This window comes from Triturus cristatus, chromosome 7 (genome assembly GCF_964204655.1).
Source record: "Triturus cristatus chromosome 7, aTriCri1.1, whole genome shotgun sequence".
Lineage (NCBI taxonomy): Eukaryota > Metazoa > Chordata > Amphibia > Caudata > Salamandridae > Triturus > Triturus cristatus.
This window is the reverse complement of record NC_140590.1, coordinates 335906809-335978897: the sequence shown is the minus strand read 5'-3', so window position 1 is coordinate 335978897 and position 72089 is coordinate 335906809.

Here is a 72089-nt window from a genome sequence, read left to right as displayed (position 1 = left end):
GCATGATTATACATGGCAAGCAGATGGGTGTGTGCTAAGAGTCTGCTTCTTCCCCCAAAAAATCGCTCCCCCTTTTTCCTACTAATGCAACTGTGAAATCACCAGAAAAAAACGCAATAAATCTCTGCCTGTAATTCCTATTTCCACACAGAGTCATGTTTTCACATTAGTCCCAAAACGAAATTTCTTTGCCAATTTGAATGCACACTTACTGCTCTTTTTTTTTGGCAAGTGAAAATCACTTTTACAGACTGACACATTATGAAACCACTTTTTTGATTTTTTTAAAAAGCCCATGTCCAAACTGCTTTTTCAGACCACCACCATGTGTAACCTGGGTGGCTGCCTACATTCCAGCAAGGGCAACCAGCCTTAGTGATGCTGAATGTATTTGCATTACAGACTGAAACCTGAAAACCCCACTCGCTTGTAAATACTGTGCATGATTATACATGGCAAGCAGATGGGTGTGTGCTAAGAGTCTGCTTCTTCCCCCAAAAAATCGCTCCCCCTTTTTCCTACTAATGCAACTGTGAAATCACCAGAAAAAAACGCAATAAATCTCTGCCTGTAATTCCTATTTCCACACAGAGTCATGTTTTCACATTAGTCCCAAAACGAAATTTCTTTGCCAATTTGAAAGCACACTTACTGCTCTTTTTTTTGGCAAGTGAAAATCACTTTTACAGACTGACACATTATGAAACCACTTTTTTGATTTTTTTAAATGCACATGTCCAAACTGCTTTTTCAGACCACCACCATGTGTAACCTGGGTGGCTGCCTACATTCCAGCAAGGGCAACCAGCCTTAGTGATGCTGAATGTATTTGCATTACTGAGTCCAACCTCAAACCCTTAAACTATTCTTTTTTTTTTCCAGTACACCTTAATTTATCGTGAAAACATAGTCCATATTATTTTACATGTTCCTCACATTTAAATTTCTCCCAAAACAGAAAATGATAAACGCAACTTCATCAAAAAGAATTTCCATTTCTATTATTCATTTCTTAATTTACCATATACATCTCCTCTCAAACTCTAACCTCACCTTTAAAATTAGTTAGTTGTGAAAGAAATGTGGCACTCAAACAGCAGATTATCAGAGCCAGGATCTCTGTTCTCTACACCTCTCTCCTCTCAGCAGAACCAGATAATGGCAAACTTTCCCTCTATTTTTCCACACATATACATGTAAGTTTCAAATCTCAGTGCTTCCCCCTTTTTTTCAAATGTAATCACACATTTCTATTGGTTGAAAACCAACCCTTTTCCAAAAGTACCCTGCCCCCAACTTGACTTCTGCCTAGTACCCTTCCCCCAACTTGACTTCTGCCTGCTACCATAGCAACAGCTCATGGAACACTGCTGTGTGGAGTTAGGTCAGAAGTTCGCCACACAATGTTTCAATTCCACAGAGCAAGAGTGCTTGACTTTTCAAACCTAACAGCAAATCCATACTACTGTTCTTTGGTAACACATTTTTTTGTACCAATACAAAACATGCTTCTATTAATTTACACATACAGCCTAGTTTTTATTCTAGAATGGTATGAAACAGCCAATCAGTTCTTTTTGTTTTGAAAAAAATATGTATGCCTCCATTTCCAAACTGTCTTTCTTTTCATATTGCCATTCTACTGAAAGACACCTCCTGAGTGCATCCAGTTCTCCTTTGAAGATGTTCACAGTGTGGATTGTAGGGCACAGCTATGTCTTCTGGAGTGAAAAGTTTGCAGAGAAAACAGATATGGTGAGAGACCTTGCTTTGCCAAATGTAGACATTAAATGGATTGGTCAGAGAGGGTTAAAGTGGCACCAATTGATGCCATTGGTGAAATCCTTCATGCAAATCCAACACCCTGACCTCATAATAGTGCACTGTGGTGGCAATGACCTAGGCACTTTGACTGGGGTAGGTCTGGAAATGCTTATGAAGGACACCTTTGCACAACTGTTTTCACTTTTCCCTAAAACTGCCTTTGTGTTTTCCAACATATGCCAAAGGCAAAAATGGAACTGGTCCAATCATTTCTGTCCGCAGATTGACAAAGCAAGAAAGCACGTCAACAAATCTGTTTCTGCTTTCCTCCGTGACTATGGTATGGGTGCCATTTACCACAACAACTTGCGTTATGACATGCAAGACATTTATAGAGGAGATGGTGTGCACTTCAATGATGAAGGGAACAGAGTCTTCCTCTTGAACCTTAGACTCTGCATCGGTACTTACTTGTAGGTACCACTAAAAAATCATTTCATAAACACAACGGCTCTTTTTAGAGCCCCCTAATATCTAAACACTTAAATCTGAATTTCATTTATTTTTTTATTTTTTTTTTCTACCGTACGCTTACCGTAAGCTTACCGTACGCGTACCCCGTGTTTTTTTAAAAAATCAATAAATGTTTTCTTTGTACTTTACAGTCCTTCTTTGACCCCCTCACACATGTAAGGGGGTCTGTAACTCTCCTCATTGCCCCCTTTTCTTGTTTTCACTCTTTTTTTTCTGAGTGAAACACACAAAATGGCGGCCGCCGCTTCCTGGTTTCGGCCGATTCGAATGTTTACTAAGATCTAACAGCCAATCAGAATCGCGCTCGCGCACGCCACCGTACGCGTACCGTAAGCTTACCGTAAGCGTACGGTAAGCGTACCGTAAGCGGGCTCAGATATATATATTGATTTAAAGGCTATTTTCTCAGAATCTACTGAACAGATTTACACCAAACCTACAAAAGGCACTTCCTTGACATAGGGACTACCTCTCTGCCACATTTCTAGTAATTCTGTTCAGCCGTTCGGGCTGTAGCTCGTTCTAAAGGTCCTATGGAAAAATGCATGGGAAAAACGTGTTTTGGGACCCCCCTTTTATCTCAGCCCCCGCTTGACGTATCCCCCCGAGACTTTCAGGGTAGGAGCGGAGCGTAGCGCCCCACCTATTTTGAGAAATTCGCGAGGATTCATCGACCGGCGCCAAAGTTATTCAAAATAGAATGTTGCGGATTTCCTATGGAAAAGGGGTCCTAACTATAACTACGTACTGGCGACCGCCAGTAGGTAATATATATATATATATATATATATATATATATATATATATATATTCACCATCACATTTCTTCCCAGAAATAATTGGCGCGCACTCACAAAGCTCTGTATTCTTGATCCCCAATTTCTTTTATTCAGCTTATTTTCGTTTCAAAGTTGAGGGACAAACCAAAGCGTTTCGCTATCCACTGATAGCTTGGTCACGGTTAACCGTGACCAAGCTATCAGTGGATAGCGAAACGCGTTGGTTTGTCCCTCGACTTTGAAACGAAAATAAGCTGAATAAAAGAAATTGGGGATCAAGAATACAGAGCTTTGTGAGTGCGCGCCAATTATTTCTGGGAAGAAATGTGATGGTGAATAATTCTTCAGTGTGGCTCTACTGAGGCGTCGCACCGGATTTACAGAAGCGCCAGGGGTCCAACATCACGGAGCCATGTCAGTGCATATATATATATATATATATATATATATATATATATATATAATATAAATATATATTAGCGCCCTCACCCACAGGTACCACCTGTGGCTTGCTTCATCATAGGACCCTCACTCATGCACCTAGTGTGTTTGAGTGTGCTCAGTGCGTTTGCAAGTGGAGCTCTTCTGAGTGGGAGTGTAGGGAGTGTAATTACATTAAAAAATAATACTTCTATTGATGGGTTTTATTCTATAGGGTCTTGAGCAAGATTAAAAACAATTAGATGTTATTTGGATGCAGTGTTCCAGACATCTACAAGGTCGACGTTTCAGCCATTTCTCTGCCCATGTAGGGTCCATCGGCTTTCTTCAGGACCTAATATAACCCTGCATTGATCAGTTAAAAATCAACATTTTGTGCAAATAATTATTAAGCATGCACGCAAATTACCGACCATACACTTAGGACTTTTTCCTGGTATGGTCTTTTTCTGAAAGAGAGAGAGAGATCTATATTAATCCACGTGGAAAATGCACCCAAACATTATATGTATAGTCTAATTTAATATGGTGTGGGTGCATATATTCACACAGACAGGGCACATACATTAGTGCTAAATGTAATTTAAAACGTCATTGAAAATGGGGGGAGAGAATTTGTCTACCTACATGGCTTGTTCAGTAATCAAACACCATAGGGTACTACAGGGAGAGACTGTTCCTGTAGTCAAGCACTGAAAAAGAAAGTTATTAGAAGCTTGTTATCATACTTCTAATTGACATTGCATGTAAAGATTTGTGAGCCGCATAGAAGACAGAACCAGAACGGAATAGAGGAATCTTACTTCGTCAAGTGAGCGCGTCCGCAAACACCCATTGTGCTTCCCTGCGTCCCTGAATGTCACTGACTTGCGGCCATTGCCGTAAAGATAAACCCTCCCGACCTGGTCGTGTGATATTTTATCCCGTGGCCATTTTGGGAACTCCTGTATTATGAAACAATTTCTGAATTTGTGTTCTCGGTCCAAGCAGATGTATTGATAGTATATTGCACATAAATGTGCACTTGAAAGGTTTCAGTTGGGCTATTTAGAAGCTGTTTTCTGCTGCCGTATTATGTGTACCCGCTTTTGTGGGAGTATCTTTCTAGTCTCTCACTAGTCAGATGTTGAAGCCATGTGACACGGGTGGAGGATGGAAGGAAACTGAGTCCTCTAGCCAACCTATGGTTTCACTTACAGTGTCAGTCACTGTACCGTTTTTGTCGGCGTGTCTCTATAGTCTCTCGCTAGTCTGATGTCGAAGCCATGCAACCCGGGTGGAGGACGGCAGGAAACTGAGTCCTCTACCTAATCTATGGTTTCACTTACAGTGTCATCGTTCCATGAGCTGATCTTTCCTAGCTTCCGTGTGTGATATTGACATTACCAGCCGTGGTCCGTGCAGGTAACAGCGATGGGGTGGTAGGGCCGCATGGGGGGAATTTCAAAGGATGATGAAGAGGGAAAATTAACTATTTACGTGATATTATCGATATAAAAAGACACCTTATTTGTCAGTACTTATAAGGTTCATTATACAAGCGATTATGACGTTTTACGTTATCTATTTGGCATCAGTCTTCAGGTCGGTAGGACCATATTTCCATATTGAAATGGTGTGTTTTGTCTCTCACTGTCATGTCTTTGTAAAGTCTCTTGTGTTACATGGATGCGTAATGGGTGGCATTGCTTCTGATAATTACTAATGCAGTATTATCCATCTCCCTTTTGTTTGTTCACAGTGTATTGCCCCATGGAATTTCATCATACAGCCCTTTCAATTGGGTGGATAATTTGTAAATCCATCTTTGTTCTTTTTCAAAGAGGATACATTCAAGGTTTCTAGTGTATGCCATGACTTGTTCTAGAACAACCCATCTTATGTCATTAGTTGTATGCTTCATTGTTATAAAATGTTCTGCCATTTTTGTGTTGTTACATCCGCATTGTATGTTGCTCATGTGCTCGCCAATCTTTATGTTTACTTTCCTGGTGGTCATGCCTATGTGTATTAGGTTGCATGGACACCTGATCAAATAGACAACTTGTTTTGTATTACAATTTGTATGTTTTCTTAGCTCCCATGGGGTACGCAAACCTAGGTCAAACTCTTTTGTTATAGAGGTAAGGTGACATAAACTTCACTCTCCACAGGGATGGTGTCCTGTGACAGACCTAGTTATGAGTGTATTGTGTATGCTGGTTTGTGGTGTTATTTTGGTCTTGTGTGCACTGGGTAAGTCATATGCTTTTTTCCCTTCTGTGAGAGAACAAAACAATGGTGATCCCATTGTCTGTTTCCCAGGTTCAATGTGTGGCAATTGCGTTCAGTTATCTTAACCTGATTGGAATCCACATTGTATGTGGTGACGCATACAAACGGTCGACTTGCTTTTGGGCTTGTTGGGGTTTCTAAAAGTGCCTCCCTATTTTAGTTTCTTGCTCTTTTCTTCGATTTTTGTATGGTCTGTTCGGGGTAGTTTCATGCTTTCAGTTTGTCTGTGAGTATTTCTACCTGATTTTTCAAAGTGTCCGCAACCCAAAACCCAGGGTTCTAGAGTCTCTGAGTTGCTTCTCTGAAGTTTGGGACTACAATGTTCACAATGTGCATGTCCAAATCCTTACATGTCCACTGGACACACTCCAGGCTCAGGACTTCTTGGGGGAGATGGTGCAGGTAAGCTCTGCTAACCTGTTGCTTTCAGGGAGCCCACTCTTTAATCCTTTTTGAAGCAAAGCAAAGTCCTCAGGGCTGGAGTTCCAAGTGTGCAGCAAGAGCAGTCCATCAGAGTGCAATACTTTAGTGTGCACACCTGGATTCAACTGGGCAGTACTTCTTCTCCTTGTAGTGTCAGGCAGCAGATCTGAGTTGCTATGCAACTCTCACATATGTATTCAATGTTCTAGGGTAACAAGCAGGGGGAACCCCTGACCAATGGGCACCCTATAACCACCCAGAAGCATGAGAGCTTCCTCCGAAGTGTGCATATTCTTGTCCCACAAAGCACTGCACTTTAAAATTCAAGATGGAGACTTTATTTCCTTGGGAGTAAGAGCTTTCTAAACTAATGTGGCTCATTTCCCTTAACACTCCCTTTCCAGTCCTCCAGCAAATTCCATTATTGAAGCTGCCATTTGGCTGGGGGGTACAGACAGAGGGGGTAGGCCTGGCTGCCATTGCTTACTGTCCTACTCTCTTGTAAGCCTAGTTTGATTACCCAGCCTCGTCCTGGCCTGCTCTCTGCAGCTGCAGAGGTCTCCTCTCCAGATAACCTCTGTCTCTTTGCAGGTCACTTATCAAAGCAGTTTGGTTAAGCTGGCCAATCAGGAGAGGCTGCTATAAGGCTGGATTTTGTCTCACAGTAAGAAAGTTCTGTAACGTCGTTCCTGAATTAGTTACGATAAATTCAACAGTGGGAAGTTGTTGGATTTATCATTACAAGTCTTTGAAATATTATTTAAGCTCCCTCCAGTCAATAGGTACACTGTATTGCAGTATTCCCATGTTAGCCTATGGAGCTAAAAGCATTACACTGAGAAAAAACGAAATTGTTGGTCTTTCCCTCACCATGGCATAAAAAAATCTTTTAAAATGTCCCTGCTTATTTTTACATGGCACATTACCCTGAAGGGACCTGGGCTGGACTGTAGGGAAGACTTATATGTCAAAATAAGGTAGTTTATTTCTTTGGAAGCACCTTTAGATCAAAAGCCAAGTTTGCATGTAATTTCAGTTTAAAAGCAGCTTGCAAAGCAGGGCTGACTTTTAAAATGACAGCAGGTCACACAGCTGTGCACACTCAAGTGCCTCCAAGCTGCTAGGCCTCCAAACCTACATACTCTACCATATACTAGGGACTTACAGGTAGGTTTTCAGTATACATTTAATCACACCTAATTGCCATATATATTTTTAATCAGAGTAATTGCCATGGGCTTGGCTGTCAGAGCCTAGGGCGCAGTCAGAGTCAATTATCACTATTAGCAGTAAAAAAAAGGATGACTTTTTCACATGATCCCTGCCCCCAAATGAAAGGTGAAGGGTAACTAACCTGCACCCTGGTAGTCCTCATCAGCTAAGTAGAAAACCTGGAAAGTCCATCCATTTTTGCATGAACATACCCAGGTGTGTGTTCCACTGTGAAGTCCGTTCCCTTTGAGAAATGGACCACCTCAATTGCTTTGGATTCTCCCCCCTCATCTGCATGCGCCATCTGCGAGGTCTGTGGTCAGTTTGAACAAGGAAGTGAGTACCAAACAGGTATGGTCTCTGCTTTTTTAGAGAATAAACCACAGCAAATGCTTCCCTCTCAATGGGATTCCACCTTTGTTCCACGGGGAGAAGTCAACTGCTAATGAAGGCAACTGGCTGATCAATGCCCTTCTCATTTACTAGTGTCAGAGCTGCCCCAATCCCTTACTCTGAAGGATCTGTGTGAACCACAGATGTATTTGTTTAGTCAAGGGCCAGTAACATGACGTTCTTTGGCCGCTTTTCAGAAGTGAGTTCTGTCAAGAGAGCCACAATGGTCCCATAGTTCTGAACCAACTTTATATAATACCCGGTCAACAGGGCACAAGTCCTAAAAAAAGAAGTGGGGGGACTAACCTAGTTAGGCAGGATGCAAGTGACATCACGCCGTATGACATCACGACACGTGACATCACGGCACATGACATCACAGCGCAGGAATTGACACCATAGGAAGTGGCATCACAAGCCACGACTTAATATGTAAGTGTGATATAAAGCGCTCTGACACTTTGCTTTGGAATGAGTAGCGCTATACAAGAAAAAATGGTGGTACTTAATTTATTTAAACGCCTCCTCAGGGGTAGTAAGCGCTATATAAATTACATTTAGTATTATGTAACTACTGGGAGAGACCAACACATCTGTCATTCTTACAGTGCATGAAAACAGTGCCTGAGCAAAGTGAAAAGCAGCCTTAAGTATGTGTGAAGTGCTAAACTTTATTTCCCCTCTGCTGCATTTGCTTCTAGGGGTGAGGCTCCTGACTGCTCCCAACCAGGAGACTCAAACAAAGGAAGGCCTTATGACCCCTCAAATTTGGCCTTTGTTGTGGGCCCAGCAGGAGTCTAAAATAGGAAAGCCCCGTCCCAGCCTGCACATGTTGCTTGTTGCTGATGGAAAGCAGACAACGTGCAGGCGTTTCTGAAAGTGTCTCGGTGTTTGGAAATTACACCGGGACGGGTTCAGCACATTATTCAGAGGGGTCCAAAATTCTTGGCAGGGTGGACAGCGTTCACCCTGTGAAAAAAGATGGTGGACGCTGTCCACACACGTGTACCCCTGACTCGTGCCCTGCCGGTCAGACATAGGCAAGCCCTGACAAGTGTCTGGGTTGTAGGAGCTGTCCAATCCAAAATGGTTTGGATTTTGGCCTACAGAGGTTGCACATGGCCTCCACCTACAAACTGGCCCAGGTACACAACAGAACTCTACCCTATTTGGCACTTGCTGGCTTTAATAGTCAGGCCTGCCTGCTGCATGGCCTCAAGCACTTCCTTTGGGTGGCTTAAGTGATCCTCCCAGGTGGAACTGTACACAGCTATATCATACAGATATGCTGCACTGAACTGTTCCAGCCCAGACAGGATCGTGTTCACCAACCTTTGAAAGAAGGCATGGGCATTCTTTAAGCCAAAGGACATTACTTTGAACTGGTAATATCCCACTGGTGTGCGTAATGCTCATTTGCTCCATCACTGAGGGCAATCTGCCAGTAGCCTGAGGTCAAATCAAATGTACTCAGGTACTTAGCAGCCCCTAACCTATCAATGAGCTCACCCGCTTTAGTTACAGTGTGTGCATCAGTCTTAGTTACTGTATTCAGTCCTATGTAGTTCACATAGAACTTCAACTCCTTATCCCCACCCCCTGGGGGTAAGGTTTATGTACCAGCACCACTGGGCTGGCCCATGGACTGTTAAAGGGCGCAATTACTCCCAATTCCAACATCTGAGCTACTTCAGCCTTGATGCTGGTTCTGACCTAGTCACACAATCTGTACAACCTTTTCTTTACAGGTAGGCTGTCACCAGTGACAATGTCATGCATATACCAGCTGGTAATACCCGGGGTCAGAGAGAACAGACAGGCAAACTGCTCCAGCACCTACTTGCAGTCCCTGTGCTGCTGGTCTGTCAATTTGGGAGAGAGTACAACTCCCTTCATTTACTCATCTTGCACATTGTTGGAGAAGAGGTTGAGCACTGGCTTAGTCTCCTCCTCTACTCCCCCATATGTGACCATCAACATAATAATGTCTGCCCTGTCTTGGTGGAGTTTCAACCTATTGACATGCAGGACCCGGTGAGGGTTCCTGGGGGTGTTTAGGTCTACCAGATAGGTAAACTCACCCATCTCCTTGGGGCCCTGGAAGCCACAGACTCTTACACCCACACCAATTGTCCTGGAGTGTACTACGGCATGGTAGCCTTTTAGTCATGCCAGTGTTTCATGAACTCCTGGCTGGCCTCCAGTTTTCTGCTTGCCTTGTACATGTACTCTGCCATGCGAGATCTCAGGCCTAGCACATACTCCAGCAAATCGTCCTTGACTTCTTTGAGAGGTTTTTCCCAAGACACTAGGCACAATTGCCCTTTTACAGGATGCCCGAGCAACAACGCAAAGGGGCTATAGCCAACCCTTTTTTGTGGGGCCTCCATATATGCAAACAATAGGCAAGGGAGGAGTACATTCTATCTCCTCCTGAGGTTGTCAGACAAACCATTGATCATGCATTTCAGGGTCCTATTGAACCTTTCCACCATTAGTCTGGAGATGACATGGTTTGGTAAACTTGTAAGTAATATCGCATTCTTCCCACATCACCTTCAGATAGCTGGACATGAAATTCGTGACTCTATTTGAAACAACCTCCTGTGGGAAACCCACTCCAGTGAACACACCAAGTAGGGCTCCAGCCGCCAAACAAGCAGTGACTGTGCTCAGGGATATTGCTTCAGGGTATCTTGTGAGATACTCCAGTACCAACAAGATATACTTGTTCTCTGATGCTATTGGTGGTTTTAGGGGATCAACAATGTCCACCCCTGCCCTCTCAAAGGAGTCCCAAACACTGGCGTTGGCATCAAGGGAGCCTTTGGCTTGCTCCCTGTCTTGCGACTGGCCTGACAAGTTGCACAGGAACTGCAAAACTCCTTCACTTTGACAGTCATAAGTGGGCAAATAAAAATAGTTAACAATCCTCTTCCATGTCTTACTCCGCCCCAAATGACCTGCCAAGGGGATGTCATGGCTTAAAGTCAAGATGTATCCTCTATACTTCTGGGGGACCACCAACCTCCTGGTAGCCCCTTCTTTGAGGTCTCTAGCCTCAGTGTAGAGAACTCCGCCCTCCCAATTGACTTTGTGAAAGCCACTGACATCACCATTCTCTTGCCTGGAGTCTTCTGCCTCAGGCCCTCAAGAGTGGGACACTCTCTCTGTCCCTGACACAACTCTTCCCTGGAGGGTCCACCAGCTCCAAGGTGGACAGATATTGCAGGGGTAGAATCCCCACCTCAGAGGTCAGATCCTCCCCCAGAGGGCTAGATTCCTCCGGCACCTCTGGAGTTCTTTGGGCTGGCTCACCAGACTCGATGCCCTTTCTCTTGTCATTGGACACTTGGCCCATTGTTCCAGGGTCCTAGTGTCCAACATTTCCCTTCTGTGTTGTCTGTGATCTGGTCACAGCACATACCCATTCAGAGAGAACCAGAATCCTTTCATGGACCATTCTCTCCACCTCTGACCAGTCAGATTCTTCAAACTAATTTCACAGTAGGCAGTCTGCAGAGAGTGCAGGAGACACAACTACCTGATTAGGGCCTGTCACACCACCCCATTCCAAACTCACCATTGCCATGGGATGGAGTTTGGCTCTTCTGTCTGCATAGGTTACCTGGTAATACACACCAGGTATGAGCTGCCCATGGAACACCAGTTTCTTTGTAACCATAGTCACCCTGGTTCCTTTATCTCTCAGAACCTCAACCTCAGTTCCAATGATTTTAGGCCTCTGCATATACCTCTCCATGCTGGGAGGCAAGCAAGGTGGCCATGGTTGCAATTTCTACCCTACCCAAGGACACTAAGGTTGCCTCTGTCAACCCATTCCCCATCTCTGGAAAAATCTCCACCCCCAACCTGTTGCTGATAATCCCCTGGGACAGCCCACCAGTGTGTGCAGACAGAATCTCCTCTCTTGTGTTCTGACTGATAACAGTCAAAACACTGACCTCCCTTCATATGTTTACAGAACTTTCCTGCCTTTGCAGGGATCAAAGAACATCTCTTGATACCCCTCCCCTTGGAGTTGTAGTGGCCCCGCCCCCCCTCCTTACGCAGGTGTTTATGAGTCTTGAGAGGGCTCTTTGGCTTTTTTTATCATCTTTCCCCCAGATTTTCCTCTGGGGGGACCGGTCCGCCCTTCTTCTGATCACCCCCTGGTGTTAATTAAAAACCTGGGTTCTCACCCACTCACCAGCTGTCTCCCCCAGTTCCCTGGGACTAGACAGCTAGAGTCCACTAAGTGCTGACATAACTTTTCTTGTATACGAGTCAGGATATGCTCTTTCATAAATAAATTGTACAGCCCCTCATAAATGCCACTGCTAATTTGGTTACCTTAAATCCAGCCCTCTAGTGCCTTTACTGAAGTGTCTAGAAAGTCCACCCATGACTGGGTATTTTACCTTCTGGATGCCCCTCAACTTCACTCTGTACTGGTCAGGGGTGAGACCAAATTTCCTGACTAGGCATTTTCTCATTTGTGGGTAGGATTCTGCCTCTGCCCCCTCTAGGGTCAGGAGTCTATCCCTCTCAACTACTGGGATCAGGTACCACAGTAGTGAACTTCAGTACTTGGAGTGGATCCTTCTCCTCTAAAGGACCCTTTCAAATGCAGTCAGCCATTTGTCAATGTCATCCCACTTGACATTTGGGGGAACTATCCCCTTGGGAAACCTGGGATCAAACCCACCACCCAAGGACATCTCCCCCATTTCTTCTACTTCGCTGCCACCATTTATTTTCTCTTTTCCCTTTGCCTACTTCCTCCTACCCAGGCCAGGCTTCTCCTTCTCTACTGCTGTACAAGCAAGTTTAGCTTCCAGAGTCCTCTCTCTTTGAGGGACACCTCTGAGTTCTATGTGTGGAAGCCTACCCTCCCACCATTGGCTGAGTGTCTGGACCTGGTACGTGAAGCAAGGGACACATTATCATCCTTCATCTGGAGGTTGTTGGAGGGGTCCTCCTCCCCTTCGTTCTCTGGAGCTGACCCTGCCCAGTTCTTAGGGACCTTACCATCTCTGCCTTTCGAATCCTACTATCAGCGAGTAGCCCACTGGCCCTACAGCGAACCCTCAACTCAGCCACTGTAAGTTTGTTCAGTTTAGCCAGATCCAGCTCCATGGTTTCACTAGTTTTGGGTCACGCAAACTCCAGAAATCAGCAATAGAATACATTTTAGAAAAATCAAAAAGATGGATTAAAAAATCAGTTTAGTCCAAATTTAAATAATCAAACATTTTGTTCTAAGTCTATTTAGCAGTTATTTAAAGATCTTTACTTACTATACTTTATGATGTAATTTAAGCACATCTATGTATCCTCACTGCTGAACACCAAATGCCGAAAGGTGGATTATTAGTAGGGGTAAGTATGCACCTACCACTGGCAATAAGGACAGCAACGCAACATAAAGTTCAGACTAGGGTTGGGAAGAATTTACGTAGTCACGCTATGCAAAGCTCTGCGAAACAGTAAAAAATCTCCGCATCCATTCAGAAATTGCTTGTTCGCGATGCTTTTTTCCTGTTCAAGATCGCTGTTTGCATGCTTGGGGAGAAATATCTTGCGAACACGCATTTTGAGAATGCGGACAAGCAAAAAATACAGCTAAGCCGCAGAACGCAGAATTTTTAGCAATTCCGCGTTCTCCACGGAACGCAAAATTACCCAAAATCTGCAAATTCCGCGAGCGGAACGGAATTTACCACCCAGGCCTAGTTCAGACAAGGTCTCAAAAAATTATTCCTTTGCTCAACTCATGGTAGCTGGCAAAAAGCAGACATGCCTAACTTACGAGACAGGTGTGTGAAGCATGTAATAACACACAATAAAAATCAATCACCAATTTATAAAACTAGGAAATAGTTTTATCTTTAAAATGACACCAAAATGACAAACATCCAATACAGGAGATATGAGTTTTTAAAGAATAAACACTTTCTAGCACTTACAAAACATATAGCACCATCTTGGAAAACCTGTTACCCTTTACCATTACCAAGTCAAAGTTTGAAGCTGGTCAAAATTTTACCTTCACACTTTTCTGGAGGATTTTCTCTCAACGTCGAGCAGGCTGGATTCGCAGCGCCTTCGTCGGCTTGGCTCAACGGGAGACCCCAGTGAAATGCTGGAAGTCTTGAGCTCTGGAGCTTTCAGTGGGGTGAACCTGAAATCCACGTTGATTCACTGTGCAAGGTAGTCAGCTTGACTCTCGACATTGGATAGGTCACCCTATTGACCTTTTTCCAAAAGTTGCTCCAAACTTCTGGAACTTCTTCCTGAAGTTCCTGTTGATGGTTCAAAATGTCCTTAACTCAAATCCAAAGTTCCAGAGTCTCTGAGTTGCTGAGTTGCTCTTTAGAAGTTTGGGACAACAATTCCCACAATGCACCTTGATCTCAGGTTATCTGTGCATTCACTGTTTTTATTTTCATTTTTGGTTTCCTTAATGCCTTTTCAAGTTCAAGGCGCGTATTCGCCGTATTTATATGATTCTGGATTCCGTTTTCATCATGGGTGTTGGAACAATACCCAATCGATGTCAAATTCTTATTTTTTCTATTTGATTTAGTGTTTGGCTGGATAGACTTTACCATTTTTGATTATTAATATATGTTATATTATATCGGTTTGCCATGCTTTTAGTGGCATCATTTTCTATTGAATTCGAGGATCTCTTTTAAGATGGCGCCATATCTTTTGAACACTTTATAAAGCCTTATTGTGCTAGTCCCCTTTTTATCTTTAGTTATTCCCCTCCTACCGACGGCCCTATTGGTCAGCGGCTAATTGGCGACATGTATTTCAGAACGGCGGGTTTTCTAATGCCTCCAGCGAAGGTATTACTGACGCCGATTCTTGCCGTCTCCGTGGAATCGAGGGAACGCGTGATCTGGACCTTTTATCAGCCAGTAAGTGTGCCTTGGTAGCATTATACTGTGTAGACGTTCCCCCCATATCGCTAATTGACGCTATTATAATCTTTATTGTGCTCGCTTCATATTTCTATCCTTTGCGGGCTCATTTATCAGGGCGTCTCATACGCTGCTGATCTTTTTGGACGACTCTACCTAGTAGCTTTAATATAATCGGTGCTTAGTATGAGATTAACCAGTTTGTTCTAATGCTGGTTCCAGCAATCATTATGGGCCGTCATACATATTCGTTTGTTTATTTTTGTCTTCATAGAAACATTGTTCATACGTTCCAGTAGCCGCTCCGGTTTCGGTAATTGGTCACCCATTTATCGGTTTAAGACCTTGTATACTCACGATCCCGAGCTCCATGAGACCAGCTTTGAAGCCTCTGTGCTCCTTCTTGTACGGCGCCACTGCTGATTTAAGTATGTTGTCGATTACGTACATATCCTTTTGTTTTATTCGTAGTCATGTTTCCCTACGGTACCGTAAGGCTACCCTTGCATGTCTTAATTCTGATCAATGTTGATTATATACACTGCCTCCTTTAGATTTCCGGTGTGCCTGATTTTGGCATATACCGAACGCCTACTTTCCAGCCAGACGGAGTGAATCCCTTTCATTTGAACACGGCTGGATATCTCCTCTTGACACTTGACTGCGTTCGCATATAGGTTCTGCAGATTGATATCTACGGCACTACCCTGATATCAAGGATTTCGTTTTTAGTATGTACCATAATTGGTTTACCTTTCTCTTCATTCACTGGCGCATTTTTCATTCTAAGCACACGTGGACCTGGAACATTGGTGTTGGCGCTTTTCTTTTCAATTTTCTATTTTGTATGTGATTTTTTACCATTATGTATGACCAATCCTTCGCCCCTACCTCCTTTTTTCTTCTTTGACTTTGGTGTCTGGTTTCACCTTTTTCTTATATTTGACACTGATATATCAGGGTTGACTTGTTTGCTCTAGCTACCGTAGGACCTTTTGGGCCACATTTATCGATTTCGATTGATCACTATCTGCTATTAACTGGAACTGTTTTGGACTGATGTACATTGATGCTCCTTCTGAAGAAGAATGTATTTGAATACAGTGAATTGTTTGTTGAATTTAATTTTATTTTATTGTTTATACATGTTTATTTGATTAATTTATAGGTCTTGTTCTTGCCCCTTACTATCCGTGGTCTATGCCCTGATGAAGGTGGGGCCCCTGTGTTGGTCCTATACCGAAACGCGCGTTGGCGCTTGATTCGCTGACCTCCTTCTTCTTAGAGTACCATCTGGCTTCCTCTGGATGATATACTAACTACAACATCCATTTGAACACCTAAGGATAATTTGTTCCACCTCTAACTTGATTTGTTGTGTTGAATGTGGTTAGGATTGAGTGTGTGTATGTATGAATCTGATTTTTGTGTGGGGCACTGAACTATGTTTTTGATTTATAGATATGCATACTGATATGTTTCGATTGTATGCATAATATTTATATATGTATTTACTTGACTGAATTTTTGTAAAAATTGAAATTAATAATTCAACAAAAAAATAAAACAAATATAAAAAATATATTTTTATATCCATAACTTTTGTTGGGTGGTTTATGTACTTCAATCTGTCCATTCTTTTCCAGTTTAGCCTTGCATTTTAACAGGTACCTATTTATTAGGCCCTAATATATATCTTTTGAACCGGTTTTGGTTTTTTCTTTAGTTATTGCTATTTACCCCGCATAGACCGGTTCCTTATTGTGTTTCTGGGGTCCCCCTCTCCTAGACATGCCTAACTTACGAGACAGGTGTGTGAAGCATGTAACAACACACAATAAAAATCAATCACCAATTTATAAAACTAGGAAATAGTTTTATCTTTAAAATGACACCAAAATGACAAACATCCAATACAGGAGATATGAGTTTTTAAAGAATAAACACTTTCTAGCACTTACAAAACATATAGCACCATCTTGGAAAACCTGTCCAAGTCAAAGTTTGAAGCTGACTGGTCAAAATTTTACCTTCACACTTTTCTGGAGGATTTTCTCTCAACGTCGAGCAGGCTGGATTCGCAGCGCCTTCGTCGGCTTGGCTCAACGGGAGACCCCAGTGAAATGCTGGAAGTCTTGAGCTCTGGAGCTTTCAGTGGGGTGAACCTGAAATCCACGTTGATTCACTGTGCAAGGTAGTCAGCTTGACTCTCGACATTGGATAGGTCACCCTATTGACCTTCTCCCAAAAGTTGCTCCAAACTTCTGGAACTTCTTCCTGAAGTTCCTGTTGATGGTTCAAAATGTCCTTAACTCAAATCCAAAGTTCCAGAGTCTCTGAGTTGCTCTTTAGAAGTTTGGGACAACAATTCCCACAATGCACCTGGGCAACCCCTTTAGAGTCCACTGGATGCACTCCAGGCTGGGGACTTTTTGGGGATGGTGATGCAGGTGAGCTCTGTTTACCTGTTGCTTTTAGGGAATCCACTCCTTAATCCATTTTAAAGCAACGCAAAGTCCTCAGGGCTGTAGTTCCAAGTTTATTCAATGTTCTAAGGAGACGAGCAGGGGGTCACCGCTGACCAATGAGGTACTGGGTCCACCCAGAAGCATGACAGCTTCCTCCAAAGTGTTTCCAAAGTTATTCTTGCCCCACAAAGAACTGCACTTAATAATTCAAGATGGAGATTTTCTCTCCTTGGGAGTAAGAGCTGGCTAAACCGACCCACTGGTGTGGTTCCTTTATCCCAATACCCCCTTTCCAGTCCTCCTGCAAATTCCATTCCTTGGGCTGCCATCTGGCTGGGGGGGAGGGTTTTCAGGAAGAGGGGCTGGCATTCCTTACTGTCCTGCTCTCTTTGAAGCCTAGTTTAATTTACCCATCCCCCGTACTAGCCTGTTCTCTGCAGCTGCAGAGCTCCCACACCAGATAACTTCTGTCTCTTTGCAGGCCACTTATCACCCAATCAAAGCAGTTTGGCTAAGCTGGTTAAGGGCAGCCAATCAGCAGAGGCTGCTAGAAGCCTGTATTTTGGCTCACAGAAAATAAAGTTCTATAACTTCTTTTCTGTATTAGTTAGGATAAATTTAATAGTGGCAAGTTGTTGGATTTATTATTACCAATCTTTTAAGTACTTGACACATTATTTTAGCTCCCTCCAGTCAATAGTTACACTGTATTCCCATGTTAGCCCATGGAGCTAAAAGCGCCTCAATGGAGAAAAACAAAATTGTTAGTTTTTCCCTCACCAGGACATATAAAACGTCTTTTAAAATGTCCATGCTTATTTTTACATGGTACCCTACCCTGGAGGCACCAAGGATAGACCGTAGGGGTGATTTATATGTATAAATAAGGTGGTTTAACTCTTTGGAAGTACCTTTAAATCCAAATCCTCTAAATCTAAATGTCCTACCATATACTAGGGACTTACAGGTAGGTTGTCAGTACCAATTGTAATTACACCCAATTACCATATGCATTTTTAATTAGAGCACTGGCCCTCAGCCTGGCTAGCCGAGCCCAGGGAGCAGTCAGAGTCAATTACCACCAGTATCAGTAAAAAGAAAATAGGGGTCATCAGGGCAAAATTGATTACTTTCTCACAACTCCAATTTCACATTTCTCGCCATTTATGGAATGTTTAAAAAAAAATTACAGTTTCAGTTTTAAATTTTGCCTCTTTATTCATATTTGGCCAGGGTGGAAAACTTCATTCCACTTGTGTAATTTGGTCACTCCTCGTTACTCTTGTAATGCGGGCTTCCCTCCAAATTCCCCCAATCGCTGTGTGGCTAAAGTTTGCTCCAGTTCATGCAATGCAATGACACCAGGAACAAAACAAGGCTCCAGAAAGCAAGCTGGAATGCGTGAGTGAGATTTGGAGCCCCCTAATGTAATTTCTGGTGGCTACGAAGCCTTCCTGCGCCATTTTGTAACGCTGGCGGTTGCTAAACGTTGGGCTCAGCGTGCTGTTTCTCAAGTAGATTTTCTACTCGAGAATCAGCAAAATCAACTTGAAATTGGATTTTAAAGTAATTATTCTACCTGAACTGACAGTTTAGGTAGATTTTTAGGGCAAATCGCATTGTTTTTCATTGTACTTTTTTTTTCAATAGGAAGATCCACAGAGATTCCAACTTGCTTGTACTGCCCTGAAAGCTCCTCCCAGTGCTTTGTTCATCCATTGGTCACTTTTCATTTGGATTTTGAGGGGAAAGGATCACTAATTTCTTTGTCTGGAATCCCTGCTACTAATACCATTGGATTTTAAGCCCTTCGCTGCTAGGACTTCCCCCCCGTTCTAAGCCTTTTTTGGGCTAATTGGGGTAGTTCGTGCTTAGGCCCCTGTAACATTTTGACGACATAAGGTATCCACGCCAAATTTGCGTCCTTTTCTTCCAACATCATGAGTATTCTAAAGGTACCCAGGGTTTGTGGATTCCCCTGGAGGGTACCCAGAAATTAGCCAAAATACAGCTAAATTTTTGTTTTTGGGGGAAAAATGGGAAAAAAGTGCTGCAAATGAAAGCGTCTGGGTTTTTCCCTGCAAATGGTATCAAAAAAGGGTTTGTGGGGCTGAAATCAGCATTTTCCAAGCTTTTAGGTAATGACAGACTTTTGTCAGAAAACCAACATTTTTTATACAGTTTTGGCATTTTTCTGGGACATAGCCTATTTTTGCTATTTTTTGTGCTTTCAATCTCCTTCCAGTTAATGGTAGAAATTGCTATAAAAGCAATAATGGATCCTAGAAAGCTATACATTTATGTAAAGTAGACACAATTCTGAATTCGGCAAGGGGTCATTTGTGTAGATCCTTCAAGGTTTCTTTATAGAAACTAACAGTTAAATATATGAAAATTTGAAATTAGTTGAAAAAAACAACCTTTTGTGTCAATGTTTTCACCTATAACATCTTCTAATTATGACAGCTCTGTAAAAGCAATATACCGTTACATCTGCGGGATCTTACTGGTTGTGGGGATATATAGGAATTGTAGGTTCACCAAGAACCCGACGAACCCAGAGCCAAAAACTGAGCAGTGACTTGCAATGGTTTTTTATTATGTAGCGGGTATATAGCAATTACTCTGGGAAAATGTATACATGAAAAAATTGGTATGAAAGATACCTATGTATTTCTGAAATGTTAACAAAATATAGAGTTTAGAAACAGTAGATATTTGCACATTTCCGAAATTGGGAACAGTCATACTAACATGAGAATTATCGGTCATTTTTCAAAATGACTTCTTTTTTACACATTGTCTTTCATTTGGAAGGCAGAAATGCATTGAAAGTCAATAGGTAATAACAGTTGCTTTACAAATATGAATTACCCGAAGTCTCCAGATAAAAATGGTACCTCACTTGTGTGGGTAGACATAGTGCCCACAACAGAAAATGGCTCAAAACGCAACGTGGACACACCACAATTTCACCATGAAAAATGACCCTTTTTTGGCAAAGTGCCTAGCTGTAGTTTTTGAACGCTAGCTCTGCCGGAACCTAGGGAAACCTATACATTTTTGAAAACTAGACACCCAGGGGAATCCAGGATGGGCTGACTTGACTGCCTCCCACCAGGTTCTGTTACCCAGAATCCCTTGCAAACCTAAAAAATAGACCAAAAAAAACACATTTTCCTCACAATTCAGTGGTGGAAAGTTCTGGAATCTGCATGGATCCACAAATTTCCACTCACCCAGCGTTCCCCAAAGTCTCCCGAGAAAAATGATACCTCACTTGCATGGATAGGCCTAGTGCCTGCGACATGAAATGGCACAAAATGCAACGTGGACACACTACAATTTCACAGTGAAAAATGACCATTTTTTGGCAAAGTGCCTAGCTGCAGTTTTTGAGCCCTAGCTCTGCTGATAACTAGGGAAACTTAGCAAACCTATACATTTTTGAAAAATAGAAAACCAGGGGAATCCAGGATGGAGTGATTTAACTGCCTCCCATCAGGTTCTGTTACCCAGAAACCCTTGCAAACCTAAATAATTGACAAACAAAACACACTTTCCTCACATTTCAGTGGTGGAAAGTTCTGGAATCTGCGTGGATCCACAAATTTCCACCCACCCAGCGTTCCCCAAAGTCTTCTGAGTAAAATGGTACCTCACTTGCATGGGTAGGCCTAGTTCCCGCAACCTGAAACGGCGCAAATGCAATGTGGACACACCACAATTTCACAGTGAAAAATGACCCTTTTTTGGCAAAGTGCCAGTGCCTAGCTGTAGTTTTTGAACCCTCGCTCTGCTGGTATCTAGGGAAACCTAGCAAAACTATACATTTTTGAAAACTAGACACCCAGGGGAATCCAGGATGTGGTGACACGACTGCCTCCCTCCAGGTTCTGTTACCCAGAATCCCCTGCAAACCATTTTAGCTGAAAAAATCACTTTTTTCGCACATTTTTGTGTGGGAAAGTTATGGCATCAATGGGCTGACACAAATTTCCTACCACCCAGCGTTCCCCTGGGTCTCCCAATAAAAACAGTGCCTCACTCGTGTGGGAGGCCCAAGTACCCGCGACAGGCAAGGGCCCAAAACGTAGTGAGGCGACATCAAAATTGCCTATCACAAAACAACCTGGTTTTGCAAGGGGTTCACCTGGGTTTTGGCCCTGGGCTCGGTGGCCATCTATGGAAACCTACCAAACCCACACATTTCTGAAAACTAGACACTCAGGGATTCCAGGGAGGTATGGCTTGCGTGGATCCCCCAACGTTTCCTTACCCAGAATCCCCTGCAAACCTCAATTGTAGCTGAAAAAAATCACTTTTGTCACACATTTTTGTGCGGGAAAGTTGTGGCATCACCGGGCTGACACAAATTTCCTACCACCCAGCGTTCCCCCGGGTCTCCAGATAAAAACAGGGCCTCACTCGTGTGGGAGGCCCAAGTACCTGCGACAGGCAGGGCCCCAAAACATAGTGAGGACACATCAAAATTGCCTATCACAAAACAACCTGGTTTTGCAAAGGGGGTCACCTGGGTTTTTGGCCCCGTGCTCGGCGGCCATCTAGGGAAACCTACCAAACCCACACATTTCTGAAAACTAGACACCCGGGGGATTCCAGGAGGTATGGCTTGCGTGGATCCCTCAACGTTTCCTTACCCAGAATCGCCTTCAAACTTCAAATTTAGCTGAAAAAAATCACTTTTTTAACACATTTTTGTGTGGGAAAGTTGTGGCATCACCGGGCTGACACAAATTTCCTATCACCCAGCGTTCTCCCGGGTCTCCCGATAAAAACGGTGCCTCACTCATGTGGGAGGCCCAAGTACCCGTGACACACAGACATACTGGTTGGATTTGGCACAAGGGTGAGTGATGGTTTAGTATATACAGTTGTATTAACCAGAGATTTCACAATAATGAAATGCACTGTTAATAATTGAAAGGACGAGAAACTGAACCATTGACTCACAGCTTGTGAGCTGTAAAGCCATGACAAGGCACCAACCGCTTTACAGGCCATTCATACACCTTTCATACGTGTGACACATACAAAACCATTCACACCGCCAGCCGCGGGCCCAGCACATTACAACACTCACACCAGCAGACAGTGCCATTCAAGGGCCTATCACTCTCACACGCCCACATTCCTGACACAGCAACCACACCAGCTCAAGGATTACGTGGAGTGGTGTTTAGTTAGCAGTGTGTGTAGTGACCAGGAGCAAGTCACTACTCACACACCGCCAGCCGAGCACCAGTCCACGCACACCACCAGCCAAGCACCAGTCCACACACACCACCAGCCAAGCGCCAGTCCATGCACACTGCCAGCCAAGCGCCGGTCCACGCGCACCGCCAGCCAAGCGCCAGTCCACACACACCGCTAGCCAAGCGCCAGTCCAAGCACACCACCAGCCAAGCGCCAATCCAAGCACACCGCCAGCCAAGCGCCAATCCACGCACACCGCCAGCTAAGCACTAGACCACGCACACCGACAGCCAAGCACCAGTCCATGCACACCGCCAGCCAAGTGCCAGTCCACGCACACCAACAGCCAAGCACCAGTCCACGCACACCACCATCCAAGCACCAGTCCACGCATACCACCAGCCAAGCACTAGCCTACACACACCCCCATCACATTTAGGATTTTTTTGTACAAAAAAGAAAACACAAACAAATTGCTAATAGATACAAATCTACTAACACAAAATCTGAAACTAAATACATTGCACTAATGCCAACTCTGAAACAGAACAACATTTTTTAAACAATACAGACCAGGCAGTTCACTTTACCACTCATGGATACTCCCAATAATTATTTTGCGTGTGGTACAATCTAAAACAACCAGGCACACACAGCCCAGGGTTAGAAGGACACTCGGGCAGTACATACGAGTCTCCTTCCGCGTACCTCTTCGCCAACAGACTCTACATCTCCTAGTCGGAAAGTCTTTTGAGGGTGTGGGAGGAATGTGATCAGGAAAGTGGCGATCTTTCAATCAAGCCACATCCTCCACCACTCCAAATCTAGGAACACTTGCCTGTTCCACAACAACAAGGCTGCCCATCACAGACTGCTGAAGCTGAACAAAAGCCAACTTTGACGCAGACGGAACTTAAAAACATATCCTGTCCTACTCTCAGACAACATATACAGCTTAATTCCATAGCGTGCCCTCTTTCTAGGAATGTACTGCCTACAAACCAAACGGCCCTTGAACAGGACCAAAGACTCATCAATAGATATTTCTTTCCCTGGAGTATAGATCTCTGAGAATCAATCTACAAAGTGGTCAAGAACAGGCTGAATCTTAAAAAGACGGTCACAGTCAGGGTGATCTTGTGGCAACGCCTAAGCATTATCAACAAAATGCAGCATCCGAAGCAAAAGTAAATACCGATCATGAGTCAAAACTGCAGGAAATATAGCCATTGCCATCAAGGGACTGGTAGATCAATATGAAGCCATGGACGGCTTCCTTATCAAACCCATCAATAAAGTCAAACCCAAAAACTTCTTCATCTCTTCCAGATTTGTGGGAGTCCATCAGGTAGCTCTAACGTGGGGCCTAAGTTTGTCACTGTTGTCCCTCAAAACCTGTTCAACATACAAATTAGTCTGCTCAACAATCTTACCCAAAAATACATCAGCCATAAACAACTGAAAAAACTGTATAGTGCACCATCGGCACAGCAGTATCCTCCTCTAAAACAGGCACTTCATAAGCACTGAGAGTAACTTCATCCGCACTGAGAATAGCTTCATCCACACGAGAGTAGCTTCATCCACACTGAGAGTACCTTCATCATCCGATGATACCATGTGGAGAGAAAACTCATTGCCTGAATCTTCCCCTCCCTCCTCTCCCTCAGACGCACTGTCAGTCTCATAATCATCGTCAGAGGAAGATTCAAGAAGCATACCAACCACCTGCTGAGCAGTCATTCTACGGCTAGTCATAATGCTTACTAATAAAGGTAACTTGTCAAACAAGTCAACAATAACAAACCCTTTGTAAAAAAAGAAATAAACAAAATGTAGCTTTATCACAAAGACCTATATACTGCATCACTACACCACTCACTTGACAGAAGCAGCTAGAATCACCACCACCTACTCTGCACAGACACAGTAAGGATCAACAATATCACACTAAAAAAGAAAAAGAATAGAAATATTACACATAAGACAATGCAAAACACATGGCAAAGAATTTCATGCTCTGAACAATAACAAATATGCTGCCATTATGAAACCACTTACAAAAAAATTCATTCATGCATGACAATAATACTCATTTGGAGTAAACACAACAAAAAAAAATTCTTACCAAATAAATGCAATTACACAAAACTGCAGAACAACCACTACCAAAACCGCAAACAGGAAATTAAAGGCGTTACACTAGAATAAAAAGTAGAGAATAAACCATTACAATCACATATTCAAATAATGCACCAGTCCACACAGAATCCACCAGCTAAGCTAAGGGTGGGCCTAAGAGTATAAATAAAATATTCACCCCTGTAAAAAGGGAGCAACCCTTGCCCTGGAGGCCACTCCCCAATTCAAAAATTATAAAACCCCTGTTGTCTAGTGGCTTCTGCCCCCCTTGGGGCACATGGGCCTAAAAAACATACTGCTGATCTACCACCCAAAGAGGACAGAAATGGCCACAATCATCCTCCCATAAAGGGGAGCGACCCTTGCCCAAGGGGTCACTCTCCCCCCAAAAAATCCCTGGTGGTCTAGTGGGCCCTAGATTTTAAAAAAGGCAAGATCTGCCCCCCCAATGGGGGCAGACAGCCAAAAACATAGCCCCCCAAGGGGAGTGACCCTTGCCCAAGGGGCCACTCCCCACAAAGTATTCAATGGTGGTCCAGTGGGCCACTGTAAAAAAAAAATGGCGAAATCTTACTGTAAAGAAAATTGCGAAATATGCCCCCCGGGGGGCCAGACAAAGCCAAAAAACGTTGCCCCCATAAGGGGAGTGACACTTGCCCAAGGGGCCACTCCCCACAAACAAATCCCTGGTGGTCTAGTGGGCCAAATATGGAGAGAGACAGCCCCCAAGGGAGAGCGACCCTTGCCCAAGGGGTCCGCTCCCAAAAAAAAAACACCCTGGTGGCCTGGTGGGCCCTAGATAACATAAAAGGGCAAGATCTGCCCCCCCCCCCATGGGGGCCGACAGCCATTAACATACCTCCAAAGGGAGTGACCCTTGCCCAAGGGGCCACTCCCCACACAAAACGGACTCTTGGTCCAATGGGCCATTTAAAAAATATATATATACAAAAATATGCACCCCCAGGGGGGCAGACAAAGTTATTTATTTATGCCCCCAATAAGGGGAGCGACCCTTGCCTAAGGGGCCGCTCCCCACACAAAGTATTGCCCTTTAAATAAAAAAAATAATAAAATCCCTGGCGCTAGTGGGCATTCTTGCTGCACGATCGCACGATCGTGCAGCAGGAATGCACAAAAGAGGCATCGGGGGAAAGGAAAACACTTTCCTTTCCCCCCGATGCCTCTTTTGGAGAAATCCCCCCCTCTCCAGCGACAAAACTTACCTGTTTGTTCCTCGACGCGCTGGAAGCAAATGGCTTCCTGCACGTCGGGGAACAAAGGGAATCCTCCAATGACGTCAGCGTGCCTCGCGCGCTGACTACATTGATGACACGGAGGGGGGGCCTTGCCTGCCTTCCCCAGTACAAACCCGACAATCGGCATCCCACGGGGGGAGCGCAGCGCTTCTCCCATGGGTGGGTGCCATGACGGCCTGGAACCGTCATGAGCACACGCCCACTGTGCATCATGACGGCTCCAGGCCGTCATGAGCACAGAACGGGTTAAGGATTTTTGTGTGAGAAATCAAGTAAGTTAAAGAATCTTTGGACAAGTTTGTTGTTTTATGGAGGGCATGCACTAGTATTTTTTTGTACCTTTTTTTTTTTTCTTTTATTTTTAAACTTGAATATGGGTGATTGGAGTTGCAGTAGGAGCCTATTTTGCATTAAGATATTTAGATTTTTTCCTAAGGGAAAATGTTTGCAGCGGTGTGGGAAGCCTGGGAGCCTGGATTTAAAACATTGAAAGTACATTTGCTCCATTTTGTTGTGTGATGTAAGTGAATTTTGCACTGTTATTTTGCTAATTTCATTTTGGAGTCTAGTCTGCCCACCGGTCATGGCCAGCCAGCCATTCCTAGGGATTGGTATATGTTTTTGTAAGCATCTATTGATTTAGGGATGACCTTGAATTAAGTGCAAAATGTGTTTTTGTTATATTTTATGTTTTTCTGTAAAGTGTTAAAGTATATTGGTGGGGTAATTTTTGATGCCTTGGGATGTTTGTGGTTGGTGACTTTTTTTGGCATTGCTGAATTAATGGTAGTGCTTTATCTTCCTTTACCATACCCCCATTCTTTGCTGGCCAAATGGCCATTATTTGTGTGGCAAGTGTGTGTGCGTGTTTGCTATTGGCCACCATTTTGTCCTTGTTCTCCATGCCATGTGGCAGCGTGGCCATATTGTGTAGTCAGTGTGCTTTTTGCCATGGACCTACATATATTTTTTGTTATCCATGCATTCACCCTTGGTTGGTCATGTGCCAGGGCAACTATTTTGTGTAGCCAGCGTGTTTCTTTTCATCTACTTTTCATAGTCATTTTCTAGGAATATGGTTTTTTATTAGTTTTTCTTTTTTCCCTGATGTGAGTTTAATGTGTGCTTGAGGATGATTGTAGTATGTTTGTACAGTGCTTTTATGCATTTTTTTCCATTTTCTTCTGTGCCTTCTCACCTGACATAGGATTTCTAATAGTCTCTAGAAAGACATCAGCAATATTTTGCCATAGGGGCAAATCAGCAATATTTTTTTAAGGATTATTAAATTTTTCTCTTGCACCCTCTGCCTGCCATAGGCAATAGGTGTGCACCAGAATTATTTTTTTAAAGGATTATTCAATTTTCTCCTGCACTCCCCGCCTGCCACATGTGTCTCAGTCATAGGCCTTAGAGGCACATAAGTAAATCTTTCACTCTGTATGTAATTGAAATATTCCGTTATGGTCTATAATGGCTACTCTATTGTTAATTGTTTGTGATGTGACCTCAATAAAATATATTGTCTGTAGATTTGAACTGCAAATGCCAAATTTCACTGAATGTTTTCCTTGTATGTTTTCTTTTAGGTGCAGAACAGCAGACATCACACACACTACTGCCAGACAGAAGGCGGGCAGTGACAACACCTGAAGCCTCCTCTATTTCTGCTTGTTCAGCTAGGTGGAAACTGCCAGAGCTAAGAAAGAACTTGAAGATAGCGCTCATGAAGGATCTTCCTGCCAAGAAAGTGGCCTGTGAGGAGGGAAAAAAGAAGGAGATTGCCACCACTGGTGTGCCCCCTTCACCTTTTTCAGAAAACATAGTATGCCTGCTGCACCCTTCTCTCTGCAATGAAAGGGTGGGATCAGCACTCTCTCATAATCAACAGCACAACCCCAATCTAAGGCAAAACTCATGGCCATGTCTATCAGTGATGCAGCCGCTGAAGTCATGGTGGCAAGCGGTGACTCTGAACTGGATTTGTCTCAACTGCAAAGTACCCAATCATCTCAGGAAACTGGACAACAGGAGCAGCAGCCAGCAACAGTTCTTGTGGAAGTATGAGATGCATAGAACGTTAAGCTTCCTGCTCAACAAGATGTTGCTCTTCAACCACTGGTTTCATGATCTCCAGCAAGAAAAGAAAAGGTACTCCACCATCTTCTCTGAGCCACCCTTCTGATGATTTGCACATACATTAGATGCAAGAAACAAAGGAAAGTTCCTGAATGCCTTAGAACTATGTAAAGTGACAGTGATGTCGATGTGCCAGAGATTGTTAGTATGGAGGGTTGTACAGAGGACACTCAAATGCAGATATTACTCCGACATACAGTGATTCCCCAAAGATGTGCATTGAACCAATGACTGGTTCTCTCTGGAAGTTGTCTGTGTCAGTGACACCACAAAACAAAAAATCCAAGCTACTATTACAGGCATGTCTAGGCAGGAGGGGACCTGCAAATGCAGCCACCCAACAGGACAAAGGTACAGTGGGATTCTGGCTAAAATATTAGTGCTGGACTTCTTCCCTTTTTCTTTTGTGGAAGGAGTGAGAGCTTTAGAATGTGTGTCATCCATCCACCCAAAATGGAATTTTCCCAGCCAGACCCATTTGCCAGAGTTGCTGTTCCAGCGCTCAATCATGACTTGCTACAATTGGTTGGCCAAGATATGCAGCAGAGTGCTTTCACACTATCCAAATGACAATAGATATGTGGACTTGCTGTCAAGCAAATGATTACATGTGTATGACTGCACACTGGATCAATTATGTAGAGCAAGGCAACAGTTGTATTCTGGTCTCAGATCAGAAGAAAGTTTTAGGTGCGTTCAGCGGCATGCAACAGCAGTGAAGTTCACCATAAAACAATCCCATACAGCTGCAATCATCTTGGAAGACTTTTACCAGCGAGGTGTTTGAATAGATTTGACCTAGAGGTCTCAGAATTTGATTTGTTTCCACAGACAATGGCTGTAATATAGCTAAGGCCATTGCAGATGGTGGATATTTCAGGGTCCTGTGTTTACCATCAACCTGATTGTGCAGGACTTTCTAAAAAAATAAGAAACAGTCAGCAACATATTGGCTACCTGCCAAAGAATCTGCACTTACTTCAGTCATTCTTTTGAAGCCTGGAAGCAGCTGAGGATCATTCAGCTCGCTAGTAGGGTACCAGTTAAAGCCCTCATACAGGAGATGCCAACATGTTGGATCTTAAACAGCGGTTGCTACTATGTACTTCAAAGAGGAGCGGATGCAATTGGGAAATGCATGCCAATGAAGTTGGACAAATGGATGCTAGTCAAATGTCTGAAACAAATTCTACATCCTTTTGACATTTTCACACAGGAAGTCAGCAAGGACGACAGTACCGTGAGGCAAGCAATCCCATTGTTATATCTGCTACAGGACCTGTTGATAAAGGTATTGCAAAGGTTGGCCAGGGTGAACAATGTACCATATGAATTGGTTAAGAGGTTAATACTTCGCTTGGCTGTTAATCCAAGGCTGCAAAGAGAGATCATGTCCTCCAAATAATACATATGTGTGATAATACTTGATCCACGGTACAAACAAATACTGGCCACTTTCATTCCTTTTTCAGAAGGGTATGTTTCACTTTACCAGACATTACAAGATTTGTAGTGAGAAAATTGGAAGTTAGAAGCCTCGACACAAGTTCTGGCATGCAGTCTTCAAACTCTGGAGAGGGCAGTGATATTGTCTTACAGCCATCATCACCAGCAACACCAGAAACAGAAGAATAGGACCCAGCCTCTTTAGTATCTTGGTTTCAAGTGGCAGAGCTTAAGTCAAGTGCAGAGCCGAAGGCAACAGAGATCGAGCAAGTGACAGCACCAATGACTATTCAGAGAATGGTTCAAGACTATCTGGATTATCCAAAAGAGGTCTACCTGGATCAGAACCCATTGGTGCATTGGTATGGGACGATGCAACAATAGCCAGAGTTTACCAGGCTGGCAATAAAGTATCTGGCTTATCCTGTAGCCAGTGTGTCTTCTGAGCACGTGTTTGGTGCAGCTGGCACAATTGTCACAGTCAGAAGGACCAGTCTCTCACCTCAAAACGTCAAGAGATTGACAAATATAAAAATGAACAAACACTTCATACCACAAGATTGCACTGTTCCTGATACAGCACGAGAGGAGGATGAGAGCGATTGATCAGACTCAAGTGTGTTAGCTGATCAACTTCTGGGCGAACCCTCTGAGTTTGAGGACAAGTACTTCCTTGACTAAGTGGAACACAACAGAACTTTCATATATTATGGTTGAACTGTTTTTTAGAAAAAAAGAAAACGGGGCTATAGTAGAACATTTATATACCTGGTGTCTCGCCCCATTTATTCACATGTATGAATTGGATCAGTGTGTACAAAAGAAGCTTACCCATTTGCTTAAGGGACAAGATGACAGTTTCTCCCATCCCTATCCTTCTTTTCCTTCCCTAGCTGGGCTGACAGTAAAGATCATCAATTATGCAAGACTGCCATTGTTTGTTGCTTCCATGGGAAAAAAAGAAGATACAATAGACAAATGTGCACCATGCAAGGAACAGGTAACTATTGCACCAATGAGTGAAAGATTGAGTGACTGATGATTCGTGTAGTGGCTGGGACGGTGTTGTTGTAACTAATTTGTAAACTTGATTTGTAATGTTTGGGGCCCTATGGATTATTCTGCCTGAATGATTGCCTTGCTTTCACATTTCACTGTAATTACTTACATGGTCCACTCCTTTCCTGTACTTCTTTATTTTATGGTTCTTCATAGACCAATAAGTTTAGTTAACAAAACTACACAAAATGTTCAAATCCTTTGCCCTTCTTTTTCATCAACATTACAAGTCTATCTCAATTGCATTTGGGTCGGGAATCGGAGTTAGGATGGTACCACGCCAACAGCCAGAAGAAGGAAGTTATGAACAAAGCCTATTTACTTGACTGGGAAACAACAAGACTCAAAGAGCCTTACTCCCGTGAACTGGAGAGAGGTGCGTTGATTTGAAAAAATGCAGAGTAGTGTGCTGACTCAAATGCTAAACTCTAATTAAGTGGTTATGGTCTACGGAGGGACTGTCATTGACTCAGGTCACATGATGGACACACACAGCTAAATGTTATTGACAATAACTCGGGTGGAAAAACTCTGCTCCGTTTGCGGAATTTGGCAACTCTGAGTTCTGTGGAGAGCGCAGAGTTAACATTAAACTCCGCACTCCACAATGGAGAGTCGTTTTTTTTTTGGTCTGTGCAGTCGAAATGCAATTTCACACCCATGGGAGTGACTTGCCTGGCGCTTGCCATCGCCAACAAGATTTTCAGGGCTGTTCTTGGGCACCACAAGATTTGGCAGCTGGACGCATGCTCCACGTCATTTGGGTGCACCAACGACTTCCGGCAGAACCTTTATGCTGCATGCAATCCCAAATGCGCTAGATCTACCACGGCTGCAATCTGGGGAAGATTCTGTCCTCGAGCAGCATCAAAATCTTCTTGAACTAACGATTTAGAGTTGAAAACCTCCTCGAATTGACATTTGGTGGAGGTTTTTTGTGCAAGGATTTTTTTTTTCCAACTTTGTTTTCAACTGGAAAGAAGTCCCAGAGTCTCTACTTCCTGTTCCTGTCCAGCAGGCTCCTTCCAGTGCTTTGTCCATCTCTGGTCACTTTTCATTTGGATTTGGAGCTGAAAGGATCACTATTGGTGTCCGATGCATATCCCATTGGATTTAAGGACTTTGAATTTGAGATTTCACAAGCAAGTTGATTGGGGCCATGCACCTGAATTTATTTGTACTTTTAATAATAGATTTTTAAAATGTATTGTGGCGGGTGGCCTGTTGTTTCAGTAGGGGCCTAGTGATTTTTTTGCATTTCATTTTTCTTCTTTGGTAAAGGAAAAATGTTTCACAGTTTCTACATGTTTTTTACTACATTTGAAATTTTGATTGAATTTACTATGTGGCCTAGTAGTCTGCCAATTGGCCTTCCAGGCAGCAGCATCTGTGTTAGTCATGGGTGCATGAAACAACAGTTTCTTTGGTGTTTACAGCATTTAGTCCATGAATGGATTTGGACTGAAATACAAAATATGCTTTTTTGTGGTATTTCATGTTTGTTTTCATGCAAAAAGTGTATAGAAGTCAGGACTAGGTGGGGTAATGCCTTTGAATTATGTGTCTTGTTGTAAACATTTTTTTTAGGCCTATACATTTCATTTTTGACATTGCTTAGTTAATGATGTTTTCTCTGTTTTACCATGCCTCCTTTGTCTGGCTAGTATGTGTGTTTGCCATAGGCCAGCATTTGCCTTTGTTCAGATTCCATGTGGCCACTGGCCAGAGGCCATTTTGTATAGTCAGTGCACTGTCCCAGCCTAGGCCTGCATGTGCTGATTATTTTACAGGCCTCTTGTTGTTGTGGCTTGTGAGTGACCATGTGAGTGACAGCCATTTTGTTTAGGCAGCCTGTGTGCTTTTGCCATAGGCCTACATGTGTTCTTTGTTCTAGGTCTCCAGCTTGTTGTTGTGACCATGTGGCTGGTGGCCATTTTGTGTAGGCAGCCAGTGTGCGTTTGCCATAGGCCTACATGCATTGTTTCCCTATAGGCTTGTAGATCTCCTCTTTGTTCCCATTTAGTGCCTTCCTGTTCAGTGTTATTGTTGATGACAATAAGGCACTGGTTGGCAGTCATTTTGTGCATCCAAACAAATTGAGCCCTTTTTTGCTATAGGCTGCATGGAAGGTTGAGCAATGAGATAGCAGGCTAAATAATAACGTATTATATCTTTGAGGATAACTTTACTTATGTTTAATTATTTACATTTTCCCATTTTTTTAAAGTAAGTGGTCAATTATTTTTACATTTTCTTTGTTTATACCATTTCCCACTACATCTTGCTTCAATCAAATCAACCCCAAGTCTGCTATAGGTGCACAACAGCATTCATTGTCTAGGGATTTCCTTCCATTGTCATTTGTCAGGTGCACCTCCCTCAGGGCCAGTGCCACATCACATGTCGTGAGCGACTTGACGTCACACTCCGCACATGAAGCAAACAGTTTCATCTGTATGTTGTTGTTTTTGCTCTCTCTGATTATTCCTGAGTGGTCAGTCACCATGAATGTATATGTTGGTGTGGTTTTCTGTGTTACTAATGTGTAGATATATTAACTCAGTATTGTTAATTAAGGGAGTAACAGCAGTGCCCACACTTTAAATTAATTTTTTTTGTTTGTGCTAATAATTGAACAGTAACAATGCCATCGTCTTCCAGATCGCCAGCTACAAAAAGGAGGGTTAGTGGTGCATCATTTTCTTCTTTAAGCCACCCTTCTGATGATCTAGATGCCACTTGGATTCCACCTTAGTCTGAGACTGAGACATGCCATAAGACGACTCAGAGGAGTCTAGGGAAAAGGAGGGTTCCAGAAAGCCATAAAGTTATAGAGGCCGATGTAGAAGAGGAGGATGACGACAAGCTAGTCATCATGGATGTTAGCCCAGCCCCAGTGGAGACCGACATTACTCCATCCCAACTTCCCATGGGGTATGTGACAGTGGCACCACAGATCCAACCACCGCCAGCAGCCATATTTGCAAAGTCCCAGCAGCGACCTACATCCACAACCACCTCAGTAGAAGTAGGTACTGAAGAGCCAGAGAGTCAAACGTCAAAACGCCCACCTACCGCCAGTTCATACGACATTGGCAGTGGCACCAGCATCAGAAAACTGAGCTCACCCATTTGGGATTTCTTTTCTGTTAGCCAGAAGGAGACAAATATTGGCATATGCTCCTTTTGCAGAGCAAGTGTTAGTTGGGTAAGCTTGATATAAACTATGGTACCAGGGGCCAAACAACCCATTTGAGAAAGAACCATATGATTCGTTGGGAGGCACACCTTAGCAGCCAAAAAACTGCAAGTATTGTAGGAGAAGGGACATGAGGTATAGGTATCTCAGTTAACTATAACCGATGAAATTCCATTTTTATGTGCATGCAAAATCTGAGCCTAACTATAATGTATCTGCAACCTTTGGATTTTTCAGCCAAATTTTAAGGTTTTTTAAATTGGGTTTCCTAACTATAATGTCCCTGTAACCTTTGTTTTTTTCAGTGGATTTCTATTTTTTTTCATGTTGTTTCCCAACTATAGCATCCCTGTAACCTTTGGTTGTTTAAGTGAAGTGCTCAAATTTTTTACATTTAATTTGTGAATTGTAATCTGTAACCTTTGAGAGTGAATGTGTGAGTGAGTACATGAGTGTCTCAGTGGGTGTGTGAGTGGGTGTCTGTATGGGTCTGGGAGTGGCGGCATAAGTGTTTCACTGGGTGTGTGATTGGGTGCATTAGTGTCTTAGTGGGGGTTTGAGTGGATGCATGAGTGTCTGAGTAAGAGTCTCAGTGGGTCATCAAATCAAGTATTCATTTTTAATACAGGAGCACACCTCCATTGTAATTTCCTTTTATTTTGAACACTGTCTCATTCAGCTCCAACCTTCTCCTGCCTGCTACTGCTGCTTCACTTCAAAATGTTTAGAGTGTAGATTATGGGGCAGAGCTATGTTTTTTGGGCCAGAGAGTCTGCTAGATAAAGTGGTATTGACAGAGGGACTTGGGTTTGCCTAATGTGGACATCACTTGGATTGGCCTGAGAGAGTTGAATTGGGATCAACTGCTACCTTTGGTTAAAAGCATTGTGGATTCCCAACCCCCTAACCTTATGATTGTGCACTGTGGTTGCAATGCCCAAGGCACACTGACTGGGGTAGGACTGGAAATCCTAATGAAGGATACCTTTGCACAATTAATTACACTTACCCCTCACATTGCCTTGGTGTACTCCAATGTATGCCAAAGGCAGGAATGGAAGTAGTCTAATCAATTCTGTTCCCAGAATGACAAATCCAGGAAACATTTTAATAAAACTGTTTCTTCATTTCTCGGAGACCATCACATGGGCTCTATCCACAACAATAACCTGTATTTTGGCATTCATCGAATCTATAGAAGTGATGGAGTTCACTTCACAGACAAATATAACAGGATGTTTCTCAGCAACCTGAAACTTCAGTTCTTATGTATAGGTGTCATATACACACAATGAACAGAAAGGCTCTCCTCAGAGCCACCCTATTGCTCAAAGTGTTGTTCATTTGCTTCATTAATACTTCAAAAACTAATGTTGTTTATCATTTGAGAATACGCATAAACAAAGGCAGGCATTAAATAGCGACAACCACATTTAAAGTTCTGTCAGTGGATGTGTGAGTGTCTCAGTAGGTCTGTGAGTGGGTGTGTGAGTCTGTGAGTGGGTGTGTGAGTCTTTGAGTGGGTATGTGAGTAGATGCATGAGTGTCTGAGTAGATCTGTGAATGGGTACACAAGTTTCTGAGTGGTTCTGTGAATGGGTGTGTGAGTGTAAGTGGGTCTGCGAGTGGGTGCATGAGTATCTGAGTGGGCCTGTGAGTGGGTACATAAGTATTTGAGTAGATTTCTGGGTGGGTGCATGAGTCTCTCTGTAGGTGTGTCAGTGGGTGTGTGAGTGGGTCTGTGAGTAGGTACATGGGTCTCTGAGTGGGTGCATGAGTCTCTAAGTAGGTCTGTCAGTGGGTGCATGAGTCTTTGATTGGGTCTGTGAGTGGGTGCGTTAGTATTTGAGTGAATCTTTGAGTGGGTGCATGAGTCTCTCTGTGGGTGTGTCAGTGGGTGAATGAGTGTCTGAGTGGGTCTGTAAGTGGGTACATGGGTCTCTGAGTGGGTCCATGCATTTCTAAGTGGGTCTGTGAGTGGGTGCATAAGTCTCTGTGAGTGGGTACATAAGTCTCTGAGTGGGTCTGTGAGTCGTTGTGTAAGTATTTTTAGTGGATCCCTGAGTGTGCACATGAGTCTCGAGTGGGTATGTGAGTTGTTGTGTGAGTGTCTGAGTGGGTCTGTCAGTGGGTACATGGGTCTCTGAGTGGGTCTGTGAGGGGGTGCGTGAGTGTCCGAGTGTGTCTGTGAGAGTGTGAGTCTCTGAGGGGGTTTGTAAATAGGTGTGTGAGTCATTGAGTGGGTGCGTGAATATCTGAGTGGGTCTATGAGTGGGTACATGAGTCTCTCTGTGGGTATGTGAGTGGGTGCATAAGTCTTAGAATGGGTCTGTCAGTGGGTGCATAAGTCTGAGTGAGTCTGTGAGTGGGTGGATACATTCCTGAGTGGGTGCATACATGTATCAGTGCATGCATTAGTGTGTGAGTGGGCTTTCGCAGTGAATCAGTTAGTGGGTGCATCATTGTCGTGGTGGGTCGGTGAATGTATGTTTTTAAAAATGTTAAAGCAATGTTCCATGGGGGCGTGCTGACGGTCACAGTGAATTTGCAAATATTGTGCATGAAAAAAAACTGTTTAGCAGCATATTCTACACAAGTGGACTCCTTGAAAGATCCTTATATTCCTCACATGGGGTCAGGACACATGCAACCTGACCCCTTATATCAAGTTCTGCCATTTAATTTCAGCCCTGGGGAGTTTCTCAATAAACTAAAATGGTGGCTGCAACTCTCTGCTCAGGTTGCAGCTAGCCAATCACAGCATTTCTATTGGCGTGCATATTCCCAAATTGCCGTGAATTCACTGCAGGCTGGAACTGCAGCAGAAAGGAGTCGCCGGCCTGTGGCTGCGGGCTAGGAAGTTGATCTGGCCTGGAGTGTTGGGCCGGCTAGAGTGAAACACCGGGCCATGCGGCCCCTGAAGATAGCCTGTGCTGATGGCGGGGGTGTGAGCGGCTGACTGTGACAGAAGGAACACTGCCTGCACCCAAACAGAATGACAGAGATGATAGAGCCCAGAGGACCCATCTGGCCTTGAACATGAGGGTGACAGCTGGAGGGCCCCGAACTGCACTCAGCAGCCTGCATCTAATCCCAGGAGGAGGGCCTCGGAGTTGCTGTGCTCCAATGAGAGGGGCTGAGACGCAAAGCTGTGACCAGGCAGAGGTGGGAGGGCTGCCCCCCATTGAGGTGGAATCCCTTCTGACTGCCCAAACATCGTTAGAAGCCCTGAGTTAAAGGAGGGGAAATAGTGAAGTAAAATCGACTGTTCTGAAGTTAACAGTACTATAGGCGCCAGGGGACCGAGGAGTGGACTGGAGAGCCACCCCTGGGGATTGAGTGACTGAACTGGTTGTGTGTACCTGGGCCAGCCAGGTGCCCCGGCTCTCTGGTGCTGGGAGAATAACCTGACCATAGCACATGCGATGCCGGGGAGGCCTGCTGGTAAACCTGTGCTATCCAATTGCTGCTGATGCCAGCGTCGGGCCCAGAAAAGCCAACGCCCAGCGGTGACGGGCAAAAGTACATGGCTGAGACCGGGACCGGCTAGTCTGGGGCGAGCTCACCTCATTCTGCGGAGGTGAACATGGTCAAATCCAAGACTCAGATAGTGGCACAATCCAATAAAATGGATAAGTACGCAGTGATTAGACCTCCAGTAGAGGAGATAGAAAATCAGCCAGCCCAGGCAGGGCCCACAGAGCCCACCCTTGGGGTAATAATGGCGGTCATAGTAGACCTAAATTGGGTGTCTTGCAATGGATGTGAACCTGCTAAAGGCTGATTTCCATAAACTTTCAGACAAGGTCTCCACAGCTGAAACCAATATAATACAGCTATAACAATCCACGAAGAACCTACCTGGAGGAACAAGTTGACCACCTAACCAAACAGCAAGCAGTCGTAGCAGCAAAATTGGAAGATCAAGAAGAAAGAGCATGGCAAAACAATATCCGAGCGGTGGGGGTTCCGAAGGGGACAGAGGAGCCCAGTATGAATCTCTTCTGGGAAGACATAATCCTTAATCATCTGCGCCCCAAGCATCTATCGAACTTCTTCACAGTGGAGCATGCTCATAGGGCGCCGATTCCGAAGCCGAAACCTGCCGCCATACTATCATCGCCTTGATCCTAAATTATCACAACAGAGATGCTATTTTTCAGGCTGCACGCTCTCATGGCGACCTGCCATATGAGAACACAATGATCCGATCCTTTCCAGACTTTACGTTGCAGGTCCAGCACCAGCGAAGGAGTTTTGAGGCAGTAAAGAGAGAATTGAGTACCAAAGAACTCAAATACATGATATTGGTTCCTGCACGACTGTGGGTAATAGCGAGGGAAAAACATGGCACTTCAACACGCCGGAGGAAGCCTGGGAGTGGTTGGAAGGCTGGCAAACAGTGGGATACCGATCACCCAAGCAAGCAAGAAATGGAGAGACTGCGGCCGGTGCACAGAACTGAGACAAGCGGGTGGAGATCAACAGGTGACAGCGGTACCTCAAGACGAAGGGTGAAAGCCGTTCACGTGGAGTACCTGGCCAGGCCGGGGTTCAGGACTCCTGCAGGGAGTAGCAGCTGAGCTCTAAACATAACATTTTGTACTTTTGGATGACGAGATGCCGAGATGGGTGGAGATGGGAGTAAAATACAGTATTGCCTGGGCAGGAGACACACAATCTCTGATGTGAACTCTGATGACCTTAATAGTCGTCAACTACGTCGCCTCATCAGATTCATTTGAAGCATGGGGAAATGAGAGACTTGGCAAAAGACAAGGCCAGGGCGCAGGCACTAGTGACGCAAAGGAAGTTATACGATGTTGGGGACAAGGCAAGCAAAATGACAGCATGGCTTGAGCGCAGAGACCATGGAAGAAGCTGAGTCCAGCAGATCCGGGACAATGAGAGAACAGTACATAAGACGGGGGAAGAGATAGCGGGAGCCTTCGCGGACACCTACGAACAATTATACACACCAGTTTTGACATGCACAGCAGAGGATAGTGCTGAAGTGCTACGAGATATATCCCTCTGCAGGCTGTCAAGTGAGGATTAAACCTCACTAGGACAAGACTTGACAGAAGAAGAGATAGTGGGGGACATTCAAGACCTGAAATCGGGCAAGGCGGCTGGCCCCAATGGATTTCAGTTGAACTCTATAAAGGGTAGGCAAGCGTGGTAGTGAAACATATGTTAAATATGTTCCAGTCAGCCAGGGACATGGGATGCCTTCCAGAAGACCAGCGTACGGCTCCCATCGTGGCCATAGCTAAACAAGGTAAACCCCCAGACATGTGCAGCTCCTATTGGCCCATATCCATAGTCAAAATAGAAATCAAGGTTCTGGCAAATACCTTTCATCCCGACTAGCTACAGTAATATCGTCAGTGATACACTCTGACCAATCTGGCTTCATGCTCCACAGAAGTACTAGACTGAACTTCAGGCTTCAGCCCGGAATTCACTAGCTGGGTTACTCTCTTTTACAACGGCCTGAGGGCGTGAGTTGAAGTCAACAGAGTCGTGTCCAGAGGGTTTGTGCTGCAGCAGGTAAAGAGACAGGGATGCCCGTTGTCCCCTGTGATCTTCAGATTGGTGCTTGAAGCTTTAGTGGCATTGGGCCGGGGAGACCATCTAGTCTGGGCGTCAAAGGAAATGGAGAATGGGAAGAGTGTATTTTGCTCTATGCTGATGATAAACTCCTCTTTGTCACCTGACCCTATAGCACAGTAGCTTGACAGCTTCACATTTTGGGGATTTTCGGTAGCTATTCTGGATATCAGATTAATTGGGCTAAATTCCTTCTATTTCTCCTATCAGGGGATGCCTGCCTAGATTGGCATGGGACACGCCCCTGCTGCTGCATACGCAGTTTAAATATTTAGGTATCCAGATATCCAGCGACACTAAGGAATTCTTGGAAGATAATCTCCTTCCATTAATCGAGCGCTTCAGGGGGAATGTGGCACATTGGAGGGGCCTCCCTCTGTCTCTGATGGGCAGGGCTGTCCTATTTAAAATGATGGCCCTGCTCTGATTTCTATACGTCTTTCAGAACTCACCCTGTAAGATCCCACCCGGGCTTTTCAGGAACATAGATGAGGAGTCGCACGGGCTCCTCTGAAACGGGGGGAGTTACAGAATTGGGATATACAAGTTACAGAGGGGGGTGTATGATGGAGATCTGGCAGTCCCAGACATTAAGAGATATTACTGGGCAGCGCATCTGACCACCATTAATGCGTGGGTACACCCTGATAGAGAGTACCCAGGCTATCGAGTGGATGGACTGGCGATGGCCTATTGGTGCTTTACCGCAAGAAGGGAATAAGTCAGATGCCACTGCGCACCCACACAGTGATCAATATCTCGCATGAGGTCCACCAGTATTTAAAATGTGCTGGCACTCAGATGGAGAAAACCCCACACTGGGACAGCGATCTACTATAAGAGGTGGGAAATCTGAAGGGATTCCACAAGTGGGAACTACTGGGGATAGATAAACTAGGGGACATTTGGCAAAACAGGGCCTTAATTGCATTCGAGGGCCTGCAGACAGAATACAGTATGGCAGTACCAGAAAGGTTTCCCTACCTACAGCTGAGGCACGCACTCCAGAGACATACCACAAAGCGAGAACAATTAATGGAGTTCACGCCACTAGAGGACAGGCTTCGTCTAGACCCCATGATGGCAAATGCAATCTCTCTGACATACAAGAAGATTGTATACTGCAGAGAAAGACTTGGGAGGCCAACTTGAGACTACTGGAGGACAACGATGGATGTATGACGTTACAACGCATACATTTACATCGCAGTAAATTACATCGCGGTTTTGACAACGCAAGTCGTTACAACGACTTGCGTTGGAGGGTGCTGGACTTAGGAGTAGTATAATTTACTATTCCAACTCCAGTCTACGTACAGTAGGGAAGGTGTTGGATAGTAAATTATACTATTCCTTGTCCTAGAGCGCCATCTAGCGCAAGTCGTTGTAACAACTTACGTTGTAAAAACCGCGATGTAATGGCATCGCGATGTAATCCCCGCGTTGTAAACGATGTTTCCCACAACGATTGGGCAGAGACGCTCCAGAGTTCTAGGGAGGTAGCGATTAGGTCTTGCTTCAGGCTGGTACAACTAAGAATCCTACACAGGTCCAATTTCTCTAGCTCACTTATGTATAAACTGGGACGTAGTTACACCAATAAGTGTACAAGGGACTGCGGGTACAAGGGTATATTTTTCCACATACTGTGGGAGTGTCCGTACATCCGGGAGTATTGGGAAGATTATGATGGAAATATGGGGCTGAAGGTCTCGCAAGAGGACTCCTCCTGTATGTAACAGGCGAGGAGGCCTGGCCTAAATATCAGAAGAAATGGCTCATGCTGCCTGCAATAGTGGCAAAGAGGTACATAGCCAAAGCTTGGCATGCAGACCACTCGCCAAGCCTGATGGCCTGGAAACTAGACCTGGACTGGTGTAGCTGAGAACGTTATATATCAAAGCAGAGGCTGCCCCAGGAAATAGGAGAAGGTATAGGGGAAGCGAGAATACAGAGGGAATTGGCTGGGTGGCCTAGAGGCTGGGAGTGATCCTCGTGCTCTTCGTCGCCCATCTCACATTGATCTGGCAGGTGGTGCTCCTTTGAAAATCCCTGCTTATGGGTATTTTGGTCCAATGATAGTTGCTGTGTCAAACGCTGTGTTCACTGTATGAAGGATAAATCTATGTACTGTAACTGAGAACAAATGTTAAATAAACAGAACATATAAAAAAATATTTTTATTAAAAGCACAAGATAAAATAGATAAAATAAGAGTGACCTTACATCCAAAATCAATGGCCAGTTAAGACAAAATGGATGCTGGTTTGTTAAATTCAAGTATATATTTAGACGTCAGCATTCATAGTAGCTTCTCAAGATCTCCTCCTCTGTTGGAGTCTGTCAATAGCAACATTTCAGAGCTGTTTAGATTTGCAATTATGAATTTCACTAAGGTGTCTAGCAACAGGATATGGCAGGTCCATATTCCTAATAGCTCTTAGATGCTTAATGATTCTCTTTCTAACCAACAATATTGTGCCCTTCACATAACTGAGCATAAATGAGCATTCCAGAATATTGACACAATAACCTAATTTCTCTTAAACCGAATCAGCCATTTTACATTACACAGTGAATCCTTTAATTTCTTCTGACTATCTTGCAGTATCTCTAGAAACAGGGCGCTTCCGTACTATAGAGGAAACAATCAGCAACCTCTTATCATCCAATTTTCCCCACACGTGTTACACCAGTCACCCAGCTCCATCACATAAACATCATCTCCAAAATGTCCTTAAATCCCAGATCAGGGTGGAGGCCAGACTCCCTGCATTCCACCACACCCTTGTCCTTACCAGAGGCTTCATTCATTATACCTCTCAGAGGAACATACTGTAGTGAAGGCAGGAAACATCAACTTCCACTCCTGGTTAAGCAACCTCACTCTACATGTCTACTGAAACATCAAATCTACTCAAAGAGCTCCAAAGTACCAAAGATATGGAATCCTGTCAAGGTCAAATCGACTTCCATTCTGTGTAAGTCCAACACCTGTTATTTTAGAGCACTTAGAAACAGTGGAAGTGTAGCATCAAGTGCTATATATGAAACAAGTTAGTAGTTAGCATGACAGATAGGTCTGAAGAAACTTGATGAAGCTATAAACTCTCAAGTGGTGCTGTCACTGCCTGAGCCACCATCAAGATCTTACGCATCGTCCACAATGTCATCCCTGAACGATCCTTAAAGACCTTATCGTCCCACACCGATCCAACGAAAATGAACCATAGATCACCTCATCCCACTGCTGCTTGATGTGAGATAACTACTTTACAGGCCTTCATTCAGTTGTGCAGAGTAATAGTAGTAATAGTATTGCAACGTGTAAAACTCACACCTTGGGCAGCAGAGTTTCCATGGACAGCATCATTTGCTCATATTACTGCTGCACGAAAAATGAATGTTGAAGAGTCCTGACTAGAAAATTTCTTCTGACTAGGAATTGACAACTGACTACAAAATGGGCGTAATCCTCTGTGCACCCATTCTTCCAACTGTAAATGAAAGATGAAATTAGCTTGCAAATCTGACGATATAAGACTACACAATACACTTTTAAGAAACCACCATTTATTGATTATACCATGTTCCATTTTAAAATACAGGATGGCCCACTTAGTGACAAAACCAAAGCTCTCCTGTTGAGATATATCTTACATGTTTGTTACGGTATTATCATCTGTAAGTTCCCAATGTATTCCCTGATCATGACGTGATCATAAAATGGAGATGCAATTTGCACACCCACTAAATTGCATTCTAGCTGGAGTGCACAAAATAGTGGATGTCCACTTTGTAGCAGATTCTGAGATCCATGTCTTTGACTGGGGAGTAATATTTCATTAAATGTGTGTTATTCCCCATTGCAAGCTGCGCAAACAGCCCATGTGCCCTTCTTGCTCCTGAGATAATTTGCGGATTCGCCTGCCATAAGTGGCACATCATGGGAGCAAATGCATGATTAGTACACACAATATAATCAAATTTTGGGCGCAAACAAAAGTTTTCACCCAGAGTGAGAATATCGCCTTATTAGTGCCTTAAGTGGGGTATTTTTTTTTGTTATGGAATCCTGCTAGACTCATCATCATCATCATCATTGTAACTTTATTCGATTATTGCAAACCATTGAATTGCACAAAACATAATAAAATACCACAATAAAACAAATACAATTCATTGGGACAAGGTGTGTTAAAAGCCATGCAGAGCTAAAACATCATTAAAAAAAGATGAAAGAGGAGCACAGTATTGGCTTCTATACACCAGCATATATTAGCTAAAGTGCAAATGCATGTGCAATAAAGCTGGAAAGTGCAACAGTAGGACAATTTAAGAAAAGATTACATTAAAAGACTTGACCGTTTATACCATGCACTCTGGGACTACTGCACTACAGCATATACAGTGAATGGGTCTTATCCTTTCTGAAAAGGAAATAATGCAGTTGACCGATCTAATAGACCCAGCTTATGGCATGCCGGCTTGCTGAGTATGCTGAACAAAAAAAGAGAAAGTATTCATCACTCTCGTTATAATAGGAGCACGCACAGCATGCCGCAGAGCTCCTGGAAATAGCTAACCAGAGAAAATGCTGTGAGAGGAAGAATGTTGTAGCCGAATTTAAAGTAGCAAGATCTTGCAGGAGCAAGGCAAATTGTATCCAAGTAATTTTCTTTAAGAAAAAAAAAAAAAAAAACCTTTAAAAGTGAAACAAACTTGGGTTAGCACATCTCCAGTTCCAGGGGGCGTAGATTTAGCATAGTGCATTTCCCAGAATCTCATTTTTAACAATTCCATGGATCCCTGGCTAATAAGTTCAGGCGAATTTCAAAGATGCTGCAAGCCAAACGCCATCAGGCTCACCTTGATGAAGCTGAACCAGGAGATCTTCCTTAAAATACCAGGTATTCTGAGGATATCAGTGTAAAATTAGATGAATATATCCAAGGAGAGTTCCAATTTCAAAAGTGGTAAATTTAATCCAGAGAATAAAAAGTCCCATCCATCTCCAACAAGTGCCAGATGCAACTGGCTCACAACAGAACAGTAACATTCTATCTCCATGGTGCTAATCAAAGGGAAACACATAGTCACAGGGAGATTCACATAGAGGATGCAGAATAATATAAGAAGCAGTTACTAAGCACTATATTACAATCAACAAGACCCCCCCTTCCCCGTATGCTTTAGGGGCATCCAGCTTCCAGATAGGCACCCAATAAGCTAATGGGCCTCAACCCATATATCTAGTTGTACAGGTACTAGTACTACCCCAGAGCTGTTCTTCCACGAAACCCAGTTTAGTCACATCAGAATGGGCCATTATTTCACCTCCATATAGTGCTGCAGTTAGAACCAGTGCTGTATATATTTGAAGAGGTGGGCTAATGGGGTAAGACTTGGCTGGTTTCACAAATCTAAGTAATGCCCCACCCCTGCGTTTTACTATGACAACATTCTTTTGGATCTGGGCCTCCCATGAATTGGAATCTGAAATCCAGATGGCGAGATAATCAAAGTCCGGCCCTCACTCTCTCTTTTTTTCTTTTCAAAATTTTAATTATCATTTTCAGATACATAACCAACACTACATTTTTTGACATAATGCATAGGATTTCATTGTAATAAAAGAGGAAATTCGCAATGCGTGCAAGCTTACCGCAGTTACATTTGAGGAAATAAAACACACTTTGAGTCTAGCGTAGTAGCAATAAACGATGGCCAACCGACATCCCTAACTGGTATTACTGTGTAAGGGAGCAATGTATCGCTTGAATGGTGGGACTAGGGAAAGATGAAACATTGCATTTGAAGATGGAGGGCAGTTCGTGGGAGTGTGGGCAGTGTATATGTGATAAAGGGGCTGTAGTGCCAAGTGGATCAATCTTGTGAGGATATACCCATGTGTTGCAAGAAGGCATAGCGGGGGATGCCAAATATTCTGCAGATGAGACGTGGGGGGGCTGCATCAGAGCATGAAGTTCACTAGTCATGTCGCAAAAAATAAGGCTTTTATGCCACGGCATTGCTGTGGGGTGTTGGCTGCTTCCCCAACCCAAGAAAATCTCCTGCTTTGCTAGCAACAGTAAAGTGCCAGGAACCCTTTAGGATGTCATGAACATAACTTAACACCGCCAGCAGTGGCATTGGAACCAATGAAATCTCCAGCATTTGGGAGAGTTGTGTAAAAATATCAGAAACTGTGGACATGTGGGCATGTCCATGCTAGGTGAAAAATGTCAGCGTCCTTGGCGCTGCATTTGGGACATGTAGAGGGGCGGGATGGGTCTACCCTGGCCATGAGTTTGGGGGTCATGTAAATGGGCCAAAAGAAACTTAAAGTGCAGCAATTTGTGTTTGTGGTTGGGGGAGACCAACTAGGTCTGGAGGCAGCAGTAATACCAAACATCATCTGGCAGTGGGTGGTGCAAATCCAAGTGCCAAGCCTCGTGCCACTTGTCATCTGCGGTGAGCACCATGTCCAAACACGCTTGATATAACCTAGAAACCAGATGCTCACCTCTGTCATCGTCGATAAGAAGGGAGAGGGGGGTGAAGTTGTCTTGCGCAATGGGTTAGGAGGGTACCTGGGCACGGTGGAAAATGAGCCTGTCTAATGGTGAAGCCATGGCAAACCATGTGTCCTCCGCCCAGGTGATAGCATGCCCACCTGAAAATAGATCTCCCGTAGTGTATAATGCATAGTGAGTGAGAGTATACTTGACTATGGCTTCATTCAGTGGGGGGAGCCAGTGGTTTTCCGCAAGGGGCAAAGAGGGAGAATATAGCCATCCTTTTCCTAGCAGGCACATCAAACAGCACCACGCCCAGCAGGTGATGGTGAGCAGCTGGATGCCTGTGGTGTCTAGTGGCTGCCCCATAGGGAGGATGGCGCTCAACAATGCACCTCCTATCAAATCGGGGTCAACGCGAATATAAGGCAGTCTGGTGTTGGTGTGGTACCAATGGTGCGCGTAGTGGCATTGGGATATCAAATAATATAGGTGAAAATGAGGCCCTCCGAAGCCGCCCCTCCATACGATGGATCAGTGCTCTCCACACCCGATCCACTGTCTGTGGCCCGCCCAGATCAAACGCAGCAGAATGCCACGTATCATGTCCAAAAAGGCATTTGTGAGAGGGGTGGGGATGTTAAGGAATAAATAGAGAAACCGGGGGAGTACGACTACCCTAATGATGGCCATGCGTCTGGCTAGGGACAGCGGCAGTTCTATCCATGTCTTCATTAGTGTGGTTAGTTTGCTTACTGCCGGACCGTAATTTACCCAGATGACTTGTTCCTGATCATGAAATACGTAAATACGTTGATATTTAACAGTATCTTTGCGCCATTGTAGTGGGAGGCCGCTCTGAAACTGATGTGTGACCATTGTAAATGGAAAGAGTTCAGATTTGATCCAGTTGATCAAGAAACCTGAAAAGTGACCACATCTCTGAACGGGATGCAGATTATCTGAAGGGTGTCTGAGGAAGAGTATAATGTTCTGCGCATAAAGTGATAGGAGCATTGGGCCTTTGCCAAACTGTAACCCTCTCCAAAGATGTTTCTCCTATAGATGCTGCACTAAGGAGTCCATGGCGATGATAAAGAGAAGTGGGGGGAGAGATCACCCCTGTCTGGTGCCCTTCACAAGTGTAAGTGTGGGCATCAGAGAACAGTTGATGTGAATCTGAGCTGTGGGCTGGGTGTTTAACAGGTTAATCAGGGATGTGAATCCGCGAGGGAGTCCAATTTTCTGCAATGTTGCAAATAAAAAGGGCCACTTGAGGGAGTCAGAAGCCTTTTCGGCATCAAGCGTGGCCACTACAGCTGGGACCTCTGGCAATATTCTGTGCAAGACAGAGAACAGCGTGTGCAAATTTATAAATGTAGAGCGATGTGGGATGAAACTGGACTGTACAGGGGAGATGATAGATTTGAGTAGTAGGGTACGTCTGGTGGCAAGTATTTTAGCAAGGATCGCCTCGCTAAGAGAGGGGGGTAAAATACCTGACTCAAAGAATTCTGCATATAAATCTAATAAATGAGGAGCGAGCAGCTGCTTCAAGGATTTGTAAAATCGGCCCACAAATCCATCAGAACCAAGAACCTTGGACCCATCCATAAAAACTGTTGCAGAGATGATTTTGTCCACTGCAATTGGATCACTCTAAAATTGCTGCTGGGGGGGCAGATAGCCAGACCATAGCCAATTTGGCCATATATTTCACCAATGCGTCATTGTCCGCCGCATACCAGGAGGAGTAGAGTTGTGCCAGGCCTCAAAAAATCATAAAAATGTTGCTAGAACTGCAGGTGTAGTGACTTAAATAAACTACTCGACCTGTTTGTAGTGCTCTTGTCCCATAAACTGTTTTCAAATGATGTGATCGTGGGCAAATAATTTAATTCATTGAGCTGCCATTCTCTTCATTATCACAAATGAAGAGTATGTCTACTGTACAAAAAATTCTTATGTTTGATTTAAAATATTAAACTTTCTTTTCATATAAAACACAAATCTAGCCACATATGGTATACACTTGACTTGCCTCTTATTTCAGTAACAGCATTTTCATCAGGGCGGGGGCAGGAATGTTTCTCAAATTATGTTTGAAACTATCACTTTTAATAAACAAATTAATAAAGCATGAAGTGGTAGCACACTGTCATTAGTAATCAGCAGATTTTACATTGATATGGCCGCAAACATTCCCACTGACACGTAGCTGTACTGATAAAACTATATAGATCACAAACAATAATGTTTGGAAATAGAGTTTCTGCAAAAATGTGTCAGTTGCACAACACCAAGTAAAGTGCTCTGGTTTGTTTTTCTCCTATTTAACTCTTTGCTTGCATCACACTTCTTAATTACAAAAATAAATTGCTTTTGTAATTCCTGATATATTTTGAAATATTTGTAATAATAATTTACAAGCTATTTATTTAAATGTTATGTGTTAGAGTAAAATAACTGACACCTTCAGACAGCTCACTTGACAAAAACTTCTAACTCTAGTAAGAGAAAGAAAAATAAACCTAATTTTGCAAGCAGCAATTAGTTAAAAGACAAACTGATATTTGACCTCTTTCCTTGAACAGACAGCAAATGTGTCAAGATAAAAACAAGATTTAATAGCATCTTTATTGCTCATTCACTTTCTTAATGCACAGAATAGCTGTTCCTTTCCAGCCTTAGTTTACTCACCAGATGGGACTATTAGGTGCTAAAAATAGCTCGACCTGATAAACTTTTTACTTGCAATTGCGAGTAGATGAGTAGATTTTTCGAGGCCTGTGTGCATAAAAATGATAAGAGTTCCTCCAGTATCAGGCCATTGTTAAAAGTCTGGAACTCATCTTCCTGTAGGAGTTTGTAATTTGACCCCTGCTGTGGGTGGAGCAGTCTTGCCAGCGTGAAGCCCGACGCTTGCCCTCTCCATGTAGGCGTGCCCCTGCATTCTTGCCTAAGAACTGCACTTCGTGGTCATCCAATTCATGAAATATGGCGTTGGCCATTGGGCCGAGATGGAGCTCATCGCAATCAAGGCTGCCTGCAGCCGACGCATCGATGCGCTGAAGAGAGGCCTCCACACGCTCCAAGGAGTGGTGTATGTCATGCAATTTGCCGCTCCGCTTTGCTATAACTTCTCGGCCTTAAATACCTGCCTTCGTGTTAATGGACCCTGCATTGAGGTCGAAATAATCAGTGATGGCAGTTTGGAATTGGTCGCTAAAAATTGGATCAAGCAGTGCTGGGCAAGGGAAGAGCCAGGTTCTGGCCCCACACCCGGGGAGGGTGACGTTTAAACTCATGCACACCGAAGAGTGGTCCGATAGCATGTGGGGAGGGCATTTCACCTCACCAAGCCAAGCAAGGAGGAAGAGAGAGAGGAGCCAGTAACCTAGCCACAACCAGGTGCTGTGTGGTGCAGATTAGGTGTGACCCGGCTGCTGGGGGTACTGGTGGCGCCATGTGTCCCTGAGATAAAAGGAGTTGCAAATATTATGCAGAACATGTGTTGCATGGGGTTTGCCACTTGGACCCGATGCCGTAGAGTCCACCACAGGGTTGAGACATATTGAGGTCCCCTCCAAATATTATGTGATCAGTATCTACCCTCCCCAGAAGTTGTGACACTGAAAAAAACAAAAAACATTATAACCTGCAATATTTGGGATATGGAATATTTGCAGGAGGTAGTGGAGACAAAGAAACAGCGAGGCCATAAGTCACAGCTAACTGGTGTAGCAGTCAACCCAAACACTCCCGCCTAACAAGGGTATAATAACTGTTTCACGGGGTCCACTGTGGGAAGAAAGGGATTGGCAAGATAAACATTTTGAATCTGCTGTGATCATCTGGCATCCTTCAGAAAAGGGAATTGCACCCGGGCAATAATGACAGCTCCATATCCAACATATCAATCCGCAGAGAAAAGCTCTGGCATGCAGGTCCAGAGGGAATAGCGCTGAAGATATCACGAGGTACTGCAATGATCCTTAGCATAAGATTTGCAGAAAGCCTGGGCCTCTGCAGGCATGTCGAAAATACACGATCAGCCCTGCAAATCAACACGAAGACAGGCAGGGTATAGCATGCTGTAGCGAAAGACCCAGCTCCTTGAGCGAAGCCTTCACACTTGTTAACTTTCAACGGACCTCCTGAACCAACAGGGCAAAGTCAGGGTAAAAGGAAATGTTGCCACCCTGGAATTGGACCTGGCCACTGTCACGTGCCAGGTGCAGAGCCATGCCTCTCTCTAGATAATTCAGCATTCAAGCGATGATAGGCCTTGGAGCTGTCCCTCAGGGGGGGCCCTGGGCACAAGGACCGGTGGGCACGCTCTACCAGGAACGCCGATTAAAAGGTTTCGCGCCTGAACAGGTCAACTAGGAGTTGCTCAACAAATTGATCCATCCTGCCCGTGGACTCCACACCGACTATGCGGATGTTGTTTCCATGGGATCAAGCCTCCAGGTCCTTGTTCTCCGCAGATACTGTCTTGTGTCGAAGCGCTTCTCCAGGCGCTTCGACACAGCAGTGGCTCCATCCTCCAGAGAAGAGACCTGCTCCTCCACGCTCCCCAGTCGGGTCTGGTGGAGGTCCAGGTGCTCGTTCGCTCATCCCATCCAGCCAGCCAGTGCATCAAAATGTGCATCCATGGCCCTGAAGCTCACGCGTATCTCTGCCATGAGGGCCTCCACTGTGATCGGCTGTGTCAGCTCTAATGTGGTCCTAGCCATCTCGGTCGTCCTGGCCAGCGTAGTCATCTCGTTGCTCTCCCCAGTGCGTATTCACTGTTTGGGGTCCGTGTGGCCCATATTAAGGTAGAAGTGGGTGGAACTGCAGGAGATATACCCACAAGGGACTTAGGATGCGGTCAAACCCCAACAACAGCAGGCCAGGGTGGTTCAGTGCATGCACCCCAACTGGGGATGGAGCCTGTACAATAGCTGCTGTTGGAGCCAGTGGTGTCCCCACGCAAGCGCTCTGGGGGGGCTAGAAGAAGCTAGTAGCAGTGGTGCTGGCTCCAATTCCTTCATTTTCAGCACCAGGCACTCAGGGAACCATCCGCGGCCTGTGGGGTGGTGAAGTAGACACATGCCAACCCCCAGAAGCAGCATGGGCACTCGATTAAGTACAGGCCTACACCGCTCCCTAGCCCCGTGTGTGGTTCACCAGTGTGGGCCCGGTCTCGTCGTGGGAACGGCCATGACCCAGGCCATCAGGTCCCTACTTGGGCCAGTAAGATTGGCCCCAGTGTAGAAATATCACAGCTGCTTCGGGAAGCTACCAGTGGAACTTCAGTGCCGTGTGGTCATCTTGGTCACCAGGCTGACCCCACACCTGTCCCTCACTTCTTCAAGGGAAACTCCATGCAGCGATATCCTCCCCCTAAAAGCTTTACATGGGTTACAGATCATGCACTTGGTCTTGGCTGTATTCAAATCAAGACCATGATGGTCCAAAAAGAGGGAAAATCGGTGCAGCAAAGTTCACCACCCTCTGGCAGTCTTAGACAGCAGGAGGGTATCATCAGCTAACAACAGGGAAGGGACCTTAGTTCCAGCTAGAATGGGAGACTCATTCTGGCAAGTAAAAAATCTGCACAAGCATTATTAAATATCAATGGTGCGTGCCAGGAGTCAACCATGGCAGACTCCTCTTTCTACAGTAATATGCCTCATCAGTTCCTCATTAGGGTCCCATCTAACCTGGGCATAAGTGCCCTTATGCAATCTAATTAAGATTTCTAAAATATCATGGGGCATCCCCTGCTCTCTCAATATGCCCCACAGTTTCTCTCTTGGGACTAAGTCAAAGGTGGAGCGAAGATCCATAAAGGCAACAAACAAGTTGCCAACGCTGATAGTCACCATCTTTCACTTAGTGACCAAGAATCTAAAGGTATGGTTGACAGTGCCTACATTATCTTGGAAACAAGCTTGAAAGTGGGTTATCACTTTGCTGTCGTCTAACCACCAGTTAAGTTTATTGAGGATTTATCTGCAGAAGATTTTTTTTTAATTTAATCTATCAAGCTAAGTTCTGCAGCAGACCCCTGGGTCCCTTTTTTATATATAGAGACAATCTCCGCACCTTTCCAAGTTTGAGGCTTTGGAGCACCTGATAGACTGGGGTTTGAGATTGCATTCATATAGGGAATACAAACACCCAGATTCAATCGAAAGAGGTCAATAGGGATCTTATGCAAGCCGGCAGCCTTCTCCTTTTTTGTGCGAGCACAGCCCACTTGGTATCAATTAGAGAAAAAATTAAAAATAGTTCTGAAGGGTGATTGCTGCACTCTGCACACCACTGGTGATAGTGGCTACAACTATGCTTGGTTCTGAAATCAAAGGGGCACTATTTACATACAGGGATGTAAAATAACTCTCCCACACTATACCATGGATGTGAATTTCTGGGCACACTGCCGCGTGTGAGGAGCCATATTTAACAATATGCCAACATTTATTGGCATATTTACTAGATGCTGCATTTAAAAGTTTGGCCCATAGATCATCATTCCAATTTACTTGCGCAGCCCTAAGTGTAGCTTTATGTTGTGCTCTAGCTAATGGGACCACCCCTCTATCCCCTTTTTTGATTGTGTTCATTAAAACATGCTTAGCTCTCTTGCATGCAGAATTGAACCAAAGATTGGTTTTAGCTGTTTTCTTAGCAGACTTAAAATCCTTCAAAGAAATCTCCTTCAGCTTAGTGAAACAGTCATTATGGCTAGCTAGGAAGAGCTCCCTGTTGTCTAGCTTGTCGGCTACTGGATTTAGTGTGAAGAATAAGATGTCATGGATTACTGAGATGGCATCTTCGGAAGTAGTCATAGTATTCCACTTTATTACACTCCTAGAATTAGCGACTTCAGGCACTACTAAATCAGGAGCATTACTCAACACCGCTCTCCATGCTCCCTCATGGCCCAAGTCCAAAACAAGAGGTAAATTATCACTTTCAAATCTATAGGGAATTGTTATATCAATCAAGAACACCCATGCTCTAACATCGAGAAGGATGTAATCAATTTTACTCCTATAATTAACTCTTTAGAAAGACTGAGACAGTAAGGCATCTGATTTAGATTGGCCGTGCAAGCTATCAGCCCATCTGACAAACAGATGCTAGCAACTTGCAGGGCTGCAGCAGATAGTCGAACAATAGATGTGTCCTCTATGACAGGAATGTCCCAAAGTGAATCCTCTTCAGCTATTAGTTCTAAGAAACATGCACTAGGCTTCAATTTAGCATTAAAAACACCTCCAACCATGATAATATGTGACTTAACCTTATAAATAATAAAATCATCTAAAATCTCTAGAGTTGGGAAAGACACTCTAAAAGATGTAGGCCTACTATAAACATTGAGAAGCAGCCAGGAATTTCCACTGGACTCAACAACCTCTAACCACAATATATCTGGGGACTGCACTGGAATTTCTCTAGTTTTCCCCCTCAAGGTGGTTTTAACCCATATTAGCAGGCCACCAGAAGGACACCCGGATGCTGAGTGAATAGCAGATTTAATATAACTTTAAAAAAAAAGTCCCAATCTGGGTCAAACAGTTTGGTGAAAAGACCTACTGTGCTCTAGTAAACTGGAGAAAACCTATGGTTACACTCCTTACTAGCAGGTCCATTGATCATCACAATAATGGAATCTACAAGTCCAGAAGAAGAGGCCACCAGTGTTTCCTGTTTAAATCCACCTTGGGCTGGAACAGTGGTGGGGGGGGGGGTTCATCTATGTCTGCAAAATATTGTCGAGGCCTTAACTTCATCTCCACCTCAGCTTTGGACAAAACTACAGCCTCATATGCATCCTCTACTACCTCTGGGAGCCAGTCAATTTCCTGAATATTGAGAAGGAGGCATAGCTGTTGCTGGTTGGAATGGCAAAAGGGCGCACTATCTGTATAGATGGGGCCATAGATGGAACTAAAGGCCTTCTTAGTGGCCGGTAAAGGTAGCCAAGTGGAAGCAATACCACCCGACCCTTGGTTGTACAAATATATCCCAGTGCATTAAAGGCTCTAGCAACAAGGGCAGGAGATCTAAAATTAACAATTACACAATCACCATCTATGCTTTTCTTGGAGGGTCCAGCCAAACTCACTCTTTGAGCCATTATTATTTTATCATCAATGCATGCACGAGGGTCCACATTAGCAGGAAGCCCCTGGGTAACATCATAGTGCTGCCCCTCAAACGATTCATCCTTATTATCCACCAAAGGAGGAACTCCAGCTAAAAACATCTCATGAGGACACATCTCATGGGAAAGCAAGATGGTAGGGAGAACAGGATTAGAAAGAGCAGAGGACGACAGCGAGAGTCTCTGATCTTCATTACTTCTCGCTAGGTTCATAACGCAACTTTGCACTCCTTGGTCCTGGTCCTGTTGGACAGGTGACCACAGCATCCCCAGTGATACACAGTTAACCTTCCCCCTGACTGCCATATCCGCCACCCCTGGTACCATTAGCTAAATGGGTAGGCGGCCATAGGAGAGTAGCTATCTGAGATTCAATAGATTTAAGTCTGTCCATCAAGGGCGAAAGTTCAGTCAATAAGAGCATCCTACATTTTATGCAGTAGTCCTCCATAAGATGTTCGATGAGGGATTGGCTTGAGCTTAAATCCCCCATAATCCCTGCCACAGAAGACGAGGAAGGCAGTGTGAGGATTCAAGGGACGAGGTCTCGGGTGGGTAGAGCAGAGAGTTGGCCCATGCATATTGGGAGCCCCTTGTTTTGCCCTCTTGATGGTTGGTAATTGCTGGTGAGGGCTAGTGGTTTTACTCTGTCCCATAATAGAAGAGTTAGTAATACAGTAAGTTTCACCAGTTGATGCAGATGGTGCAGTAGTTAATGTTACAACAAGAGGAATTAACTCAGTCATGGGCTCGGAGTGAGAGTCAATAACAGACTCACCTTAACAAAAGCCATCCCTTAGTCAGAGCGATCTCGTATTTCAGCAGCCACAACCAATGACATCAGAGCCATCCTGCACAACGGCGAGTCAGCAGCCCTGATCCTCCTCGTCCTCTCAGAGACCTTCAACACCGTATCCCACCACACCCTCATCGCCAGACTCCACCATTGACATAAGAGGAAACACCCTCAAGTGCATATCCTCCTTCCTCACAAGACGCACACAAAGAATTCACCTTCCTACAAATACCTCTGAACCCAGGAACATCATCTGTAGAGTCCCCCAGGGATCGTTCCTAAGCTCAACCCTTTTCAACGCCTACATGTCATCACTGACCAACATCGTCTGCATCCACGGAATCAACATAATCTCATACGTGAATGACACTCAACTCAACAGCTCCCTCAAGGAAGACATCCCCACTCCAAACACAACTTCCAGAACGCAATGACCAACATCGCCGACTGGATGAGATCCAACTGCCTGAAACTGAACACAGACAAGATTGACTTTTTTTTATCTTTGGAAAGAACACCTCCCAATGGGATGACACATGGTGGCCCTCAGCACTTGGACCCTCACTTGCTCCCACAAACAATGCTTCATCCTCTGCGTCATCCTGGACAGGGACCTCTCCATTAAGCGCGAGGTCAATACAGTTGCCTCCTCCTGCTTGCTGACTTCAGGCAGGGACTCAAGACCAGGCTCTTTAGCTGAGGCTTATTGCACCCTAGCACCTAGATACTCCCAGGGTGATGGGCTACGCTTAACAAATACTGATTGATTGAATGGCCCCCATGCCTCTCTCCAGCATTCTATCAATTGAAGTACACTTTGCAGCCAGGGTAGAGACAAACTGGCCACAAGTGACTTTCTTCTTTCCCAAATTGCAAAACAGGAGGAGCAGCCACAATCAAATAAGGCAAAACAAGCATGTTAAGCATGTTATGTTCGCAATGCTAGCTTGAGGGTAATCACAGGTGGCTCCAGATAGACTGATCACTATCCCCCCTGTGTGACTGACAAATCAGTGGAACGGGCGTAGAGGCAGATGTCGCTGTCAAAGCTGACAATTGGCAACCAGGCACCCACCCAGGCCCTGGTGGTCCCAGAGGTGCGCTGCACATGTGGGCGTGCAAATGGGAGTGTTTGTGATGGCAGAGAGATTCATGCAGACGCTGAACAAAGTGCTACGCATATCCGTGACTGAACAGTCTGACCCGGATGTCGCTCCCCAGAGGTTCCTGCGGGAATATCGGAGCACCCCACATTGCACCACTCAAAGATCCCCATGGTCGCTGATGCTATCTGGGCAAAGGCGAGACAATATTCCTGTAGCAGATAACTGGGAATCTGAATCTTACGACCCGGCAGGCACGTAAGCAAGGAGGTCAGCTAACAATGAAAGACCGAGCAGGCGGAGAAGAGCCCAGGTCCGACCGATGGCGCCAGGGTGTGTTGTTCTTGTGAGAAATCGTCGCAGCGGAGGAAAGTTCTGCACACCCTATGAACCAGGACTGTGGCTAGTAAAAGGCGTGAAAGGCACTGCTGTGACAGCCGAGAAAGATGGAGAAGTCATCACTCGAAACATATCTTGGTTTAAGAGAGTGCCTAACTCAGAAATAGAGAGACCGATAGTCGAGGAGGTCCCCGACAGAGGATGGGCAGCTAGACGGAAGCCAGAGTGCTACAGGTGGCCCGAGTACGAGCGTGGTGGCTCCGGAAAGTCCGAGGGACCTCAGGACAGGAGAACGGTCGGTGACAGAAGAGCCAGTGAACCCAAGAGGTGACAATCAGCGACATCGCTACAATCTAAGACCCCATCCGAAGCCCAATCAAAGGCTCACTGACTATGTGTGTTGATTTTATTTTGTTTTGGTTTGAACTGATTTGGGATGGGATGTAGTGGTCTAGTCATTGGCCGCTTCGCAGAGTGGAGACCCCCAACCCGGAACACAACATACACATTGTATCACCTTCTGGCCAGGCGTGGTCAGAAGGCTTTAAATAAACGGACCGGAGTCGCTCGGGACTTCCAGTCCATACCAGTGATCCACGAGTCTGTAGTGCCTTATTTAATTACATGTTACATGCTCCACTGTCAGGCCCCAACAGGCAGGAATTCCTCCTTCGGCCACCTGCCTATGTTAGAGGGGGGCCACCTCAGGAAGCTGACAATTGGCAACCCGGCACCCACCCAGGCCCTGGCGGTCCCAGAGGTGCGCTGCACAAGTGGGCGTGCAAATGCGAGTGTCTGTGATGGCTTCTTCTCCTCCTCCTGGAATTCACAAAGAATTCTGTCCAGCTAGTCAAGTGCATACCAAATCTCATGATTACAAGCCGCAAACATCTTTTTGAAGCAAAATTGCCCCTTCCCAGGCAGTCAAAAGCAAATATTTACAAAGTTAAAATTTGTAAAATTTAAAGTGATATTAAAATGTATCTAAAAAAATGATTACAATGCCTCATTGAAACGGCCAAAGGAATTCTATGCCTTAACCCCAGCAGATGATTGTAAATAATAAAACATGCAATGTACAATATTATCTTTCAGTCATAGCTTACTTCATAATTCTTATAATAGCAATATAATTCAGAAAAAATATCTGTAACACGAAGTTCAAGGGGATAAGGATTGCAGCAATGTAAATTTAGTTCTTAAAAGCTACATGAATATATACATAATAGGCTTGCACTGTACATCATGATGCAAAAAGATCAGTGAAAGCTGCCTTTCTATTGCAGCACAAAGCACTCCAGAAAAACTGATGCCATTTAATGGGCTTTGCAATGAACTATGACATGTTATGTAGGCTTCACTCGAAATCGCTTCACCATAACTGAAATAAAAAATAGGCAAATATATTAATGTTTCTAAGAGGAAGCATTAAGCACATCCACTTAATGGTAAAGCGCATATATGTGATAACTGAGGACAAAAGGCTCACTCGTCACTGTTTAATTTACATGTCATTCTGGGTATGTTTCCTCATCGCTTCCTTTGAGTTCAGTGGCTCTTGTAGTGTTTGCCAAAGAGTTGTAAATACAACTTTGGATGAAAAGTCTCATCAAAGTATTTTGCACTAACTTTGACTATACCAGACAGTGTTGTGCTACTATATCATGGTCGAAATACCAATCTGTATTTATTTGGCATCGAAAAATGTATACTTCCCTGCATATATACTTACCTTAGTAGTGTCGCAACTCAAAATGATGGGGACCCCTGCAGAATGTGAAGAGGGGCCCCTGAGCCTCCCATATCTCACAGATATTCCTTGGCCATTGGCTGCATGATGTTGGCTACCTGGAATATTTGAGGATCCACCGGAGGGTAGGGCCCCCCCATGCACCGCAGAGGCTTCAGGGGCCTCTGTTATGCCCCTGTCTTGACGATATGTTAGCAGTCAATAGTGTGGATGTGATGTGTGTGCGGTCGATATTTTGAGCAGTTTTTTTGACATTCAAGCCTGCCATAACATATTAAAAAAAGGGTTTGGGGACGTGGTCTGATGCCAATGGAATAAGCTGAGTGGATCAAGAGCTCCCCGGGGACCCTGGCCTGTCTGCTGCTGTCCTGCCTTCTACATGCCCCCTCTGATCACTAGACACAAGGGACTGTGCTCCCCACTGTCTGCGTTGCTCCTGTAGAGTTTCCTGGTGCTTGTGGAGCCAAAATCAGTCCCTGGACTCCACCCGCAATGCACAGCATTTAGGATGGTGACTCCCATGGGTGATAATCTACTAGAGGCCAGGGGACGGCTCGGCGCATCGCTTACCCTCTGCTGGCGACTTCGGCACTGTGAATCTGTCCTGTGGATTAGCCTGCGCCTCCTGCCCACTGACTGCTCTGGTAACCTGCTGAGAGGGCCTCTCCACTGCTGTGGACCGTTGGACTCCATGGTGTGCTGGCAGGGAGTGGCCTACTGGAGTGCAGCCTACAGGGGAGGAGAGCTCTGGTACAAGCACCCACTGCTGTTGTGGTCTGGCTCTGGCTAGGATTCTGGGGCCTCAATGGAGGAGTATTGATGGAGAAGGCCAGTGCTTGGAGCTGTGGCCAGTGGAGGCCCCAGAGACTATTGCTGGCTGTGCGTCAGGAGGGCCTCAATCTGTGGATTGCGGCTTGGGGAGCGACCGTGCCACATCACCCATACTTGCCTGCTCTGCGGGTAGTTGCCCCACAGTTGGACAATGGGAGTTAGCTTTCCCTGTACCTTTTGAGGGATGGAATTGTGGCAGGGGCACTGAGACTGAGGGTACCCGCAGCACATGCAGTGTGCCCACTCAGGAGGGAGGCCACCCTAGTGCCACATTAGGCATGGCAACAGGTCTAGTGGTTGGGACCCTCCGGGGGTCCCCAAAGTCTGGTGCAGGCCACGCATCACTTCCGGTGCATATGTGGGCGGGGGCAAGGTACTTATACCTGACCCCGCCCATCTGGCTCTTCTTTTGTGCCTTCTGGCCACGCTGTCAGGCCAAAATCGGCATTAAGCAGTGGACATCGGGGGGACAGAGGCCGGCGGGTCGCATGGAGCGGGTGAATCACGTTTTAGGAGGTGAGTGTAGGGCAACAGGGTTCGGTGGCGCAAAGCCCCTGTCCTGCGCCCTATTATGTCCACACTGTAATTGACCCTGTCTGGGGAGGCTTCGGTGGGCTGCACATCAGGGGGGATATAGGAGCGAGGGTCAGAGCGGGAGGCGGGCACTCAAGATCCTGTCTGACCCAGGACACAAAGGCCCCTCCCGTCCCACCCTGTGATGTACCATCCGCTGACCACGGAGCAGGAGGGGTCTCAGACACCGAATCTAGCAAAGGGGAGATGGGCACTCAAAACCGTGCCCGACTCAAAACTCAGGATGCCCTCATGTCCCACTTTCCATGCACCACTGGAGGGGAACAAGTCTATCTGCAGGCGGCCGGTTATGCAGTGGAAGTTGAAGTCGGCCTTGCTTTTGGCTGAGCTAGTCCCGGTGTACTGGTGGAATGCTGCAACTGGACTTATGAAGGATGAGCCATATGGCCCCGGGCCCTAGTTTGCCATTTGTCTGCGTTTGTCAACCAGGCCCAGACTTACCACCCCCATCCTGTCCAGGAGCCACAGGCATCTGCAAAACTACCACCCACAGTTTCAAGGCATGAGTGAATTCATGTTCGCGTGCAGTGGTTATCAGTGTGGTAAGTATAAATATCACTTCTGGATTCGTAGTTTAGTTTGAAGAAGTTCTTTATTCCTTAGTATAATCACCCACAGCAGGAAGCCCGTCGCTGGTCTGAAGTTCGATCTGCAACTGTCATTGTACATCGGACTCAGCACCATGCATGAGCAGCCATTTCAAACATAACATTCTTAAACATAATAGAAACCACTACAACACCTCCCCCCTTAACATAAAACAAAGAAAAACCCAATTTTTCCAAGAACACCACCACTACCCATAAATCATCAAATTAATAGCTTACAAAACCCTTGAATCTAGCCGGAACTCTTCTTACCTGACCACCAAGCTCAGAATTTGACGAGATCAAAGTCGAAGACCTCCCAACCTTCTCACTAACAGTGTGTCCTGCCCTTTCCAAAACTGCAGTGTTTCCAGTACCCCCCTGTAACCAATGAGTCCACCCGTGATCCACTCACTTAATGCTTCTTTCCTGCGCATTATGGTCCTAGCTTGATCTTCTGTGAGCTTCACCAACTGTCTCTTGTTCCACCATCCTTTCCCATCCAAGAAAGCTGCTCCCCTACTTACCCTTCTAGCTTGCACCGTGTTTGAAAATACAGAGTCATCTTTTTTTACTTTGATAGGTTTTTTAATCATCACCCAATCACCTCTTGTTATATCCTTTCTCTCTGGATAACTCTTCCTATCAAAATTCTCCTTCATCCTTAACTGCTTTGCCCTGACACAGTCCATTACCTCGTTCGCACTGAACTTTTTCCTGCCATATCCCCCTCTTTTCCCCCCAACCAAGAAGGAAATAAGGTTGTTTGCGCCTTTCTGCCCCTTAAATTTTTGAAAGGAGTAGCTCCTGCAGTGCAGTGATGTGTTGTAATTCCATACCTTTTCTTCCAGAAAGTTTCCTACATCTATTCCAGAAGCTATAGCTGACTGAATCCCTTCCTTCAGAACCTTATTACAACGTTCAACAAGTCGGAGAATGCAATGCCACCTTGCAATGTTTTATATCCTGCATATTCAAAAATGTGCACATTTTTTCCGACACAAACTGTGTTCTGTTATCTGTAACTATGGCTCTAGGAGCACCCTCTAACAAAAATACATTTTTCAAAAATTCAATTGTATTAATAGTATCCGGTGTTTCCACAAACTCGTAATACATCCATTTCAAATAGTAGTCCACAGCCAAAATTAGGTATTTCATTTCAATTGGCAACACATTGCATGGCCCTGAGAAGTTTAGTCCCATCTTTTCCCAAGCTGATTCTGGGATCTGAGTTGGATGCAATGGGGCGTGAGTAGTCTTCCAGTGCTTGTCTGACAGCAAACACTCCTCGCATTTATCCACCAAGTTCCTGGCCTGAGAGTCCATGTCAGGTCACCAATAGTGCTGCTCAACCCTCATACTAGTCTTGGTAGCCTCCATGCGACCCAGATGAGCTACTTTTATGATGACATCTCGCAAACCCACTGTCTCCTCTCATGACAATATTATCCTTCATCAAAAGTTCAGCTGACACCTGGGCAAAATTTCTCAAGTCCCCAGACAAACTCCTAGCTTCAGGCCCTTTCTGAGAGGAAGACTCCAACACCTTGGATAATATATTATTCTTCCTAGCAGCATTCCTCCATTCACTTCCTGAATTGACCATGCCCCAGTCCTCAATCGCATCCACCACAGCCACACACTCCACATCCTCTTCAACCAAATCCTCCTCATCATCCTTCTCCATCAACATTCTAGATAAACAATCCACACAGAAATCTTTCCCCCGCAGAAACGTGTTTCATTTCAAAGTTATACTCCTGTAACTTCGATATCAACCTGGTCAGCCTGGCTGACATGTTGTTACCATTGACTCTGTTAAAACTGAAGGTTAGAGGCTTGTGATCCTTGCAGATTTCGAACTTGCAACCCCAAATGTACATATTGAATTTTTGGGCCGCCCAGACACAGGCTAACGCCTCTCGCTCAATGGTACTATAATGACTCTTGAACTGTTTCAGAGATCTACAGGTGAATGCAACCGTCTGTTCCTTGCCATCCACCATTGGCTCAGCACAGCCCCCAAACCTCTCAAACTAGCGCCTACCATTATAACTGAGGGACAATCATCCATAAAAGCATGAAGAGCTTGGGCAGAAACAATTAGCTCTTTCACTCTTGCAAAAACCTCCTAAAGTTCCCCTGACCACACACATTTTTTACCTTTCTTGAGTAGTGCCCATAAAGGTTCCACTGTCTGAGCATAGTTAACCACAAATCTGGCATAATACTTTGCTTGCCCTAAAAAGGAGCGAAGTGTATCTTTATCACAGGGAGCCTTCGCAACTTTTATCGCTCCGATCACAGAAAATGTGAGTCTTATGCCTGTATCCGACACCGTGTGACCCAGGTACTCTAACTCTCCCACTCCAATCTTGCATTTATACTCCCTCACTGTCATGCCTCTTTCACCCAGAATAGACAACACCTTCTTCAGAAGCTTATTGTGTTCCTCAAAACTCTTTGTGAATACCAAAAAATCGGCAACTAAGCTTGCACTTCCTTTGTGTTCTTAAATAACATGTCCATCAACCTCTGAAAGGTGCCTGTGTTCGACCTCATGGTCGCAGGTTCAAATCCTGGCGGGTCCACTCAGCCTTTCATCCATCTGATGTCAATAAAATGAGTACCATTGAGTTGGGTAACAATAAACATTAGTTATTTAGTGCCTTGAGAGCCATAGGTGTTACGTGCGCTTTACAAATACACCTGTTATGTTATGAAAGATGCTGGCTGCCGACGCTAGGCTAAACGGAAGTCTCAGGAACTTATACGCCCCAAAAGGAGTTACAAAAGTTGTTAGTTCCTGAGACTCCTTTGCCAATGGAATCTGATAGTAGGCTGATTTCAGATCAATTAAGGAGAACCATCTGGCCCCTCCCATATTTGCCAAAAGTTTGTGAATCCTGGGGACGGGTTGGCATTCCCCTACAATGTTCTTGTTTAGACCCTTGAGGTCTGCACACAACCTGATCTCTCCGGTTTTCTTGCGAGCTACCACAATGGGTGTGACTCATTGTGATGACTCAGTGGGTTGCATAATACCCTGAGAACATAACAACTCCAACATGGTTCTCAACTCCTCTCTCACACTCAAAGGTACAGGATGTACCTTGTGTCCAACTGGTTGTGCTCCAGACAACAACTTAATTTTGTGTTCCACTCCTTTCACCAGACCCACCTGATCATTGAACACAGATCGGAACTCCGATAATAGCTTCTTTGGGTCTATTCAAGACTCATTCACGTTGCACACTGACATTTCCTTCACCCTAATAGGATTGTCATCTCCTGATACCAAATACAGCCCCATAAGAGCTAAATCTTTCCAACCTACTATGTTCTTTCCTTTGATGGCCACATGCACCTTAGTGCAATTTTTCTGACACACAACCTGTACATTGACCATACAGAACCCCACCATGTCAATCTCCTTCTCTCCTGCAGCTCAACTCCATCAATGACAGCTGTGCACAAAGGACGTTTTATCACGACACCCTCCACCTCATAATCCAAAATTAACAACACACTGTTTAGGGATTCTGAGCCTAGGTCCATTTCCACGTCCACGCTGCCCCCCTTTGTCGGCTTCTTCTGAGTTTTGCATACGTTTTGAAAATGACCAATCTTTTTGCAATTGGTACAACGTTTACCCAAAGCAGGACAAGCCGGAGAGTTACTGAATTGAAATTTAGAGCCACACCTATAGCAAAAATCCTGCCCCTTTTTTTGCAACAGGTTTTGTAACTCATCTTTTGTGCCTACCGCATACAATCCCTCATCAAAACCTCCTCCTGAGTTGAGACCAAATTAACTTTGGATGTCAAACCCAATTGCATTGCCTTAGTTGAAATAGCAGATCTCTCAATACTTAGTGCTAAGTCGATCACCTCAGCTAGTGATGGATTTTTGCAACTTAGAAATCTTTGTTTAATTTTATGGGATGTGCAATTGAATGCAAACGGGTCCCTGATATAGTAACCCAATAATGCACCTAATCCACGGGAGGTTGCCAATACCCTCAAATTCGAAATGTATTCTTCTACTTTCTCTTCCTCCAACTGTTTATGTTTGTAAAAATTATGTCTCTCCGACATTATGTTTGGTGTGTCAGAAAATAGTTTTTTTGATCTGCTTATCGCTTCTATATAGATATTCCACTGTCTGTCCCCTGACTGCCCTACAGGAGGAAGTACCGGAGGAAGACTATCAAAACTACGTTGCGCAGCTTGGCCCAGGCTTCCAAACAACAGTGCAAACTTAGGTGTAGGTGTATACTCAGTTGCATCAATGGCTACTAGATGATTTTCAAATAGCCTAAACCATTTAGAACACAACATTGTAGGCTTCCCAGGTTTCCCCAGAAACGGAGGTGGTTGCGTGATCTGATGCGGGGTTGACATTTTATTTGACTTATTGGAAAATATAATCCACGTGCCACAAACATTTTTTCTTAACCCCCACAAAATGTCACCACTAACGCAGAAATCCAATAACTGGTGAAAGATAATGGCCGGTAGACAAAACAAATCAAAGTGTCTTACCTATCAAATGTCCCAGCAGCTTGGCCTTTTACGTGTGCCCAAATGTTGTTCCCCTGACAGCGTTACCTCACTGACAGCAGATCTATGCTATCAGCTATTACTTCCCAGCACGCCGATGTTCAATGAGACAGTACGAACCGCGTCCTGCCTTCCTACCCGTCTAGGTGCATTATAATCCTTGAAATGAATGCTGCTGTTTTTCTGCGCACGCGCACATACGGGAGCCTACCGGTTTAGGCCCGCACACCTGCACGACACACTCCAGCTAGAGCTAGAGCCTGCACGGAAGCGTGACTTGAGTGTCTGCACGAGACGCTCAAGCCGGAACATGCACAGAAGCGCAAGGACCACACTCACCGCATGGCCCTCCTGGACCTTTTTCGCATGTAGCAAAGCGAAGCCCCTTGAACTCCCTCAGCAACCACGGACACAAAGTATGTCCGCGTCCTCACTGCAGACCGTCGTGATCCCAGCTTGGTTGTCTCCATGTCTCTGCGTCCACGAACCGTCAGCCTTGTGGTACCAGACCCAGTTCCCGCGCTGTGACGGGATGAGCCGACTGCTTGGGATTCGTCGGCGGTCAGTGAAGTGATTCCCGAATCGTCGCCAAATGTGGTCAGTATAAATATCACTCGTGGATTCATAGTTTAGTTTGAAGAAGTTCATTATTACTTAGTATCTTCAACCACAGCATGAAGCGCATAGCTGGTCTGAAGTTTGATCTACAACTGTCGTTCTACATCGAACTCAGCACCATCACGCACTCCATGCACGAGCGACCATTCCAAACATACCATTCTTTATAATCATTCTTAAACATAATACAAGCCACTACAAAAAACTACAGCCCACAGTCTCGAGGCATGAGTGAGTTTGTGTTCGCATTCAGGGGTTATCAGTTTCTCATTAGTGCAAATACCCCCACGCAGAAACGGAAAATAGGTTTCAAAGTGCAATTCTGTCTTCCATTTCTAGAGACGGAATTGTACCCCTGTTTCACTGTATGTGTTTATGGTTCTGTACGCGAGGACACCTGGGAGGTCGCCACTGTCACAGGAGCGCACTCTGGAAATGTTTCTGAATTCCGTAAAAGCCAGGAACGAAGACATGAGGGACTACATTTCCTGCTTTTATGCTGTGGTTTGGCGAGCAAGACGCTTAGTAAGTCAGAGGTGATAGTGGCGTGAGGTAGCATAGTAAATGAAGTAACCAAGGAGCAGGCCCTGCACACTATCTTGTCACAGGACGTTAGCCATTCACTGAACACTCATTTATGTTACAAATCCTGGGGTATAATTATTTTAGCACGGCAAACTCGTTCTGACAGATTTTATTTATGTGATATAATTAACAACAGGAGAACCTGGGATTTTCACCATATGCCTGTACACATTCTCCTCAGTCGGCCTCCATAGTAAATGCTACGTGACTACCGCCATTTTATCACTTTGCCTTGACACCTGTTATATACCCACTCATGTTAAACAGCAGGAGCCAAGCACCGACCAGGCTCACAAGATCAGCGTCACTGGCTGCTTTGGATTCCTGCCCATACTGACTTCTCTTTTCTGTGGGCGGAGGGGGTTAACCCCGCACAACCTACGTCAATGGGTTTTGTTTACATTCTCCGGTGGAAGGCGGGTTACTTTGTGACTCGTTGCACTTTATAAAATGGATATAACATAACATTAAGATAATACCGAGGAAAGCCTGTTTTATTCAACCTTATGCTGCAAAGACTTAGCTTGCTCCTACCCCCAGCTGATTGCAGGAATCATCTGGAATCTTTAGCAGAGTTTGAAATATTCTTGCAGAGTGAGAGTATGTAGTGTGAGAAGAGTAGTAGAATGGTTTGTGTGTGGGGGTCATTTATTATGTTTTCAACTCACAAATGTGAAATTTTGCGTACCTCTTTGAGGGTGCTCCATGTTCCATGCACTAAGATGTTTAGTAAAAAGTCAACACCGTGGGGCAGATTTACGTTTCCTGGCGCATCCCTGCAAATCAGCTGAGATGCGCCAGGAAACTTGCGACACGCATCTCAATCCTTGCGCCACCACCGATGCACCGCATTTACAATGCACCGCATCATGGCGCAAGGAATTGCAGATGCGTGTCGTAAGGTTGGCGCAGTGCTGGAGTTGTGTTGCGGGCGCGACGAAACTCCAGCACTATGCCATCCCTGCCTATGTCTGACATTGTGCATCAAGCCTTACGCCTGCTTCAAGCAGGCGCAAGGTTTTGACGCAGGGTGTTCGGAAAAGTGACTGAGTGAAATCTTGTCGATTTCACTCAGCCACTTTTACGAGGCGTTCCTGCGCCAGAACGCCCACATGAAACCTGACGCAGGTCTCATGTGGCGCAGGGTTTTACAACGTGACGCATCTCCCTAGATGCGTCACATATGTCGCATGACCTTGGAACTTGGGGTTATTGTCTCAAAGGATTGGTTTGGGGACCTTGTTGTCTCGTGAACTAACATCCCAGTCATAGTCTGCTATCGAGGATTGCTGTTGGTTTAGTGTTGGTTCCCGCGTTGGGCCACAGTGGAGGCAGCTGAGGATGTTTGTTTGTGGGGTATGCCTGGGGGGGCATGTTTAGGTAATGATTTTCTCCCACATTTTGAGGCCAGTGCAGCCAGCATCATGTGGCTTGTGATTTTGATGCCTGGTCGCAGTTTGGACACGGGGGTTGGCAAACACACGGAGGAACTTTATTGAGTTGTAAACTAGCACCCCGGTTTTGGGTCACTGAGGTCGATCGCCGCCAGTTTAATGATGGTTCCAACTCTATTACAACGAGAATGCAGCTGAATGCATTCGTTTAGGGGGCATCTCTTTAAGGCTACAGTCAGATATTAATGCACGGCAGTCGGGTGGCCAAGGGAGAAGTTTGGTAATAGGGCAGGGATTTCACATTTAGAAGCCCAACACAGCCAGTAGCACAATTTCTTTCGATAGCAAGGCCTGAGGGCAGTAAACCACAAGGTTTGCAAATACATGGTAGCAGTATCCAATGGGTAGGGTATTTTTACCAGTTGGTATAGGGGCATCCATTACCTAAGGTTATCCCATCAGAAGTTGTGCCGTCATGTATAATAGTGGGTACAGGCACCAACGTATAACCGTCTTGTGGGGCCATTTTGGCAGGGTACGTGCAAAACACACTTTATATCATTGGGAGCATCAATATGGTATAGAAATGCTTCTACCCTTAGAGGGAAGACGCTGCCAGAAGGGACCTCGGGCACTAGGACAGTGATACTCAAAGTATGGTCCGGGGTCTGCAGGCTTCCAGGAGAACTAACATTCATAAGATTGCTAAGTAAATTGGCAAGCATTATTTACACTAGCTGAAATAAAAGAAGCAAATAAGGTACCCCACACCATATAGCGGTAGGAACACATTCATTTGAAGACATCTCTCAACAAACGTGCAAATATACAGTCTTTTCTTAATTAAAGTGTATTTCATTAACATGCATTTGTCCCTCACCCCAGACATTTAAAGGTATGTTTAAGGTTAACTGGGGTGCTTATTATTAATGTTTCGTGACAACCTGAAGACACACTTCAAGGTATGGCCATGGTTAATTGTGGTGCCTATTAACCTCCTTATGATCACAAGTAGGCCCCATAAGGTGGATTTTGTAGTATCCCAGGGCAACAGTGCTTCTGGTTGTGCAAGGCCCACATCATCACCAGAGCAAGACATTTTCACACACTTCACTATCATGAGCCTCTATGTGGGATGAATAGCGGGTGGCGAGGTGTGACCAGCAGGTTGCTCACGTACTATGGCATCTGCAACAGTGAGTGGTGCTTTTCGAAAGTGCAGAAGATATGAGGGTTAAATAGCATTGCCAGGTTCCACTAGGCTTTTAGCCAAATGACCACTTGCGCAAGGAGGTTAGATGGTGATTCCAAAGGGCATAGGACAGGAGAGGGTAAGTTTATGCCTCAAAATTGGCTTAAAACAGAGATCAGAAGGGATATTGTATGCAGCCTGCTCACATAATGGCAGGTCTACTCAGCTTTTCTTCCTACTGAGGTTGATAAGATAAGTACCATTGAGTTTATTATCAAGGAACATCGGTATTCTGAACTAGGATACCCTTCATGTGATCGTGTGCTCAAACACACGTTATGATTAGCACGGCCACCAGCAATACTTGTAGGCTTGTCAATAGGTCCCCTAATTGGCCATCTTTCCCTGTTTCGGTTAAGGACAGCAACACATACAGATAGTTGGATCTGGCAATCCCGGCATTGAGATGACTGAGCAAGGTCTAATGCACTAGGTTAAACACATTTTGTTGTAATTAAAAACTGGGGTTTAAACAGTATCAGCGGTGAACACACCCCTTCCCTACCACACATACAGAAGTCTCCTGGTAAGGGCATTACTGGCCTCCATTACAATCTCTCTACAAATGTCCGAATATACAGTCTCTTCTTAATTAAAAAAGTGTATTTCATTAACAAGCGTTCCTCCCTGCAGAGTCAGTGAGCATAAGGAACCCTCTGGGTTGTTGGTAGTCAGGATAGATTGATAACATTATAGCTTAATAATTCAAACACAAGATAGTTTTATACAGAGGATATCTTGACCACATGTATTTCAAGGTGCCCGCATGTCAAATGGCTGTGCAAGCAAAATTCAGACAAATGCCTAGGATCACACAATTTGCTCAAGCAGGGAAGCCATGATTAACCCCAGATTTATGGTTTCACTTTGTACAAGATGTACCTCCTCGAACAAGTGTTCTGCAGGAAGTCTATAATAAGGCTCAAGACTGTCCAATCGCTAGCAACAATTTAAACAAATCAAGGTACTTACTTACTGGCAGATGCCCAAAGTGCAAACATTTACTGAAACCGGATTGACACATTATTAAACTGTTAGCAGTAAAACGGTCTGTGCAAGTGTAATTTTCATTTCAACAGGAATGTGCTAAGCACGTGGGTGCTACACACGTGGGTGCTACAGGTTGCCTGCCTTACCGCCAGTTTAGCTAGGAAGGTTGGGAAAGCTTGTCATCCTAAAAATATGCTGTGGTTCCAAAGTTTTGGGGAAACACTGGGTTAGAGCAGCAAGGCAACAGTTATAAGAAAGCATCCATCATTCCAACAAATTAAGAAACGGCAAGTAATCTGTACATATATATCTGTCAGTGCCATCATGCCTACGGGAGCACGTGTGCTCCACAAATATACAATTATGTTATGCTCCAACAAGTACTATACACAGATAACTGGGAGAGAGGAAGAAAGGTGGGTTGGAAATCTCTGACTTCTACCTGCACTGGCACACCTTGTCAGGTGTTGCTTGGGCAAAAGTATTACACTACTGCCCGGCAACGTTGACCACCCATCCACTCTAAGCATCTTGTACCCGCTGATTCACATAAGACAAATATTCAACTCATTATACATTTGTTCGTCATAGTTTTATCAATTTATCTGTTCATGCAAATGTATTAGTCATTTCAATAAAAATGGTAGATAAGCCAAAGGCGCCAGCATTATCACCATTGCAGCTCGGCGGGTTGCATAGGTTTATCAGTCTAAAAAGTGTGGCGGGGTTCCAAAGTTTTAGGAAATACCGGGTTACAGTACAAAGGTTACAAGTTATTGGACAGTCAACATTCCCATAACTTATGAAAGGCCAGGCGAGTTGCAAGTAAGGTTCTCACCATCCCAGTAACTTTTCCATTCACTTGTAAGCATTCTGGTTTCATCAGCAGAAGCCTGGCTCTGGGCTACTCACGTGAGGGTGGGGACATCAGTAGGGTGACTCAGCAGCTAAGGATCGCAGTCAGATGGTGATGGGCTTGCAGGCAATTATGACATGAAGCAGAATACTGTAAAGAGGAGTGTGGGTAAAGGGTTCCGGCATTTAAGCTATATACCCTGCAGCCATTCAGCAGTGGGTTGCGTTATTTTGGCATACCAACAAGTGTGCTGTGGCTTCAATAGTGTTGAGAAATTGGACTTGGGGCAGATATGCTGGCTATCACCAGAACACATCTTGCAACCTTAGTTAAGAAGGTGCAGGCAATCTTTGTTCATATGTTTTACCCTTGGTTCACACTATCCAAAAGCTTTGGCATCTTTTCTGTACACTGGTATACCTTTAGCAAAAGTCTGGCTATGGGCTAAATAAGCTAGGGTGGGGACACCAGCATGCCGACACAGCATCTGCAGATTGCAGTCAGGCGGATGGGTTTTGCAGGCAATAAGGATGTGATATGTAGCATTATATTTGGAGTACACTTGGTGGATCTCAGACCTCAGCTCTGTTTTTAGATCCACCTTGTCGTGTTTTATAAGGGAGAGGAGAACCAGGCGTCCTCGAAAGAACATCACGCAGTTTAGATCCAATGCATGTCCTCATGTTCACTTGGTGCGGCACTTGGTCATCAGTCTGAACCCTTGTATTTGGGACCCTCAAAGTAAGGGGGCAAAGAAAGACTTAGTCAACCTCTAAAAGAAAATGCACAAACTTGCGCACAGTGCGTTATGGTATCACAAACAACCGTGGTTACGATGAGAGCCGTTTTATATCCCCAAGGGGTCCTATTCCTGGCCTGTGCTGTACTCCTATACAAATAGACGTCGGTGGGTAAAGATAAGGGTATTGTGTTGGCTACAACAATAACTTATTTAAACAAACATACCCGAGGCCTTGAAGGCGAACACCTCAATGTTTACCAGCGAATCCTGAAGTTGGGGCCTGGGCGGTGAAGGTAGATACAGGGCCCAGCCAATCCCCAATCAGAAGGCCCATTAGCAGAGAGGGCACCAGAGGAACATACCTTGGAACTGTGGTTAAGGGTGAGAACAGTAGTTCCCAACTTCTGAGTAGGCCATCAAACTTTCACACAGAAGGGTAAAATAAGCCAAGTACATGCCCACCAAGCAGGAGGGCTTGGTTCAACCCGAATTAAACATCAAATAAAATAAGAAGGGCTTGGTAAATTAGGCATGGCCTCTTGGAACTGTGGTTAAAGATGAGAACAGTAGTTCCCAACTTCCGGGGAGGCCATCAACCTTTCCTACATAAGGGTAAAATAAGCCAAGTACAAGCCCACCAAGCATGAGGGCTGGGTTCAACCCAAATTCAAAATCAAATAAAATAAGGAGGACTTGGTAAATTAGGGATGTATGATGGTACATCACAAACCTTAACATCGTATGCCCTCACATCGCCGTTTTTACATCGCATGTCCCTTTACATCGTAAGTAATCACAACGCACCCAATTATGTCGCATTTCAATTGAAAAGCATGCAAAATACATTCACACCGCATACAAACACCCCGCATTGTTCTAAATCGCGATTATTACCCCTATGCACATTCCCCCTGACCCTAAGGCCTAAACTACACTGTAAGCAGCATACTAAACACACTACAACCCCCTAAAGCCTAAAACTCTATCATATACTACCCTTAACCCTAAGCCCTAACCCTAAAGCTTAAAACACTACCATATACGCCCCTTAACCCTAAGCCCTAACCCTAAAGCCTAAAACACTACCATATCTGACCCTTAACCCTAA